At 43.1% G+C, this 72,089-nt stretch overlaps 2 protein-coding genes across 3 annotated transcripts; one reads left to right on the forward strand and one right to left on the reverse strand.

The window, feature by feature from the left end:
- Nucleotides 1-14,357: 14,357 nt before the first annotated feature.
- Nucleotides 14,358-27,304, reverse strand: LOC106578553 (mitogen-activated protein kinase kinase kinase 8). Of its 2 annotated transcripts, none has more exons than XM_045702142.1 (8): nucleotides 26,784-27,304; nucleotides 25,939-26,371; nucleotides 24,328-24,501; nucleotides 23,332-23,593; nucleotides 19,728-19,834; nucleotides 18,214-18,366; nucleotides 16,596-16,839; nucleotides 14,358-16,366 (listed from the first exon to the last, which is right to left on the reverse strand). In XM_045702142.1, the coding sequence occupies exons 2-8, from the start codon at nucleotides 26,293-26,295 to the stop codon at nucleotides 16,236-16,238; spliced, it is 1,428 nt and encodes a 475-aa protein (XP_045558098.1). In that variant the 5' UTR covers nucleotides 26,296-26,371; nucleotides 26,784-27,304; the 3' UTR covers nucleotides 14,358-16,235. The 2 variants fall into 2 exon arrangements, with proteins under 2 accessions (XP_045558098.1, XP_014012984.1); XM_014157509.2 differs by having other exon boundaries at nucleotides 25,939-26,321; nucleotides 26,784-27,295.
- Nucleotides 27,305-27,402: 98 nt separating this feature from the next.
- On the forward strand, nucleotides 27,403-56,903 carry mtpap (mitochondrial poly(A) polymerase). The gene is made up of 9 exons (XM_014157507.2): nucleotides 27,403-27,583; nucleotides 35,233-35,399; nucleotides 35,523-35,756; nucleotides 36,287-36,511; nucleotides 38,894-39,105; nucleotides 41,627-41,853; nucleotides 49,095-49,187; nucleotides 49,301-49,374; nucleotides 55,033-56,903. Exons 1-9 carry the CDS (start codon nucleotides 27,406-27,408, stop codon nucleotides 55,369-55,371), a joined length of 1,749 nt encoding a protein of 582 aa, XP_014012982.1. The 5' UTR covers nucleotides 27,403-27,405; the 3' UTR covers nucleotides 55,372-56,903.
- The last annotated feature ends 15,186 nt before the right edge of the window (nucleotides 56,904-72,089 follow it).

A 72,089-nucleotide genomic window follows, 5' to 3' on the forward strand; every position in this document is an offset into this window, starting at 1 on the left:
AATGCAGAAGACACATTTATGTTAAATGCATTTACAACTGACAAGGTATCCCCTTTCCCCATGATGTATGTACGCAGACCCGCGAGCAACTGCAGCCCTTCATGATGAGTTCAGATACTGTAACGGGGGTCGTACAAAGGGGACCAAGGCTCGGCTTGTAAAGTGATCATATTTTACTTTAATGAAAACACTAAATCAAAACAACAAAAACGACCGTCAACAGTTCCGTCAGGTTACAAGGAACAAAACAGAAAACAACTACCCACAAAACCCAAAGGAAAAACAGGCTGCCTAAGTATGGTTCCTAATCAGAGACAACGATAGACAGCTGCCTCTGGTTAGGAACCATACTTGGCCCAACACAAAGAAATACAACACATAGAATGCCCACCCCACCCCACACCCTGACCTAACCACATAGAGAAACAAACCCTCTCTCTCAGGTCAGGGCGTGGCAGATACAGAGTTTCTAAATCCAGAGGCAGATCGCTAGACTTCCGGGAAAACTTGCGAAGCTGATCAAGCAGACCAGTTAAGTTAGAGAAGTCAATGAGAGAAGTGAAACATTCGTCCTTAGTTACTCATTTTCGCGAAATACATAGGCACAACCTAGATTCAAGCCAATGTCTTAAGTAGTTGAACATGTTATTACTCAAACCCCGTGAAAGTGACCAACTGACACGTTTGAATTTTGGTCAAAAACAACTTTATATCGAAGGAGTGCTTTTGAGTTGACGGCCTCCACATCCGCAGTTTGGCGTAAGACTGTGGTAGACCCGATAGCACGTTTCTGCGCATGAAATCTTTATACACTGTCTGTCTTTAGTTTTTGTGGCTCCCACCCCCATCAAAGTTGCCCATCCCTGGCCTAAATGGAAGACGGACGCCAGAAACATTTTGTCACTGAAAAATACTGTCGGCTGCAAAATCGGTTAAAACATTGTACAGTACGTGTATATTTTGAATTTGTGAAATTCTTTTTGATGTTAGGCTGCCAGGCTGGAGGAGCATGCAGCCTCTCGCTGCACTACAGGTGATATTCTTCCCAAACTCTGTATGCCATATGCTCTCCAACCCTGTTCCTGCAGCTAGCCAGTGCTTCATTTTGGAAACCAAGTGAAATCTGTTCGGGAACATCGATAGTAACATGTTTTCACAAGGAAACATATTTCATTAAACTGTTGACAGCCCCTCTCTGTGTGTGCTTGAGGAAGGAATGAAGGAGAGAGGGGAGGACATGGAAATGCACAGTGGTGAGATCTGAGTCTGTAGTTAAAGGTAATGTGTCAGCCTATTCATTATAAAAAATGCCCTATTACTAGACTATTCAAAATCAAATACAAATTCACTATAATTGAAGGCTAACTCTGTAAGCTGGCCTGCACAATCAATGAACCAACAGCATCGCCTACGCCTATAGTCCCGCACAGTGGACGCATTATAATACCTATAAAACCTAGCGGTCAAACACGGAAACAGTTCCAATTGTCTTTCCACCATTCATTTTTCACGTAGTGAATTTTACAAACACTTCCAATTAAGTATGTGTTTGGTGTAGGCTTACCTTGGTGCTACGTTTTGATAACCGTGTAATTATTTCTCGGACAAGGTGAGTTTTATCAACATACTCGCCGAATTTACTCAAAAAAATTTAACTGCTAATTAGCAACAGAGAAGACCTGAGCAAGACTACAAATTCATGCAGGAAGCTCCTGCACGTCTTCTCTAGCTGCCACTGTCAGCTATCATTCACCAGCAAGATCAGAGACCTGTGCACAATCCATGATAAATCCATGTGCTGTCTCTGTTTTAGCTAGCCACTGACTACACTTTAGCTAGCTAGTTAGCAGAGCAGTAGATCAAAAATAAATGTTTGCCTAGATAATTGTGTGTACAGTATGTCGACTTTGGTGTCTATTTCATACCTTATGGCATTTTTCAAGGATGAGCATAAGAGCATTAAAAGGGGAGAAGACCACTAAGTCTGGCCATGTGGAGAAGTGCAGCAATAGTGAGGGGCAACTTACTGGTTTGGTCAGGGCCAGCATGAGGGATAAAGTTTATCCAGTGTCGGTGAGTGTAGCTATTAAGTTAAGTTTGAGCATCTTAGCAATACAATGCCTTCTATATACACTACCGTTCAAAAGTGGTGAAAAGCTCGCCGCTAATGGACTCTGGAGCAGTGGAAACGCTTGATCTGGTGTGATGAATCATGCTTCCCTATCTGGCAGTCCGACGGACAAATCTGTGTTTGGTGGATGCCAGGAGTCACCTGTCTCAATGCTTAGTGCAAAATGTAAAGTTTGGTGGAGAAGAAATAATGGTCTAGGGCTGTTTAAAAATATTTATATACACTACCGTTCAATAGTTTGGGGTCACTTAGAAATGTCCTTGTTTTTGAAAGAAAAGCAATTTTTTTTGTCCATTAAAATAACAGCAAATTGATCAGAAATACAGTGTAGACATTGTTAATGTTGTAAATGACTATTGTAGCTGGAAACGGCTGAATTCTTTATGTAATATCTACATAGCCGTACAGAGGCCCATTATCAGCAACCATCACTCCTGTGTTCCAATGGCACGTTGTGTTAGCTAATCCAAGTTTATTATTTTAAAAGGATAATTGATCATTAGAAAACCCTTTTGCAATTATGTTAGCACAGCTGAAAAATTTTGTTCTGATTAAAGAAGCAATAAAACTGGTATCTGGAGCATCAGCATTTGTGGGTTCGATTACAGGCTCAAAATGGCAGGAAACAAAGTCCTTTCTTCTGAAACTCGTCAGTCTATTCTTGTTCTGAGAAATGAAGTGTCACGTCCTGACCCTAGTAAGATGTAATTTTCTATAGTAGAGTAGGTCAGGGCGTGACAGGGGGTGTTTTGTGTTTTTCTATGTTTTGTATTTCTATGTTTATGTTCTAGGTTTCTATTTCTATGTTGTTTTTTTGGGTTGATCTCCAATTGGAGGCAGCTGCTCCTCGTTGTCTCTGATTGGAGATCATATTTAAGTAGGAGTTTTTCTTCCTGGGTTTTTGTGGGTTATTATATTTTGGGTAGTGTTTGTTTCTCTCTGCGTCACAGTTTGTTGTTTTTGTCAATTCAGTTATTTATGTTTTGCAAAGTTTCACGGATTTAATAAAATGTGGAACTACAACCACGCTGCACTTTGGTCTGCTCCTTTTGACAGCCGTGACAGAATAACCCACCATAAAAGGACCAAGCAGCGTGGAAAAGAATGGACCTGGGAGGAAGTTCTGGACGGCAAGGGAACCTGGACATGGGAGGAGATCCAGGCTGGATGGGATCGCCTTCTATGGGAACAGGTGGAGGTAGCGAGAGCAGAGCGGCGACGAGAGGAGGCACGACACCAACGGCGAGGCAAGTGCGAGAGGCAGCCCCAAGAAAATCAATTTGGGGGGCACACGGGGAGATTGGCAGAGTCAGGTTGGAGACCTGTGCCAACTCCCTGTGCTTGCTGTGGGGGGCGAGTGACTGGGCAAGCACCATGTTATGCTGAGATACGCACTGTGTCGCCAGTGCGCAGCTACAGCCCGGTGCGCTCGGTGCAAGCTCCTCACAGGTGCCGTGCTAGAGTTGGCATTCAGCCAGGAAGGAGAATGCCTGCTCAGCGTTCCTGGTCTCCGGTGCGTTTTCTCGGCCCAGGTTATCCTGCGCCAGCTCTACGCACGGTAACCCCAGTTCGCCAACACAAACCTGTGCGACCTGTCACAACGCCTCGCGCTTGTCGGGCTACGGAGGTTATCCAGCCAGGACGGGTTGTGCCAGCCATAAGCTCCAGATCTCCAGTGCGACTCCACGACCCAGTATACCCTGTGCCTGCTCTGCGCACCTGGCCTCCGGCGACGCTCTCCAGTCCGGAGCCTCCAGCGACGTTCCCTAGTCCAGAACTCCCAGCGACGTTCCCTAGTCCGGTGAGACCTATTCCAGCTCAACGAATGAAGCCTGCAGTGATGATCTATGGTCCGAAGCCTGTAGAGATGATCCATGGCAAGAAGCCTGTAGGGATGATCCATGGCCCGGAGCCTGTAGGGATAATCCATGGCAAGAAGCCTGTAGGGATGATCCATGGCCCGGCGCCTGTAGAGATGATCCATGGCACGAAGTCTCCAGTGATGATCCATGGCGCGGAACCTGTAGTGACGATCCACGACACGGAGCCTGCAGTGACGGTCCACAGTTCGGAACCTCCTGAGACGTCCAGGAACCTCCTGAGATGTCCGGAACCTCCTGAGACGGCCTACAGTCCGGAACCTCCTGAGACAGCCTACAGTCCGGAACCTCCGGAGACGGCCTACAGTCCGGAACCTCCTGAGACGGCATACAGTCCGGAACCGCCTGAGACGGCATACAGTCCGGAACCTCCTGAGAAGTTCCCCAGTCCGGAGTCTCCAGCGGCGGCCTGCAGCCCAGAGTCTCCGGTGGCGGCCTGCAGCCCAGAGTCTCCGGCGGCGGCCTGCAGCCCAGAGTCTCCGGCGGCGGCCTGCAGCCCAGAGTCTCCGGCGGCGGCATGCAGCCCAGAGTCTCCGGCGGCGGCCTGCTGCCCGGTTCCTCTGACGGCGGCCTGCAGCCCGGTTCCTCTGACGGCGGCCTGCAGCCCGGTTCCTCCGACGCCGATCTACAGCCCGGTTCCTCCGACGGCGATCCACGGTCCGGTGGTACTAAAGCGGAGGGATCAGCGGGTGGAGCGGGGATTACGCCTCCTCTGCTGGAGGTTAAAGTTATGTGGACTGCATTTGAGCCGCCATAGACAATAGTAGAGTAGGTCAGGGCGTGACAGGGGGGGGGGGGGGTGGTTGTGTTTTTCTATGTTTTGTATTTCTATGTTTATATTCTAGGTTTCTATTTCTATGTTGTTGTTTTTGGGTTGATCTCCAATTGGAGGCAGCTGGTCCTCATTGTCTCTGATTGGAGATCATATTTAAGTAGGGGGTTTTCTTCCTGGGTTTTTGTGGGTTATTATATTTTGAGTAGTGTTTGTTTCTCTCTGCGTCACGGTTTGTTGTTTTTGTCAATTCAGTTATTTATGTTTTGCAAAGTTTCACGGATTTAATAAAATGTGGAACTACAACCACGCTGCACTTTGGTCTGCTCCTTTCGACAGCCATGACATGAAGGCTATTCCATGTGAGAAATTGCCAAGAAATTGAAGATCTCGTACAACGCTGTGTACTACTTCCTTCACAGAACAGTGTAAACTGGCTCTAACCAGAATAGAAAGAGGAGTGGGAGGCCCTGGTGCACAACTGAGCAAGAGGACAAGTACATTAGAGTGTCTAGTTTGAGAAATCGACGCCTCACAAGTCCTCATGTTAATTATTCTGTGTTCCCGGTCCAAAATGACCGCCCCATTATAGCTGATTATAAATCCATAATAATACATATATTATCACCTAATATTGTGTTAGATCTTTTTGTCAACTTAAGTTCTTGTGAACTTTACACGTTTTGAACTTCTATTTGCTAGTTATGGCCTGTAGGCATCATTGACCTGAGCTCATACAACTTGTTTTTGAGTAAAAAAAGCATAAGGCTATAACAAATTCTCAGATTAAACATATTGTGCTATTTATCACAGACTACCTTGTGTCAAAGTTTAACAAGGACTACAGTGTCATGATCAAAGATATGATCAAGAGCCTCACATACAGTATATCGTTTGGTCATTGTGCTGCCACATAATGAATTGTGAGCAAGGTCTTTATATACCAGAGCTGCGAGAAAACGTCTATATATTATTGAAACAATGTTGCGATTGTTTGTGAGAATGCCAACAGGTGTGGAAAGATTCTATTGGGGAAAGGTTCCCTTGGGGGTTGCCAAGAAGAGGAGGGAGGTGTGTGTGTGTGTGTGCGTACGTGTGTGTGTGTGTGTGTGTGTGCGTGCGTGCGCATGCACGTGCGCATGTGCTCAAACACACATGCATGTGGGGGTCTGGGAGAGGAAGTGTGTCCATCTGATGAATGGGCATGTGCCTGAACTAAATTTTATACACTAATTGTAGTATCACCCATTGATTTCTAATGACCGGTCATTTTTGACCGGGAACACCACAGGTGTACAAAAGTTAAATAAAACACCCCAAATTTTATGAAAATCATCAAAATGTATTTTGTGTGTTCAGATGCCCTGTGTGGACAAAGTCATGGAACCTTATGACAATCAGATTAAATGAACTAGAAATTGTAAATCGGTCCAATTCGACCGGAACACAGCAGGAGGGTTAAACAAATGCATTTCAAGGTGTTCAAAGTCATGCATTGAAAGGCATGTGGCACTTAACATCCTTCCTCTTGGCAGGTCTCTATAGGTGGAGACAGAACTTTTCTCCTTCCTGAGGGGTATGACGACTGCGTGGTCCCATGGTGTTTATACTTGCGTACTATTGTTTGTACAGATGTCTACTATTTTTTTCTGAGGTCTTGGCTGATTTCTTTTGATTTTCCCATGATGTCAAGCAAAGAGGCACTGAGTTTGAAGGTAGGCCTTGAAGTACATCTGCAGGTACACCCCCAACTGACTCAAATTATGTCAATTAGCTTATCAGAAGCTTCTAAAGCCATGACATAATTTTCTGGAATTTTCCAAGCTGTTTAAATGTACAGTCAACTTAGTGTATGTAAACTTCTGACCCACTGGAATTGTGATACAGTGAATTATGTGTGAAATAATCTGTCTGTATACAATTGTTGGAAATATTACTTGTGTCATGCACAAAGTAGATGTCCTAACCGACTTGCCAAAACTATAGTTTGTTAACAAGAAATTTGTAGATTGGTTGAAAAACGAGTTTTAATGACTCAAACCTAAGTGTATGTAAACTTCCGAATTCAACTGTATTCTATTCTACTGTATTTTAGTCAATGCCACTCCAACATTGCTCGATCTAATATTTATACATTTCTTAATTCCAATCTTTTACTTTTAAATGTGTGTGTATTGTTGTGAATTGTTAGATACTACTTCACTGTTGGAGCTAGGAACACCAGCATTTCGCTACACCTGCAATAACATCTGCTAAATATGTATATGTGACCAAAAAAAATGGATTTGATTTGAAATGTTAGTTAAATAGCCCTGCACTGGTGGGCTAACATTAGGTAGATTGTCACCACGTGGAAAAGTGTGACTACACGAACGGTGAGCTAATATTAACTAGCTGGCTAGCTAGCTCACAAAGGACTTGTGGGCTCACTGTTTTCCTATACAAAACACAAACGGTTTTGTTCCCCAAGTGCATCTTTTGTACATGACTAATCAAATGATCTGTGAAGTCAGTTATAAGTCAGCAGGGATGGAAATTAAGCTAGCCCGAGGCTAGCACTTTTCAGACTGGGCTAGTAAATTATTTTACATTTTTTAAATTTTTTGTCATTTAGCAGACGCTCTTATCCAGAGCGACTTACAGTAGTGAATGCATACATTTCATTTCATGCATTTTTTTTTGTACTGGCCCCCCGTGGGAATCGAACCCACAACCCTGGCATGGCACACACCATGCTGGCGTTACAAACCCCATGATCCTTCTATCCCTGTTGGTACATCTGAGTGACCTCAAGGCTGAGGGTTTTAACTTTCCTTTTGAGAATAAGAATCAGAAGTACAGTCGTATAGCTCATTGCAATACTTCACCTCTTCGGGCAAATTGTACCCTAGACAGTGACGTGTATTCATGGATGCCAAGGGAAGCCAGGCTTCCCCAAAAAAACGTACAAAAAAGTAATAAAATAAAACATCAAATAATGTATATTTAATCTCTGTGTTTCATAACTTTCCTTAAATTCGTAAGAGGCTGAATGTACTGTACCTCACAGGAGAAAGCACCGAGCGAGCGAAACAGCGCCCCACTGATATTGTCTGGTCCAAACGAGTATGACATTTTTGCGCCCGTAGCATTGAATGCAAAGGAAGCCAGCGAGCATTTGGCCTCTCTTGACAAAAAAAGTATGGAAATCAGCATGGAGCTAAACTGAGCATCGAAAGAAAAAAAAAGTGTCAAGGGAAGCCAACTTGAATTTGGAGTCTCTCCTATCAAATCACTTCATTAACAGAAAAAACTTGAATTGTTGCATCTTGTTGTGTTGTTGTCCTCCGGTGGCTAGCTAGCCAGCTAGCTAAAATGGGCCCTTTCCTAAATTAGCCATAGATAGACATAGGGATTTGGACTTGTGGTTTTACTGAATTCTCTGTACTGGCCAATGATTATAACAGCGATTCTGATCCAACCATTAATTTATACATTGTTGTGCCCCTGGCTTGAGAGGATGGAAGTTCAATATGTATAGTAGCTAATGGCTAATGTTAACTAGCTAACGTTGCCCATGAATGGAAGTTAGGCTTGCGAGAAAGCATTTTAGACATGTAGCCTAGGACAACAAATACAAGCGTGTACTGTATGACAGAGTGATAGACCATTTCGTCAACATAAAAGAGAGGATGGCATAGGCGTTTCTCTACAAGTACGGGGAGTCAACTTGTTTTTCTACTTGCAAGAACGCGTTGCATGCACACAAACAGAAATCCGAACCATGGACAGCCATCATATTTAGCTTATGTTGATTGGACAAAACAGTTTTTGGTATCTTTTACTTACTAAATCAATAGTTGTTTAGTGGTCTGACATGCCATTCCACTGAACCTGCTCCGGAGATGGTTCCTTATCCACTAAAGATCCTCCTCTGTGGGCTCTTGGGACAGAGGGTTATAGTCTTTGGCTGGGTACAAGTCCTCCACTGACTGCACCTGGTTGGGCACGGCTATCTTCATCCACTCGCATTCCACATCCATACAGATGATATTGTGAACCATTAAAATAGGCTGCATGGCTACACTGATGAACTCCACGGAGGCATTCCCATGTGGTAGAGAGAATCCCATGGCCACCTTGTCTCCTAGAGATGAACGTACTTTGGTGCAAAAAGTGCAAATCAATCCCAGAACAACAGCAAAGGACCTTGTGAAGATGCTGGAGGAAACAGGAATAAACAGGTACAAAAGTATCTATACCAACAGTAAAACAAGTCCTATATCGACATAACCTGAAAGGCCGCTCAGCAAATGTCCTCTGGTCTGATGAAACAAAAATAGAACTGTTTGGCCATAATGACCATCGCTATGTTCGGAAGGAAAAAAGGGGAGGCTTGCAAGCCGAAGAACACCATCCCAAACGTGAAGCATAGGGGTGGCAGCATCATGTTGTGGGGGTGCTTTGCTGCAGGAGGGACTGGTGCACTTCACAAAATAGATGGCATCATGAGGGAGGAGAATTATGTGGATATATTGAAGCAACATCTCAAGACATCAGTCAGGAAGTTAAAGCTTGGTCGCAAATGGGTCTTCCAAATGGACATTGACCCCAAGCATACTTCCAAAGTTGTGGCAAAATGGCTTAAGGACAACAAAGTCAAGGTATATAAGTGGCCATCACAAAGCCCTGACATCAATCCTATAAAACATTTGTGGGCAGAACTGAAAAAGCATGTGCGAGCAAGGAGGCCTACAAACCTGAGTCAGTTACACCAGCTCTGTCAGGAGAAATGGGCCAAAATTCACCCAACTTATTGTGGGAAGCTTGTGGAAGGCTACCCGAAACGTTTGACCGAAGTTAAACAATTTAAAGGCAACGCTTCCAAATACAAATTGAGTGTATGTAAACTGCTGACCCACTGGGAATGTAATGAAATAAATAAAAGCTGAAATAAATCATTCTCTCTACTATTATTCTGACATTTCACATTCTTAAAATAAAGTGTTGATCCTAACTGACCTAAGACAGGGAATGTTTACTCGGATTAAATGTCAGGAATAGTGAAAAACTGAGTTTAAATGTATTTGGCTAAGGTGTATGTAAACTTCTGACTGCACATATGAGATGAGTAAAGCAGCATGTAAACATTAAAATGACTAGTGTTCCATTAAAGTGGTCACTGATTCCAGCTAGCTATTTACATTTTTCTCATTGTTTGTGTAGTCAAGACTTTTCCCCAGATCCCACAGGTGGTGACATGCTAGTTAGTCCCCCAGGGCATGGCTATTTAACAATCGCTAGTTAGCGCTAATCGCTCAAGTTAAGCACACTCGCTAGCATGTCACTGCCTGTCGGGAAAGTCTGACTACACCACAGTGAGATACGGTGTAACGGTAGCTAGCTAACGTTAGCTAATGTAACCAACTAGCCAACCAATGTACCTAAATAGCTAACCCACCAGGTGATATTTAGCTAGCTATATCTATGCACTGGTGGGCTAACGTTAGCTAGGTAGCATGTCACTACGTGAAAAAGTATTACCACACAAACCGTCAGCTAATGTTAACTAGCTGGCTAGCTCACAAAGGACTTGTCAGTGATAAGGTCACAACAGCCATTATGCTAGCCTATGCTCGTTTTCTGTTTACTTGTAAGGAAGATTATGTGCAACTATAGTCAGTGGTTATCTAGCTAATTTTCAAAAGCATATAGTTAACCACAGATCTTTGACTTAACTAGCTGCTTGTTAGCAGCTAGCAAACATGGTTGGACAACGATAAAATGCATGTGTTCTTATCAGATTAGTGGTTACAATCCGGTACATAACACAGAACCATCCTTGCTTCTGATCGACAGAGAGACCTAAGGTTAGCTACAAAGGCCAGGGTAATTCAAACAATTATAGTAAATTAAAAATGCTAATCCCCTACGGAAAAAATGAATGTTGTAAAAACGTTTGGAACCATTTCCGGGTTTAACAACTACGTTTTATGGGTATTGTGACTCATACTCTGGTACTCAATACGCTCTCTACCAGACGCATGGATAGAATGTTTGGAGGGTAGTATAAGGTAACCAGTACATCCACATAATAATACAGTCCACAGTCAAAGGCGATTACTAGAATTTGTTACATTTTGGAGTATAGGCTAGACCAATTATGTACCAAAGACATCTTAAATCTTTTTTTAATAATTTTGACCCATGCGTAATATGCGGTAGGCTAAGTATTGTAAACTCAGCAAAAAAAGAAACGTCCTCTTACTGTCAACTGCTTTTATTTTCAGCAAACTTAACATGTGTAAATATTTGTATGAACATAACAATATTCAACAACTGAGACATAAACTGAACAAGTTCCACAGAAATTGAATAATGTGTCCCTGAACAAAGGGGGGGGGGGCAAAATCAAAAGTAACAGTCAGTATCTGGTGTGGCCACCAGCTGCATTAAGTACTGGGGGGGGCATGCCAGAACACTGACTTTCCTGTCTTGCAGGAAATCACGTACAGAACGAGCAGTATGGCTTGTGGCATTGTCATGCTGGAGGGTCATGTCAGGATGAGCCTGCAGGAAGGGTACCACATGAGGGAGGAGGATGTCTTCCCTGTAACACACAGCGTTGAGATTGCCTGCAATGACAACAAGCTCAGTCCGATGATGCTGTGACACACCGCCCCAGACCATGACGGACCCTCCACGTCCAAATCGATCCCACTCCAGAGTACAGGCCTCGGTGTAACGCTCATTCCTTCGACGATAAACGCGAATCCGACCATCACCCCTGGTTAGACAAAACCGTGACTCATCAGTGAAGAGCACTTTTTGCCAGTCCTGTCTGGTCCAGCGACGGTGTTGCTGGTGATGTCTGGTGAGGAACTGCCTTACAACAGGCCTACAAGCCCTCAGTCCAGCCTCTCTCAGCCTATTGCGGACAGTCTGAGCACTGATGGAGGGATTGTGTGTTCCTGGTGTAACTCGGGCAGTTGTTGTTGCCATCCTGTACCTGTCCCGCAGGTGTGATGTTCGGATGTACCAATCCTGTGCAGGTGTTGCTACACGTGGTCTGCCACTGCGAGGACGATCAGCTGTCCGTCCTGTCTCCCTGTAGCGCTGTCTTAGGCATCTCACAGTATGGACATTGCAATTTATTGCCCTGGCCACATCTGCAGTCCTCATGCCTCCTTGCAGCATGCCTAAGGCACGTTCGCGCAGATGAGCAGGAACCCTAGGCATCTTTCTTTTGGTGTTTTTCAGAGTCAGTAGAAAGGCCTCTTTAGTATCCTACGTTTTCATAACTGTGACCTTAATTGCCTACCGTCTGTAAGCTGTTAGTGTCTAAACCCTTTACAATGAAGATCTGTGAAGTTATTTGGATTTTTACGAATTATCTTTCAAAGACAGGGTCCTGAAAAAGGGATGTTTCTTTTTTTGCTGAGTTTATAACGGCACAATGATTATTTTAATTCAGTATTTTATAGGCCTATGCATATGGGTGTTTTGAATTAATCATTACCTTAGAAAGCGCTATCCATTTCATTGTGTTAGGTTTTAAAGAACATCCACAAAGACCATGTTTTCCACTTAGTTTCAACCTGTCAAATCGATCAATCACAGTGAGGTGAGTTTTAAAAGCACATACTGTTTTCAGGATAAGTGTTTGATGTGATTTTCAATTGCATTGATGTCAGAGGGGTTAGAGCGACAATAGAGCCCTTAGTACCAGGCCAGTAGCGACCTGATGATATTTTGGAAATTGGGTACTACCAACTCATGTCCAGAGTGCATAAGAGTAGATTACCGTGACTCAATGGTCACTCAGCGGAATTTTACTGCTGTCATGACTCATGACTGTCGGTTTGGCGTTGATATGGTCACCTCAGCAGTCTGTCATGAAGAGGGCAGGTGTCCTTAATGTTTTGTATACTCAGTGTGCATCACCGGATTTACCTCATACTCTCCCTTGGGGGCTCATTGATAAACAGCGACATAAAATAGGTTTCAGTGGATTCCCCTGCTACGTTCATCACTGATAAGATCAAAGACTGACTCAGTGTCAATAATGAGTTGACCATAGCTTCATAATGAGAAACCAGCTATGGTCTCTATCTCTCAATTTCAATTTAAGGGCTTTATTGACATGGGAAACATATTTTAACATTGCCAAAGCAAGTGAACTAGATTATAAACAATAAAAATGAACAGTAAACATTACACTCACAAAAGTTCCAAAAGAATAAAGACATTACAAATGTCATGTTATGTGCAAATAATCAAAGTACAAAAGGTTGCCTTGTTGCCTTGTGGTAACAAGTCACAAATCTTGCTGCTGTGATGGCACAGTGTGGTATTTCACCCAATAGATATGGGAGTTTATCAAAATTGGATTTGTTTTCGAGTTCTTTGTGTATCTGTGTAATCTGAGGGAAATATGTGTCTCTGATATATTTGGCAGGAGGTTAGGAAGTGCAGCTCAGTTTCTACCTCATTTTGTGGGCATTGTGCACATAGCCTGTCTTCTCTTGAAAGCCAGGTCTGCCTATGGTCGGCCTTTCTCAATAGCAAGGCTATGCTCACTGTGTCTGTACATAGTCAAAGCTTTCCTTAAGTTTGGGTCAGTCACTGTGGTCGGATATTCTGCCACTGTGTACTCTCTGTTTAGGGCCAAATAGCATTGTAGTCTACTCTGGTTTTTTGTTAATTCTTTCCAATGTGTCAAGTAATTATCTTTTTGTTTTCTCCTGATTTGGTTGGGTCTAATTGTGTTCTGTACTGGGGCTCTGTGTGGTCTGTTTGTTCTCCCTCTCTCTCTCTCAGAGATTCCACCTCAATGCGAACGTTGGTGTGAGCTATTTATCATATTATCTGGGCGTGCACTTCCCTTTCACACTGGTTACATCCCAAATAGCACCCTATCCCCTATATAGTACACTACTTTTCACCAGAGCCCATTTGGCTCACTATGTAGGGAATATGGTGCCATTTGGGATACTCACTGTGTGGGGGATGGTGATCGTCAGAGGGGTTTGCCTCAGATCTATTAGTAAATAACACAGAATTTACAGTAGCAGGGTTATCTGCATCTCAGCCACTCATACAGCCATATATGGTCATCACAGGTCAGTGTTAGTCATAGTTAGCTGAGGTAAAGGAATACCTAGCTGATTCCCGCCCTCGCCCTGTCACCGGTCCTGCCCACACAGTTACCATGACATCAGAGAGATTGGAGCAACATGCTTCCTGATAATAAGGAAATTGATCTCCGATGCTATCAAGGAACTGTTCTTCATACACAAAGTACCAGAAAACACAGACGGATACTGTAGTTGTGTAACAGAAACATTTGAGCATGTTGGATGGAGCCCACTCACATAGTAGTTGAAGGAAGAATTGTAATGTAAATAGTATGCAAGCTTTATAATAACAATTAGCAATTCTTCAAAAACATTTTAGAGTAGGAACTAGTAACTACAGGTGTGTGTGTATGAGCTGACTGCCTTCACCATAGAAACAGATAGCTATACCTTCAATATGATGTCCCCCTTCCATTTTATCTAGTTATTCAACCATTAACATGACAAAAACACAGGTGTTGACTTTTTCATTTTATTCAGATGAATTATATGACATGTTATTCAGTAATTCAACTTCATATTGAGACAAAATACCGTGTAAGAGACTGAAGTCAATTTACAAAATGCTATAGACATTTCTCATTAGAAAACCACAAACCCAACAGGTAAAATGGATGTAAAAGATCATTGATTACACATGTACTACACGGTGTAACTTGCATAGCAAGTACTCAAAATATAATATTCAGATTCCACAGGAACAAACAAAAAGTTCATTAAGAACTTCAGACAATATGGTTTGTACAAACCGCAAATACATTGTCAGAAATCATATTGACACACAGAATGTCTCAATCATAAGACACATGCAGACATTTCTTTATGCTGAGAAGAAATAAAGGTTTTTAAATGGTTCTTCCTAAACTTTGAAGGTTCCTTGGGGAACTCTTTCTCGATAAAGAACCTTTGAGTTAAATGTGGGGTTCTTAACGTGATGGTTCTTCGGAATTCTAAAAGGTTTTTGAATTGTATTGAAGCCTGCAGATGTGTCCCTTCCATAGCAGACAGTAAATTGGCCAGTGTTGATTTTTCAGTGTAACATTTCTAGTGTTGATTCAAGTTAAATTAACACTGTAGAGGTAAATGAACACTCAGTAGTGTAAAAGAACCCCATTGTTGGTGTTAATAACCAGCGTTGAACCAAAACCACGCCCATCATTATCCTATTTCCCAGCAGGCCCTAGTGCAGGTAGATTTTTTTTTACATTGTTTTTTAAAATGTTTTTGCATGCACATTGATTGATTCATAAATCTTATGCTACGCAAATATAAATAACATACATTTTTGTAAACAAATCCAATCTGTTACTTGGACTTATTGCACACGTTGCTGAAATGGTTGTTCCAGTTTAGATGTTTAAGATATGAGTATCTTAGTCTCCCCAACCCTGGCAGTCATTTTGAAGGCAGGTTGTGGGTGAATAAAAATGTCAAACATTTAATATCCCCAGTCTGGCTGGATTCCAATAGGAATTACACATCACTTATAAAGCCAGCATATTGTGGCCTGTAAACTATGAATTTCAGGCCACAACTAGGCACTCAAAAAAGGCCTTATGAAATATATTTTGTTTTAAATAATTAGATTTTAATGACAACATATTCACTTAGGATTTCTCTTGGTGAAGCCACAGGACTTAAAATGAATGAATGCAACAAGCATGTCTTTATCACTAGCAAACAGTCATGGGTAGTACTTTTAACTCTAATATTCACTCGAAAGGCACCCTGGGAAATATGCAAATAAGTCTTAAAACCCTACACCGGTTTGGTATGGTTGTTCAAAGAACCATCCCATTTATGGTTCTTCAGAGATCCTAACATGGTTCCCCTATGGCATCACTCTCTAGAATCTGATTTGGTTCCAACTTGCACCTTTATTTTTAAGAGAGCAAGAAACAAACTTGTAAAACATGCTAATATATCATGTATCTCCATAGCACATCACAAGATGTTGCTGATTCCACTGTTAACCAATGAAACCCAGAGTTACTGAATAACACATCTCATCTAACCAATGAGGCTCAGCACTGTTGAGAGATGGCAAACTAAGATAGCTACAGCGTCCATTTCACCTGCTCTACCCAACCCTCTGTCCTTCTGGTGACTCTTTCAAAACATATCAGACACACATTCACCATTGAGTCTTCATGAGTTCCAAACTCAACTTCCTGAGAGTCTCTGACCTATCAGTTCACCCGTACCAAAATGTTCCCATGGGGATAATAAAGTCATTATCTTAGCACCAGGCTAAGGTTAAAGGTTACAGTTATAGCTTTACCAGACCAATTTCTGTCAGAGGTCTTACTAAATGTGTCTTTGGGTTACGCTCAGGGTTAGCCATACTCTGTAGCAGGGGGGCCTCTTACTAGATTATAGTACCCAGTCATTGCCCCCAGGTCGATGTACAGTGATCCCTTCCTCCTCAGGTGGGCAGAGTCCTCAGGCTCAGAGTACAGAGACGATTCTGCAAAAAAAGGGAATTGTATGTTATTGGTAAGATACGCTCTCATGAAGTTTCATACAAATGTTAGTGTTATGTGTCGCTTGAGGAAGCGCGTAGGCATTTTACCACAGCACAGTTAACATTTCAAGTCCCTGTCTACCTCTGTAGGGAATATGAGGAACAAAGTATATTTTAGGGAAGTACGATGATAAAGAACAGGAAGATTATATATATATATATAGGTCCCTACCCTGTGTGGTGTCAGGCTGCTGGCTGTGCTGCCTCAGAGGGTGGGAGGCCTCCACCAGGGCTGAGTCCAGGCTCCAGCAGCGTGGCTGCTCCTCCCTGGGAGGGTTGATGGCCTCGTCCCTCAGGAGCTCGGCTGCAGAGCTGCGCTGGGCAGGGTTCCTCTCCAGGGCTCGCTCCAGGAAGGACCTCATGGCACCGCTGCAGTCCTCTGCTATGTCCTCCAGGGGAGGGGCCTGCTTGTGGATCTGAGGGGAGCCATAGAATTAGAATTGTAGTGAAGCCATTCTACTTCTGTGGTAGAACCATATAGATCCTATAATTAGGGTTTCACAGCTATTCTTATAGTTCTACACTCTAAACAAATGCTGGGTTAAAAAGACCTAAACTGCACCTCCAGTCTTGGATCTGACCCGCTGGGTCATTTCTCAATAACCCAGCATTGACAACCCAACACTGCTCTTTTTAAAGAAAACAACCCAACTAGGTCTGATGCAACAGTTTCACATACCAGTCTTCTATGGAATGTGAGAATGCGATGTCAGGTTAGGCGAGACCTAGCCACCATCACTATAAGCATTCCTTGTCTTTTTAGTCATAGTGATGGCTAGGTGAGACTCAAAGCTATCCTGCAACTCATGCTATCTCTGGGCACAACTTCCCGAGTGTAAAACACATTTGATGTACAAGTAGGGTTGCAAAATTCCTTGAAATTTCAATAAATTCCCTGGTCTTCCAGAAATCGTGAATCCTGGAATAAAATCGAATTGCTAAACAACCTGTTTGTGTCGTGCTTATATTTGCAATAGCCTAATATACAAACAGACAAATAACTAAATTTATTCAAACTGTTTTGTGTACAGGCAGCAGCGGAGTCATGGAGTGACTGCACACTGAGCAGCAGCTGAAAGGACATAGGCTATTGGATCACGCATAAGCAGAAATCTCAGTATTTTTAGCAACAGAAAGTCAGGTTCGGGAACTGCAGCCAATCCAAAAAGAGAAACAGGACCTCTTCAAATCAGGAATGTGATAATGAAAAACATTTTTAAAAGCAAAACAGAACTATTGTACTGAGCCTAAAGGAGTATGCTGATAATGTGCCAGAGACAGCATCCCAAATGGCAACTTATTCCCAATATAGTGCACTACTTTTGACCAGGGCCCCTAAGGCTCTGGTCAGAAGTAGTGCTCTATACAGGGAATAGGGTGCCATTTGGGACGCAGACAGTCACGTTAAGGGATCACATGATGTTTGAGAAATGATCTTGCAAGAATCTAGGCCTATGCCGTGGAAATCTAAACCGGGTGATGAAAAAATCTGTCTGTTTCAAAGACTGGCTACAAGTGGGGGTTTCCCCTCCTTTAGCCCTGTCAGTGTAGCAAGACGAAGGCCTGTATGTTCACCATTCACTCATCTATACAGTTCATCCATCCACTTTCCATTGTCCCATTACTTAGTGGAGTGACTATGCAGAAACTTCTGCTACACTACTTTATATATTTGTGCATTTATTGGAAGTGTATAAATCATCTAATAGTTGTTGTTTTTTACTATCAGGAGATGCTTACTATGTAGAGGTAGGATGGGTAGAGAGGGAGATAGGGAGAGTGGCACTTACTATGTAGAGGTAGGATGGGTAGGACCTGCGTGGGTATCTCCTGACCCAGGGCGGGCTGCCAGTTTGCATGTGGATAATGGTGGTGCCCAGACTGTAGATATCCGTCTTGGTGTTGTGTCCTCGACACAGAACCACCTCCGGGCTCATATACATCTGAGGAAGAAAACACAAGACAACAGTTACTCACAGGGTCAATGGTTACTCACAGGGTCAATGGTTACTCACAGGGTCAATGGTTACTCACAGGGTCAATGGCATAATGTCAATTGTAGAAGAAGAAAATAAGTGTTTGGACAGTACCCAATATTTTTCTTCATCAAATGTAATTTTTATGTAGTCATGTTGCCAGTGAGAATCATAACAGTTATAAAATGAATAATACAGTGTCTCTATGACTATGTATTAATACAGGAACCCTAAGAGCAGCTGGGCTGGTGTTAGGCTCTGAACTGCACTGTGTACGGTCTGTGAAATGTGAAACAGTAAACATCAGACCAGAGTCCATCTCTCAACTGGAATTTCCAGCCTGCCCCCATGTTAGCTAATGTCAGCCTAGTCTCAGCACCTCCACTCTGTTGGCTAGCTATCTCCCTCCCTGTTATTAATGCTGGGTGTCTGTCTCTCTGCCCTGGGACTTTCCCACTCAGCCACCAGGGGTATAGGTCACCACAGAGGGGAGGAGAGGGTTGAGGAGAGGATTAGGAAGAGGACGATGAGCAGAGGGAGGGTCGTGAGAAAGAACAGAGTGAATGCCTCCTCCAAGATTTTCCCAACTGTGAATAAGGATGTAAATTGGAATCTGAAAATGCTAGTGTTCAAAGGCTTTCAACCTACTGTATTATTACTGATAAACAATGTCCATTTGAGACAACTCTGAAGCCTGTGCATTGCACACAAAAACTTATAGTCCACCTATAAACCTATACAATATCTCTTCGTGTTTGATGTGGTTCCCCTGCACCTTTTCCATTACTATGGGACACTGTGAGACAAACACTGACACATCTACTAACTAAATCATTTTCAGAGTGCCCTGAGGCATCGCTTGATCTCAATCTTGAACGGAAAACTGCTGCTTTACCTTCCAGTAAACACACTTATTGAACTTCTCACAAAGTAAGAAGTTGCTCTTGTTGTTGTCATGTCATAGGTCACCAGGAAGTAAACTGAAATTCCAAATCCCCCCCCCAAAAAATGTATTGACTGAATTGAAAATTAATTGACCCTAACCCTGTAGGTCATGTCATAGGCCTGATGGTGTCTTTTGTTGTTATGTCATAGGCCTGAGGGTGTCTTTTGTTGTTATGTCATAGGCCTGATGGTGTCTTTTGTTGTTATGTCATAGGCCTGATGGTGTCTTTTGTTGTTATGTCATAGGCCTGATGGTGTCTTTTGTTGTTATGTCATAGGCCTGATGGTGTCTTTTGTTGTTATGTCATAGGCCTGATGGTGTCTTTTGTTGTTATGTCATAGGCCTGAGAGTGTTGAAGAGAGCAGACAGCAGAGTCACTTACCTCTGTGCCGCGCAGGTCCCTAGGGGTGTACAACTCCTCTGTCATCTGTACCGTCAGGCCAAAGTCCACCAGCACCGCTTTGTCTGACATCAGAACGATGTTGCTGGCTGAATAGAGAAAAGGGGGAGGGAGGGTGAGTGAGAATCACCAAAAAAGCTGTGCAGTTCAGCCATGTCAAAACTAAAGAATATGTGCTGCAAGATACAGTATAATCTCAGAGCCTAATACAGTGTGTGCTAACTTGCTACTCTGTTAAATGTTTGTCACAAGGTCAATATTTCTGCTATCATTTGCTACAATTGCTCTTGACATACAGTATATGTGATAGGAACTGTATGTACATTTAAGGAAATGAGAAGTATCAACATTTACACTGATGTAAAATTAAAGTTCACACAGAACATGCTGAGGCATGTTGAGTCTCTGAATGGCTTTTGACTGAGCTTAAAGAAAAAGGGAACTAAAGCATTTAAAAGTCATTACTGAAGTCAAACAAACATCTTTTAGGGTTTTGGCACAGAATTTTACAGTTATAATTAATAAGCAGGCTTTTCCCAAACCTCCTCTCCCTCCTTGCCCCCCTGACCTCACCGAGGTAACATTACATATTTCTGTGTGTCCCAAATAGCACCCTATTCCCGATATAGTGCACTACTTTTGACCAAAGTCCTATGGCACTACATAGGGAATAGGGTACTTCATAGGGAACAGGGTGCCATTTGGGATGTAGCCTTTGACTGGAGGACAGGAAGAGCACAAGACCACAGTGCCACGTCAGAAAGTCATAACTCACTGGTTTCTTCTAAGCAGCCCTACAGTTAACCTTGTTACAGGGAAGGAGGGAGGGTCTGACTGGAATTTCCAGATGCTACATATAGTGCATTTAGTCTTTAGCCAAGCCCTGATTGACTGACTGAATGATAGACTGGCCCACAGGTCTTTGTTTAAAGTTCATTGCAACACATTAACCCCTATAGATAGTATAACTTTTACTAGGGAACACCCCACATTATAAAGTTAACGTTAATACAATACATTTACTGGAGGAGAGGGTATTGCTTGCTGAGTTTAAAACTCTGATAGAGAAATGTTGCTGACCATTGTAATTGTTTTTAATTGACAGTATTGTGCTCGTGTCGTATGTACACGCCGACTACTTCCTGCTAACCTCTTGCCAGGTCCCCCTCGAAAAAGGGGTTTCTAACCTCAAGGGTCTTTTCATGGTTAAATTCATGTTAAATAAAAATGCATTTATCAACAGTTTTGACTGATGTTAGCTGTAGCTACACAGAGCTTTGAATGCTTTGTTGTGATTGACTTTAGCTCACTGCAATCTTGGAAGCAAATCTCACGTGCGATGGACAGCGCTGCGCTACTCCAATTATGGTAGCAGTCTGTCACAAGAGACTGTTAGCTCACTGCCACCTGCCTGCAGCCCTAGCCTTGCTATCTAATCTATCTCACTCTAAAATCCTGTGTTTCAGCAACTTCAGTAGCTAGCTAAGCAGATACTGGGGTTTGTCCCAAATGGCTCCCTATATACTTTTGACCAGGTTAAAGGTAGTGCACTAAATAGGGGCTAGGGTGCCATTTGGGACAGCACCTATAAACCCGTTAGCTACCTGTGTGACCTGAACACCGTCAGCAACACCACAGCTTCATCCTGCCTTCTTACAAGGTTCACGTGGTTTCTTTAGTTGTCTGTGGTTAAGTTTCCTATGAAGCCGTTGGTTCAAGGTACAGTTCACTCTAAAGTCCTTTCCCATCTTGGTTACATTTCACATAAAGTGGATAATAACAGTCACAGCCCACTGGGCACACCATGTCATTTCAATGTGGAGCATTGGGCAATATTGGTTACATACGTTGATCAGTGAAATTTCAACCTATTTTCCCAATATGTTATCATTATGCTTTCAACCATGTAAAAGCACAACCAAATTCCAATAGGAAATCAATGTCTGGTTTTTGGTTTAGTTGTCACCTAAACTGCACTTTCAACCATTTAAAAGCACACCAAAGTTCAAATGGGACTACAATGTCAGATATTTTGTTTATACAACAAGGTAATGTGTCATCACTGCTTCATCTAATAGCACAACCAAATGAACTGGATTGCAGTTAGTTGAAATTACATTACATCAAGTGAACAATGCCATTTGAGAATCTGTGCAGATTATTAAAGCAATTGTTTAGATTTCCAAAGACCTTCAACCCTGAACATGCACGCTTTCCACGATTATATAAAAATACATTTGTTACAGTAACTTCAAAATGTGGCCATGGATGTGTTACTCATTTTAAAGTTGAATGTTACATTAGTTTGTAAGATAGCCTTAACTTTAGGCTATTTACTATCTTACAAAAGTAATATTGAATTGTGTTTGGTTGACAAAGCAATCAAACACCATTCTACTGCTTGGATAGTTCCCTCTGATCCACTGGCTTAATCCTATTCTTTAACTTTTAGTTGAGCTGGAGACGTGAATCCAACATTTCATTTGTTAACTTGTCGACAGTTAATAGGCCATTTAATGTATTGGAAAAGTGATATTGAATAGTGTTTGGTTGTCAACGCAACCAAATATAAACCTTTGAAGGAGATAGCTCCATCTTTGCCAATGAGTCTTGCTTTAATTCCAGTTCGTCTACAAATTAATAATTGACGTCGGATTTACGTGACCAAAAATCTAGGTAAAAGAATAGGACTAAATAAAATCAAACTTTAAATTCTTTAACTTCTATTTTTGGTTGAGATGGAGACGTGAATCCAACATATATTATTACCTTGTATATTCCATTTGAAATCCTAGGCCTACAAGGGCTGAATTTACAATAGCTGTTGATGACTGCTCAAATGCTATATAGGCCTAAATAGCATAATTGAGGATATCTGATTCATAAAGTATGGTTACATTTCATTTGCTCTGTTGAACCTAATGTTTGGAATTAATTTGATAGCGCCAGTGAATCTATTAAGTGTAGATTTCTCCACAATAATTCTCACGGTAGCACATTGGTAATAGTCAGTGACAAATATCAAAGCTAAGCTGGGCTTGGTTAAAACCCTGGATGGGAGACAGAAGAAAAATAGCTGTAGATAGATTGACTCCCCAGTAGGAGGTGCAGCCCAGCCTACAGTTTTTTCTTATAGTGGATATTACATTGAAGATCTGACGTTGTTTCAAAGGTACAAATTCAACATATTTTATACAAGGTTTGTCTCTGTTGAAAATTGGTTACCGTGATGGCATAATCCTGTGGATGAAATGTTACCCACAAAACAACTTTTTTGAAATCCAATGTATTTTCTACGTAGATTCCATGTCATAATATACTGACAAATTATGTTGAAACAACATTGATTTAACCAGCTTGGGCCCAGTGGAGGCCACACATATACTACTAGTGTGCATGTGTTTTGGACACATACCTGGGTTCCATTTTTGATGTATTTGGGGCTAGAATTTGAGAAAAACTGAGTTTCTAAACTGTGGTAAAAGCAGAGGCTATAGGCCTATAACTTGCTCTAACTCTAATGCTTACTAATTGAGTGTACTAATGTGCATTTTTTTAACGTTTGTTTTGGGCACTTTCCACTCACGTTTGATGTCGTGGTGGATGACATTGTGAGAGTGCAGATATTCCAGGCCCCTGAGGACCTGCTGGGTGACCCAGATGATCTCAAACTCCCTCATGGGTCCACAGCTGTCCAGTTTCTCCAGAACCGAGCCTCCCTCGCCGGCCTCCATGAACAGATGGATGTTCTGGTCCCAGAGGAGAGCACCGTAGAGCTCTGCAATGTTCTCGTGACGGAACCGGGCCTGGATCTCCACATCAGCTGGTTTGAAATGCTCCATGGGGATCTAGTAGCATGAATAGAACCATTAAGGCATAAAGAACATTCTATAGACATTATATTTAAAAAGAGATTTAGACATGTACAGTAAAGTATGTCTATTATGCAAAGTATCTACAAAGTCTTTAGTATGTAAACATTCCACTGACTATGGAATAGCCAGACCAGGAAGCCACTCCCATCGTGTGTAACTATTTGTGGGCAGAAATAATATAAATGCCATATCCTGTTCTACCCCAGGTGAAGTGCCATTGTGATTAGAGTGCCTGCCTCATATTGGAAGTTGAAACCTTGGCCAGGTCATACCAAAGACTGTAAAAATGGGACCTGATGCGTCTCTGCTTGACACTCATAGATAGATTGGGGGTTGGTCCTGCGATAGACTAGCATGGGGGGTTTCCTGTGGGGTAACCAGACAAATACTTTCAGTTTCTATCTATCTATCTGCAATACTGGCTTTTGCGATGTCGCAGATAAATATTTTTCTCTTTCTACAGTATATAGTGTTCCTCTTTCTAGATGTTCTGTTGCAGGTTTCAAAGTTTTTGGGTGCAAAGACCTGACTGACTTCACATGTGACATTCTGCTTTTATATTGGCCTAACTAATTAGTTTCTATTGCTTTGAAAACAAAACTTCCTGCCAGAAATCAATCTTGGCACATAGACTGGCCAGCTGCAGTTTCGAGAAATCCACTCTGCAAACATGCCAGACATTCCTGCACACGGACTCATTGACTCACCAGTTTGCATGCCATTCGCTTCCTGGTAACGGTATCCTGGGCCAAGTGGACTTTCCCAAATGAGCCCTTTGGAACATGGCCGCCGGAGCCTGGAGTCTTGTAGGTCCACATCCATGGAAACAGAAGTACATCCAAATCGATGCGATAGCGTCCCTTCTTCAGCACCATGTGTTTCTGCACAGAAGTAGTGAAAAACGGTGTGAAAGGTGCTGCTGAACCAGTAAAGGCTTTAAATAACACTACAGACAGATTGTCTATACTTGACCACATACATACACGCAGACAAACAGACAGACTGATTGACTAACAGACGAAGGGACAGACCGTTTCAATCACACTTATACACACACACACACACACACACACACACACAATGCCACTTCTAAGATGTCATTGTCCTTTGCATATGACAAATAAACTTTGATACACTATATATACAAAAGTATGTGGACATCACATTAGTGGATTCGGCTATTTCAGCTACACCCATTGCTGACAGGTGTATAAAATCGGGCACACAGCCACACAATCTCAATAGACAAACATTGGCAGTAGAATGGCCCTACTGAAGAGCTCAGAGACTTTCAACGTTGCACCATCATAGGATGCCACCTTTCCAATAAGTCAGTTCATCAGATTTCTCCCCTGCTAGAGCTTCCCCGGTCAACTGTGAGTGCTGTTATTGTGATGTGGAAACGTCTAGGAGCAACAACTGCTCAGCCACACAAGCTCACAGAACAGGACTGCCGAGTGCTGAAGCACAGGGCGCAAAAATAGTATGTCCTTGGTTGCGACACTCACTACCGAGTTCCAAACTGCCTCTGGAAGCAACGTCAGCACAAGAACTGCTCGTTGGGAGCTTCATGAAATGGGCTTCCATGGTCGAGACACCACACACAAGAATAAGATTACCATGCGCAATGCCAAGCGTCGGCTGAAGTGGTGTAAAGCTCGCAGCCATTGGACTCTGGAGCAGTGGAAATGCGTTCTCTGGAGTGATGAATCACGCTTCACCAGCTGGCAGTCCGATGGATTAATCTGGGTTTGGCGGATGCCAGGAGAACGATATCTGCCCGAATGTATAGTTCCAACTGTAAAGTTTGGTGGAGGAGGAATAATGGTCTGGGGTTGTTTTTCATTGTTCGGGCTAGGCCCCTTAGTTCCAGTGAAGGGCAATCTTAATGCTACAGAATACAATGACATTCTCTAGACAATTCTGTGCTTCCAACTTTGTGGCAACAGTTTGAGGAAGGCCTTTTCCTGTTTCAACATGACAATGCCCCCGTGCACAAAGCGGATGTCAATACAGAAATGGTTTGTCGAGATCGGTGTGGAAGAACTTGACTGGCCTGCACATAGCCCTGACCTCAACCCCATTGAACACCTTTGGGATGAATTGGAACGCCAACTGCGAGCCAGACCTAATCGCCAAACACCAGTGCCCAACCTCATTAATGCTCTTGTGGCTGAAAGGAAGCAAGTCCCTGCAGCAATGTTCCAACATTTTGGATTGAGATGTCAACACACTGTACACTACATGACCAAAAGTATCTAATGAGACCTTTGTGGGGACAGATACAAAAAAAAAACACTAATGTCCTGAAGTCTCACCTTGTTCAGTAACACACCCATCTCCTCAGGCTGGTGCTGCAGTGCCTCTGGTTGCATGTTAGAGATCAGGTTGACGAAGGAGAGCAAGTCCGACGCCGTCCCGTACCTGACCATACCACCACCGTTCCCCTGCTGTGTGCCCTGGGTCCCTCCTGTCACCCCTGTCACTTCGTCCCCCGAATCATCCACAGTCTCCTCGTTCTCATCCATCTCCTCCTGAGAGAGACCTTCTTCACACAATGCCCCAGCCTCTTCCTCCTTGGTGTGATAGAGATTCTCAACAGCGCCAATGATATCCTCTATGTTCATGTGAGCCAGCAGGAGTTCTATTCCAGCATTGGCATATTTGTAATCCATTTTAATATTCTAGCTTCTGCTGGGTTCTGAAATGGAACGGTGATGATTCATTAGGCAACTGAAATTCCAATATGAGCTGGAAAATAATGACATAATTTATAGATTGCAAATTGACCGCAAGAAGCACAAACAGATATAATATCTGACTAAAACATTTCAAACCTTGTATACAATCACATACCGCTCTATTATGCGTGGGAATACTTTGAACAGATTTCTTAAATTAAAATCACTTGTAGATTATTTGCTCGTGTTTTTACAGTCTTATGTTTTTAGAAAACTTGGGTGGCCAATAAAATCACCCGCGGACCAGTTGGGGAACCCTGCTGTAGGTTATAGCTAAGTGAAGAAGAATGTACTCGAGTGTAGACTACATCAACCAATTTCCCTCCCAACACTGAACACTCAACATAACTAAAGTCACTAACAAATAGCAAATATAAACTGGTCATTATTTGTTTGAAATAGCGTAATAACGATGTGCTTACCTGATTCTTTGTAATAAATAACGCAGGGTAGGATCCCCTCCGAATGCGCTACTCCATTCTTGCGTCCGACTGCTGTCAACTCTAACGCGCACTGAAGAGCCTACCGACTGTAGTTCCCACTCACGAGCTAGGAAGTAGAAGAGGAAGTCCTTATCAGTCTCTGTGTTTAGGTGGTATTGTGTAAATAAAAACATAAGCCGAAAGTGGTGTCTTGTAACTTTAGTGTATTCCTCTGTAGTTTCGTTTTCCTTTTCATATTATTGGATTTCCCCGTAATATTTGATTTCCGTAGGCAAACGGATTCATCAGATTCCATGGAATAGTTCGGTATTTTCACTACTCCCACAATTCTGCCTGTGCTTGCTTCGATACAAATATTTCGCAATGTCCCCTGTTGTTTAAGTTCAAGAAAAACAGTATATGAGAGAACTGACTATATAGTGACAGCATGATAAAAAAGTGTCATCATGAGACTATTTGCAGTGCCCATACCATACACTCGTTTCAATCAATGGATCACTTTGGTCTTGCAAATATAGGAAAAACGCAAAACTCATGTCTGACGCTGATTGAGCTTTGATTTTTGGCAGGTTTCGGATGCCATAGAACATACAGCACACGCATGCGCTTTCACGGCAGTCTCAGTGCAGCGATGGCGTCTTCCATTGCTGTGTGCAGGTTGCCTATGAGGGGCAGCCTCTCTAAATGCTTTAAAAAAGTAGATTCATGTTTTCAAAGAAAGTTCGGAACTAGTACTGCTGCTACGAAGACCGATGCACCCAATAAGAAATATACAATTGGTAGGTTTCTCATCCACCGACCATACACACACAACATGGCTGTAACCACATGACTTGTAACGTTAGATTGCTAACGTTGCTACCTAGCTAAATGTGACCGACCGGCTCAAATAGGTCTTATGTAGCAACATTTGCATTTTATTTATTTGTTTACATTGGATAGAGTAGACTCAGGGCTACAAAATGGTATATCATCATTTTTGAAGAGCAATGGTTAAGTAATTCTGCTTTGAAAGTTGATTAACTTGTTATCTCACTTTTGAGAAAATGGCCTTTTGAATGTTTTGGTATCTAGTGAAGAGCTCTTCTTCGTCTACAGACATTCAGCATCGTTCTTAAGCTTTAGCCCCACCCATCTTGTTTTGATCTCGGGTCGTTCAGAGCGCCCACTTGACGCTCTGGCCGATGATTTGTTTACCTATGGTAGACTGGACAATATTACACGTCAAAGTTCACCCAAGGCTGAAAAATGGCAAAATAACGTTGGTTAAGCTGGAACACGAGCATGAGGAGCTCAGCGTTCCAAGGGCAAAATGTATTTCGTGGCTAGCTTTTGATGACAAGGGAATACTGCCCACCCTTACATAATTAGAAAGAGGAGATTATCATGATTAAGATGCTGTCCAATAAAATACAAAATATACAAATCTAAATATACACACTGCGAGATATTTCCTAAATAGATAGACGTACCTATATTTCCCTACAGGAAACAATGGGACGACCTCAGAGTTCCATGATTAATTTGTTGTTTACATTTGAACTACAAACAATGTGGGCAGGTCTCATTGCCAACAATAGCAAAGCAGGCTTTGTGACGTAGAACAATACGCTGGGAATAGAACATTCGGAAGGCGAGTTGGTGCCACCGTATTCAATAGAACTATTAGGAACTGGCAGGGTGAAAAATGCCCTAAAATAAGGCCTGTTTTTTTGCGATTACTTCAAAACCATGGCAAGCAGCTGTGAAATATGGTAATATTATGAAACTGGGCTCCACGGCGGATGCAGTGAACTAGTTTTTATCAGAAAAAAGCATTGTTAAAAATGTCATGTGTCCAGCCTACATCTGGATAACATGAAAACAGCCTATTTCATTAAGCTTTTTTGCCGACTTTTACTGACACTGGCCGTATTCAACGGGTGTTGTGCGTTTGTAAATTCAGCAGTTATTCTGCACTCTGGCATACTCAGACTGAATTTACGAATGCACCCAAAATGTTTACTTGCATAGTGGAGTCTTTTGTTAAGAGTTGTTGCTAGCTAGGTAAACAATGAACCTAGCTAGGTAAACAATGTGTAAGATCATACACGTAACGTTAGCTAGTGAAACAACAACCATGAACAGTGCCAAATCATGTCGTTACTACCCTGCACGAATCTGATGGGAACTAACCAACCAGGTTCAATGTTAGCTAGCTAACATTAGGCTCCAACTAGCCAAGCAAACAGCTCTGGGATACGAATAATAACATCATACACATACCGTTAGCTAGGGAGCCAGCCAGCTAACGTTAGCTAGCTAACAGTACACTTTGGCTTGAAATGAAATCACTTTCTTGCAAAATAGAAACGTGTAATATCTGAAAATGTGGCAAGCTCGACTATCTTACATACATACATCATTTTGCATGATGGACGCGTCTCCTTGTCATGGATGCCATTGCATGGTTTCCCTTAGTTTGAAGATGCAATCCGGATGACGGGTGTTCTCTCTCTTTAGCTATCCTACTCTAATTCCACTGATTTCAAAACTCGATCCTCCAGAAAGTGGAGATCAACACTTATGCAGCTCCATTACACAATACATAAAAAAAGCCGCGTTCGCCAGGATTACCAACACAGACAGGCCAGCTCAATTAGACAGAAGCATTTTTTATGGCAGACCAATCTGAACTCCTCTCTTGACATGTCCAGCCCACTCATTATCTCAGCTAATCATGGCTACTGGGATGGTTGCTTACTTTTTCTCTGGCTTAACCAACTAGGCTTGTAATTTAACAATTGTATTCGTATTTAGAGATGGCATACAAGTTTGTTATTAAGGCACATGAAAGTTCACATTTTCCCAGAAGGCATTTCTGCCAAAAAATGTATTTTGGTAATAAAAAATAAGTTTACATTCAAATGGCTTTCCTGTGAAGTAGTGACCCGCGACATATGCCTGGTTTCCCTGAAACGAGTCACAAATGTCCATTAATTATAGTGAGCTGCCAGTTCTCCAAAGAGTGTCAATGGATAACTGCTTATCTCCAGCACAAGCTCCCTTCCACTTATCAGGTCATGTAGCTAGAGCCATTGTCTCTAGCCCAATAAGCCTAACGTTAAACCAAGGACCTAAGCTACATGTTCTGTTTCGAGGCGTATTGGTTCTGGCAGCCAAATAATCTATCTGAACGTGAATAGATTCTCAATTGCGGTACAGTTCTTGAAAAATAAAGCCCTCTACTTTCATATCACAATTTCACAATATACACTTACTGTACAACACAGAAGGTTGGTGGCACCTTAATTGGGGAGAACGGGCTCCTGGTAATGGCTGGAGTGGAATGGCATCAAATATAGTGTATTCAGACCCCTTGACTTATTACATTTTGTTACGTTACAGCCTTATTATAAAATTGATTAAATAGTGTTTTTCATCAATCTACACACAATACCCCATAATGATGAAGCAAAAACAGTTTTTGGGGGTGCAAATGTATAAAAATTAAACATCACATTTACATAATTATTCAGACCCTTTACTCAGTACTTTGTTGAAGCACCTTTGGCAGCGATTACAGCCTCATCTTCTTGGGTATGATGCTACAAGCTTGGCACACCTGTATTTGGGGAGTTTCTACCATTCTTCTCTGCGTTACTGCACAGCTATTTTCAGGTCTCCAGATATGTTCCATCGGGTTCAAGTCTGGGCTCTGGCTGGGACATTGAGAGACTTGTCCGAAGCCACTCCTGCATTGTCTTGGCTGTGTGCTTAGGGTCGTTGTCCTGTTGGAAGGTGAACCTTGCCCCAGTCTGAGGTCCTGAGCAGATTTTCATCAATGATCTCTGTACTTTGCTCCTTTCATCTTTCCCTCAATGCTGACTAGTTTCCCTGCCGCTGAAAAATATCCCCACAGCATGATGCTGCCACCACCATGCTTCACCTTAGGAATGGTGCCAGGTTTCCTCCAGACATGATGCTTGGCATTCAGGCCAAAGAGTTGAATCCTGGTTTCATCGAACCAAAGAATCTTCTTTCTCATTGTCTGAGAGTCCTTTAGGTGGCTTTTTGGCAAACTCCAAGTGGGCTGTCATGTGCCTTTTCCTGAGGAGTGGCTTCCGTCTGGCCACTACCATAAAGGCCTGATTGGTGGAGTGCTGCAGAGATGGTTGTCCTTCTGGAAGGTGCTCCCATCTCCACATAGGAACTCTGGAGCTCTGTCAGAGTGACCATCAGGTTCTTGGCCACCTCCCTGACCAAGGTCATTCCCCGCCGGGGGGCCAGCTCTAGGAAGAGATTTGGTGGTTCCAAAGTTCTTCCATTTAAGAATGATGGAGGCCACTGGGTTCTTGGGGACCTTCAATGCTGCAGAAATGTTTTGGTACCCTTCCTCAGATCTGTGCCTCGACACAATCCTGTCTCGGAACTCTACGGACAATTCCTTCCACCTCATGGCTTGGTTTTTGCTCTGACATGCACTGTCAACTGTGGGACCTTATATAGACAGGTGTGTGCCTTTCCAAGTCATGTCCAATCAATTGAACTTACCACAGGTGGACTCCAATCAAGTTGTAGAAACATCTCAAGGATGATCATTGGAAACAGGATGCACCTGAGCTCAATTTTGAGGATCTGAATACTGATGGTACCAGTCAAAAAATGTGGACACACCTACTCATTCAAGTGTTTTTGTTTATTGTTACTATTTTCTACTTTGTAGAATAATAGTGAAGACATCAAAACAATGAAATAACACATATGGAATCATGTAGTAACCAAAATAGTGTTAAACAAATCAAAATATTTTTTTTATATTTAAGATTCTTCAAAGTAGCCACCCTTTACCTTGACAGCTTTGCACACTGTTGGCATTCTCTCAACCAGCTTCACCTGGAATGCTTTTCCAACAGTCTTGAAGGAGTTCACACACATGCTGAGCACTTGTTGGCTGCTTTTCCTTCACTCTGCGGACCAACTCATCCCAAACTATCTCAATTGGTTTGAGGTTGGTAATTGTGGAGGCCAGGTCATCTGATGCAACATTCATCACTCTCCTTGGTTATATAGCCCTTACACAGGCTGGAGGTGTGTTTGGTCATTTTCCTGTTGAAAAACAAATAATCGTCCCACAAACCAGATGGGATGGCATATCGCTGCAGAATGCTGTGGTAACCATGGTGGTTAAGTGTGCCTTGAATTCTAAATAAATTACAGACAGTGTCATCAGTAAAGCACCCCCACACCATCAAACCTCCTCCTCCATACTTCACGGTGGGAACCACACATGCAGCATGCAGAGATCATCCTTTCACCTACTCTGCATCTCACAAAGACATGGTTTTCAGAACCAATAATCTAAAATATTGCTTGTGTTTCTTGGCCCAAGCAAGTCTCTTCTTATTATTGGTGTCCTTTATTAGTGGTTTCTTTGCAGCAATTGGACCATGAAGGCCTGATTCACGCAGTCTCCTATGAACAGTTTATGTTGATGTGTCTGTTTAGCATTTATTTGAGCAGCAGAGGTAACTCTGGGTCTTCCTTTCCTGTGGCTGTCCTCATGAAAACCAGATCCATCATAGCGCTTCATGGATTTTGCAACTGCACTTTCAAAGTTATTTTTTTTTCCGGACTTACTGACCTTCATGTCTTAAAGTAATGATTGACAGTCATTTCTCTTTGCTTATTTGAGCTGTTTTTGCCATAATATGGACTTGGTCTTTTACCAAATAGCCCTATCTTCTTTATACCACCCCTACCTTGTCACAACACAACTGATTGACTCAAACTTATTAAGAAGGAAATAAATTCAACAAATGAACTTTTAGTAAGGCACACCTGTTAATTGAAATGCATTCCAGGTGACTACCTCATGAAGCTGGTTAAGAGAATGCCAACAGTGCGCAAAGCTGTCATCAAGACAAAGGGTGGCTACTGTGAAGAATATCCAATATAAAATATATTTTGATTTAAGACTTTTTTGATTGCTACATGATTCCATATGTCTTATTTCATAGTTGATGTCTTCACTATTATTCTACAATGTAGAAAATAGTAAAAATAAAGAAAAATCCTTGAATGAGTAGGTGTGTCAACTTTTGACTGGTACTGTATGTAAATATGGTATTTCAGTTTTTTTAATACGTTTGCAAAAATGTCTAAAAGCCTATTTTGCTTTGTCATTATGGGGTATTGTTTGTAGATTGATGAGGAACAAAATTAATGTAGTCCATTTCAGATTAAGGCTGTAACGTAACAAAATATGAAAAAATGGAAGTGGTCTGAATATGGTTTCCAGGTGTTTGATGCAATTCCATTTACTCCGTTCCAGCTGCTATTATGAGCTGTCCTCCCCTCCGCAGCCTCCGCATGTTTTAACCTATTTTTAACAGTTGCAGCCGACCGTATTTTTTTAGTGACAAATTGTTTGTGCCGCCTGTCTTCCGTTTAGGTCAGGGATGGGTAACTTTGATGAGGTAGGGGCCACAAAAACATCTCCACCCAGTAAACCTGCCCTGAACTTAGTCACTGTTACTCAACCTTGCACCTTAGAGGCTGCTGCCCTATGTAAATAGACATGGAACACTGGTCACTTTAATAATGTTTACGTATTGTTTTACTAATTTCATATGCCTCATACTGCATTCTAGTCATGGCCATCCTATTCAACTATTGCTATACATATACTATTCTATCCTACAGATATACTACGTATTCTATCTACTTACTGTCCACAAGGTCTATACATCCCATATCATATATATTTATAATTCGGACTCCAACATTGCTCGTCCTAATTTTTTCTATATTTCTTAATTCTATTATTTTACTTTTAGATTTGTGTGTATTGTTGTGAAATGTTAGATATAACTGCACTGTTGGAGCTAGGAACACAAGCATTTTGCTACACCTGCAATAATGTGCTAAATATGTGTGTGCAACCAATAACATTTGACTTGATAAGGAAATCAGTCAATTGAAATAAATTCATTAGGCCCTAATCTATGGATTGATTTTACATGACTGGGAATACAGATAGCTTTTTAACTTTTTTTTGTTTTTAGAGGTAGGGGCGTGGATCAGAGAACCTTTCAGTATCTGGTGTGACCAACATCTGCTTTATGCATCGCGACATATCTCCTTCGCATAGAGTTGATCAGGATGTTGATTGTGGCCTATGGAATGTTGTCCCCCTCTTCAATGTCTGTGCGACGTTGCTGGATAATGGCGGGAACTGAAACATGCTGTTGTACACGCTGATCCAGAGCATCCCAAACATGCTAAATGAGTGACATGTCTGGTGAGTATGCAGGCCGTGGAAGAACTGGGACATTTTCAGCTTCCAGGAATTGTGTACAGGTCCTTGTGACATGGGCCATGCATTATCATGCTGAAACATGAGGTGATGGCGGCGGATGAATGGCACGACAATGGGCCTCAGGATCTCCTCACAGTATTTCTGTGCATTCAAATTACCACCGATAAAATATAATTGTGTTCGTTGTCCGTAGCTTATAATGCCTGCCCATATCAATACACCGCCACCACCATGGGGCACTCTGTTCACAACGTTACATCAGCAAACCGCTCGCCAACATGTTGTCATACACGCTGTCTGCCATCTGCCTGGTACAGTTGAAATTGGGATTCATGTTGGACGTACTGCCAAATTCTCTAAAACGACATTGGAGAGGCGGCTTATGGTAGAGAAATTAATATTCAATTCTCTGGCAACAGCTCTGGTGGACCTCCCTGCAGTCAGCATGCCAATTGCACGCTCCCTCAACTTGAGACATCTGTGTCATTGTGTTGTGTGAGTGGCCTTTTATTGTCCCCAGCACAAGGAGCACCTGTGTAATGATGCTGTTTAATCAGCTTCTTGATATGCCACACCTGTCAGGTGGATGGATTATCTTGGCAAAGCAGAAATGCTCACTAACAGGGATGTAAACAAATTTGTGCACAAAATTTGAGCGAAATACAATTTTTGTGCAACATTTCTGGGATCTTTTATTTCGCCTCAAGAAATATGAGGGCCGACAATTTACATGTTGCGTTTTATATACAAGCGCTGTAACATGGACATATGGCTGTGTGGGAACCTTAACCCTATAAATGTAGTGTAGTAATCTAACCTTTTTTAGTTTTTTGAAAATTATTTATTGCTGATATGAAAGATGCATTCCTTATGTTTCCAAAACCGTTCGTTTTAACATTCAGAGCGTCAGGGTTCTTTAATAAAACTCCCCCGGCCAGAACATCCTGAAGGTAGTTGGCGTCTATGAATGTTAGAAATTAACTTGCCATGATGTGACTCTTTTTTTTTGTTTTTGCCGTGTCTTTAGAATCATATGATGGCTAGATTTTCACATGGGTTGCAATTTTCAGACCAAAGACAATGATATCGTCTTGCTAAAGTATGTCTGTCTGTTTTCTTGCTTTTTAGACTCAAAGGATGGAAACAAATCTTTTTACACTGTCCAAGAGGAGAAGATAGAGCAGGCAGAGAGATCTGTCCTTATCAGCTGCCCGGCCAAAACCAACGAGAAAAAGTTCCTCAACTATTTATCCAGACATGGAGATATCAACAAATGTTTCTTTTATGAAAGCTATGTAAGTATTTCAGTTGTGCTAAGATATGAGTCTACAAATAAACACTCGTAAATAAAAAAACATGCTGAAAAGGTTGTCAAAGATAACTGACTGTGCTGTCACTGCTCATGTTTGGCCTTCCAGGGTACATATGCTGTGGTGGAGTTTTCCAACAAGGAGAGCCTCGTATCACTCCACGAAGGGACGGCCATCCCCAGTATCAACCATGAAGCTACAGTGCCTTTCAAGTCCAGACTGCTTTCGCTCAGAAACACTGGTCCTGTAGACATGTCCAATGGCCAGTCAGCCCCTCAGTGCCAACCACAGACCACCATACACATTAACGACCTCATACAGAGACTGTCCAAAGAAAACAGTGTAGGTCTACATGGCCTGGTTTCAAATACTAGCTAAACGACTGAAGTTGTCTGTCTGAGTAAAGATTAGCATAGAAACATACAGTACCAGTCAAAAGTTTGGACACACCTACTCATTCAATGGTTTTTCTTTATTTTTACTATTTTCTACATTGTAGAATAATAGTGAAGACATCAAAACTATGAAGTAACACATATGGAATCATTTAGTAACCAAAAAAGTGTTAAACAAATCAACATGTATTTTAGGTACTTCAAAGTAGCCACTCTGCCTTGATGACAATGTAGAAAATAGTGAAAAAAAAGTGTTTTGAAAAACCCCAGAATGAGTAGGTGTCCACATTTTTGACTGGTACTGTATGTCTCAGGGACAACATATAGGTATTGTTAGCTTTTGTGCTAATTGATTCCGAGATATTCAACTATATTATTTTTGATTAACAAGGATCTCCAGATAACCCTTGCTTTAGGCTTAATATTGAACACACAAATAATCACACTGTTTTGGTGTTCTCTCTTTCTTTATCTCAGATAGACCAACAAATCTCCTCCCTTACAGAGACGTACCAGCTGACGGAAGAGAACGTCTGCCTGCGCTTCCTGGTCTGCTCCCTTCTAAAGGACATAGCTGCTGCATATTTCCCAGAATGCACCATTCGACCCTTTGGCTCCTCTGTGAACGGCTTCGGGAAGCTGGGCTGTGACCTAGACATGTTTCTGGACCTGGACGGCATCAGTGGAAGGAATCTGAAAAGGGTGAGGATGAGGACTATGTAGAAACCACATCAGTCACGTTCAGTAGGGCACACCGTAGCAAAACGTTTGTCAACGCGGGAAAAAATATATATGTTTTGTTATTGGATAAGTTTAGGTAGGAATCTACGAGAAAAACACATCAGGGCTGTTTCCCAAAAGCTTCGTAGCACTGAAATTAGATCATATAAGCAATGGAGGAAAGATTATGTTAGTGCTACAAAGCTTCCGGGAATCTCTCCAAGTGATTATCCCTTACCTTTTTGTCATGGTTCTTAGATGCCAATTTTGGCCTAGGGTTGTTTTCATATCATAAAACAGCTGTAGAGAGATTTGTCTCATGTTTTCTGCCTCATACCTTCTCCTTTTAATTAGATTGTCTTTGTTTACATCTATCTTTACAATAACTCATGTAAGATAGGACGTCAAGAACCTTGTTAACCAGACCCTTACTGTTGTTGAGCTGTAGAACATTTGTTCAAAGAGACAGGGGGAACTTCCTGTAGCTATTTTCTTTTACATTGACAGTATAGTGTGGGAAAAGCCCCACAAGAGGCCCACTAAGGCCTTTATCAGTGCTTCTCTCTCGTGCGCTCCCTCACACACACACACACACACACACACACACACACTGGTTAAACATTCTGCTAAGAAGGATCTTAGGGAAGTGAGAGATGTGCACAATGCTACAAATCACCATTTCCTCACCTGTAGTCAAGGCTGTTCAGTAGAAACAGAAGACCCTTGTGCGTATAGAGAGTTTGCGGAGCTTGTCAAAGCTCTGTCTTCTATGTGAATGTTGAGTGTCAATCTGACTTGCAAAGATTGACTTGGTTTTATAAGATTGAAATGATGCACTTTTCTTTATGTATGGTAGGGTTTAATAGTGGGAACCGGGTTACCGGCATTTTCCGCCCAAACCCATTCTCATTTCCCGAGATGATAAATAATGTTGAGAAACCGGTTTCTTTGCAAACATCAAAGCAGTTTGACCCGCTCCTGCAGGTTCATGCTCTACAACATCCATAGAGTACGATCCTACCTCACAGGAAGTAACCTAATTCAGGCACTTGTCCTCTCCCGTCTGGACTACTGCAACTCGCTGTTGACTGGGCTCCCTGCTTTTGCCATCCAACCCCTACAACTTGTCCAGAATGCAGCAGCCAGCCTGGTTTTCAACCTTCCCAAGTTCTCTCATGTCACTCTGCTTCTCAGCACACTCCACTGGCTTCTAGTTGAAGCTCGCATCCACTACAAGACCATGGTGCTTACTTACAGAACCCTATCTTCAGGCTCAGCTCAGTTCATGCTGTTCTTTGTCCTGGCACCCCAATGGTGGAACCAGCTTCCTCCTGAAGCTAGGACAGCAGATCCCCTGCCCATCTATCGAAAACGTCTGAAACCCTACTTCAAACAGTATCTTAAATAATCCTCCTCCTCACCTCGACCACCCCCCCCTCCAAAAATAAATAAAAATACACTTAACCAGCACTTGCACTTGACCCCCCCCCCCCCCTCCCAGCTCTGACTACTGACAGCTACGTTATCAAGGGAAAAATGTGCTTTCTGTGGTTGTCCCACCTAGCTATCTTAAGATGAATGCACTAACTGTAAGATGCTCTGGATAAGAGTGTCTGCTGAATGACTAAATTGTAAAACGTCCCTTAGGCTACTTGCATGGCTTCTATAAATGTAATTGCTTACTATATGTGCAGGCTACACATGACCTCTGGACGCAGTTAAGGTAGACAATTCCCTGTGACAGTCACCACAACAAGCGGGATATCATGAAGTCAAAACAGCCATCACCTTCCCAAATTCCCCCAATAGCCAGGTGCAAGGGGAGAGAGAAGGGTCAACAAGCTGTCTGACGTTTTTCAGTCGAAGGTAGGCTAAAGCGAATGTAATGTTTACTAGACCTATAGTAATATTTTACCGGTCGGCCAACAGTTCTTTATAGGCTACATCAACGAAATAGTGTGGTGACTTTGAGAGAACTTTGATTAAATTGCAACAAATACAACAAGAAAATGTTAGATTAATGTATATATTTCTCCATTAACAGTGGTATAATCCTGTCCAATTTTTATTTTATTTTTATTTATTTTTTTCTTTTCTGCTGGCATTATATGCTTTTAAATAGAACGGGAATACCGGAATGCCTTGTAAATTCTTGCAATTTTCTCAGGAAGGAAAATTGATAGATTCTCTGGGAAAATATGAAACCCTTATGTGTGGGCAGGCACATGCAATTGTTAGTGTCTACGTCGTCCATACATTCTTTTTCAGCCTTGGCCTGCCATCTTCACTCACGATACTCACTGTAACCCTATGCATTTTAACCCTATGTTTCAGTAATGAGAATGTTATGTCCCATCTGCCCAGCCAAAAGCAGGGCTCTCCTTGGAGTACCAGACAAAGAGGTCTGCGTCTGAGCGGGCGTGTACCCAGAGTATCCTGTCTGTGATCGGGGAGTGTGTAGACCAGTTTGGGCCTGGCTGTGTCGGGGTGCAGAAGATCCTCCAGGCTCGCTGTCCCCTAGTCCGATTCGCCCACCAACCGTCAGGTTTCCAGTGTGACCTCACGGCTAACAATAGGTAACACACACGGTCACAGATCAAACATTTTTTTTGGTTTATTCAGTCTAAAACAGAAGTTGGTTTACATCCATCATGGTTAATCATCAGTGTGATTAAATTAGAACAGATTTTATGATGCTTAACCAGTGCCTTTTAAACAATTGCGACTCATGAAAGCTTACCTAGATGTGATTTTGAATTGTTAATCTTTAAAGTTCACTTTTTCACAGAACTATTAGTCACCTTTTTAAATGGCATTTAGCTCTCATGCTTCATCGAAACTCTCTAACGTGTTAGTTCCTCGTTGCCCTTAACCTACTGGTGTTGCACAAACCAGACAGAAACTTAAGTTATGTAGAAACTGCTCTGTATGCTGGTTCCAAGCTGGCTAGCCCAAAACTGGTCGGAAACCAGAGAGGAGAGCGGGGGGAGAAAAAGAGGGAACATAAAAAAGAGGTGGCTTGTGTTTGTGCCCTGAAACTAGTCAGGCACCGATGAGGGAGGGAGAGAGAGAGGGCACCAATGAGGGAGGGAGAGGACACCAATGATGGAGGGAGAGAGAGAGAGGTCACCAATGAGGGAGAGAGAGAGAGGGCACCAATGAGGGAGGGAGGGAGAGAGAGAGAGGGCACCAATGAGGGAGGGAGAGGACACCAATGATGGAGGGAGAGAGAGAGGTCACCAATGAGGGAGAGAGAGAGGTCACCAATGAGGGAGAGAGAGAGAGGGCACCAATGATGGAGGGAGAGAGAGAGAGAGGGCACAAATGAGGGAGGGAGGGAGAGAGAGAGAGGGCACCAATGAGGGAGGGAGAGAGAGAGAGAGAGAAAGGTCACCAATGAGGGAGGGAGAGAGAGAGAGGTCACCAGGGAGAGAGGGGGCACCAATGAGGGGGGAGAGAGGGGGCACCAATGAGGGGGAGAGAGGGGGCACACCAATGAGGGAGGGAGAGGTCACCAATGAGGGAGGGAGAGGTCACCAATGAGGGGAGGGAGAGGTCACCAATGAGGGAGGGAGAGGTCACCAATGAGGGAGGGAGGGAGAGAGAGAGGGCACCAATGAGGGAGGGAGGGAGAGAGAGAGGGCACCAATGAGGGAGGGAGGGAGAGAGAGAGGGCACCAATGAGGGAGGGAGAGAGAGGGCACCAATGAGGGAGGGAGAGTGAGGGCACCAATGAGAGAGAGAGAGAGAGAGAGAGAGAGAGAGAGAGAGAGAGAGAGAGAGAGAGAGAGAGAGAGAGAGAGAGAGAGAGAGAGAGAGAGAGAGAGAGAGAGAGAGAGAGAGAGAGAGAGAGAGAGAGAGAGAGAGAGAGAGAGAGAGAGAGAGAGAGAGAGAGAGAGAGAGAGAGAGAGAGAGAGAGAGAGAGAGAGAGAGAGAGAGAGAGAGAGAGCACCAATGAGGGAGGGAGGAAGAGAGAGAGAGAGAGAGGGCACCAATGAGGGAGGGAGAGTGAGGGCACCAATGAGGGAGGGAGAGAGAGGGCACCAATGAGGGAGGGAGAGAGAGAGGGCACCAATGAGGGAGGGAGAGAGAGGGCACCAATGAGGGAGGGAGGAAGAGAGAGAGAGAGAGGGCACCAATGAGGGAGGGAGAGTGAGGGCACCAATGAGGGAGGGAGGGAGGGAGAGAGAGAGAGAGAGGGCACCAATGAGGGAGGGAGAGAGAGGGCACCAATGAGGGAGGGAGGGAGGGAGGGAGAGGAGGCACCAATGAGGGAGGGAGGGAGAGAGAGAGGACACCAGGGAGGCAGGGAGGGAGAGAGAGAGAGAGAGAGAGAGCACCAATGAGGGAGGGAGGGAGGGGGGGAAGAGAGGGGCACCAATGAGGGGGGGAGAGACACGGCACCAGGGAGAGAGGGGAACTAATGAGGGAGGGAGGGAGAGGGAAGAGAGAGAGAAAACACCAATGAGGGGGGGAGAGAACCAATGAGGGAGGGAGGGAGGGAGAGAGAGAGCATCAATGAGAGAGAGTGCAACAGGGAGAGGTGAGACGGCTTGTTGTTTCACTTCTTCTCTTGGTCCGACGGATACTGTGGTTAGCCTGAGAGTGAAGCAAGCACATACACACCTGCTAATGTTCAGAAACAAACCCACCCACGCCTCAGTTTATTAGGAAATAGAGTAGAGTAGAGCGGGTTTCTCAATGCTTATGTTAAATCATTGAAGGGTATGGTTATGCACGGTTTGTAATACGGAACCTTTCAAAATAGAGGGATGTTTTGGTACTAAGTGAGAATTGTAAAGTTCAGCTAAATGCTGCCCTCTGGAGGATATTGTGTGCCACTGTCTTTCATATTCTCTTCTCACAAACTTCTGTAACCTTCATGGTTTCTAACATCAGATTGAGATGTTTTGTACAGAGAATATATCAAACAAATATATCAGATCGAAAATAGCATGTTATACATGTTATAAATTAAAATATTAGGAATGGTGATTGAAAGTAATGTAAGAAAGATCAATTAAAAGGCGCAGACAGGGTCAAGTGTGTCATTTTAATGACTACTGTAGTCTTAACTGTCATTCTGTGTGTCCACAGGGTGGCGATGAAGAGCTCGGAGCTTCTGTACCTGTATGGAGGGCTGGACCGGCGGGTGCGTTGCCTGGTGTTCAGTGTCCGGTGCTGGGCTCGGGCCCACAGCATCACCAGCAGCATACCTGGAGCCTGGATCTCAAACTTCTCTCTCACTGTCATGGTCCTATTCTTCCTCCAGAGGAGGACTATTCCTATACTACCCACCCTGGACCACCTCAAGGAACTAGCAGGTATATTACAATGGAGCACTATGACAATTTACTTTCACAATCAATACTATCGATATCTCACCTCCAAAGAGCTAGCAAATAGTAGTCTGTACTTTTGCATTGTTGCACTTCCTAGTTGTATTCAGAAAGGTGGAAATTGACATTCAGCAGGTAGCAATGGACCACTGAGTGAGTGGCAATTGGGTTATTTATTTAATTTCAAGCAATTGATCGTTGAGCCTCATTGTCAACAAATATCTGTGTTGGTGTGGTGCAGTGATGCTCCACCCACCGCTCATACTCCTGTTTCCCTTGTCACCTTGGCTCTCAGATAATTGCATTCTTCCCTCCCTCCATCCACCTTAGACTAGACAGAGACACTATCCCAGGCAGTATCACATAGTGCTTACAGCACTATAAAGGCCCCATCACTCTGGCAGGGGCCAAGACGCACGCGCGCATAGCAAATTCATACACACCACCGGCCTCTCCTCTGACCCTTGGCTGACACGGTCAAGAAGATTGGTACCAAGGCTCTGATGGACAGCCACGCTTGATCAGAAATCTCTATTTTCCTCTTCTTTTTTTTCTCTGTTTTCCCTTTCTCTCTCTACCGCTCACTCTCTTTCTCTCGTTTGTAATTGCTCTCTTCTTTGACCTGTCTTCCTCTTTTTTTGCTCTCTATCCATCCCACTCTCTCTCTCTCTCTCTCTCTCTCTCTCTCTCTCTCTCTCTCTCTCTCTCTCTTTGCCTGTCAGTTTTCTGAGTGACAACATCTTTTAAGGCCCTATAAAATCTGTGTTGTGGAGGGAATAACTTAATCCAAGATGGCATAGCCCATATAAAGAGGCGGTTTTGTGTTTTTTATCCTTATATATTTTTAATCTCACTTTCCACCTACGTTCTAAATATACTTTCCTGCAACCCGTCTCACCCAATGTGGTACGTATCTGCTATTTTTATACCTTATAACTGGAACCTCCATCAGAAGCTAGCCAGCAAACTAGCTAGTAGTCACTGTTAGTCGGGGCTAGCGGTCTTCACCTTTTAGCTCGGACACCAGCCAGCTTTAGCTCGGTCAATACCTGCCAATCTGCACAGCGCGATATCAACCCAGAGCATATCGGACTGCTTTTCTCCACCACATCATCGGATTTCTGCCACAAGCTCTGGGCCATTACACCGGATCATCGCAGCTAGCTAGCTGCAACTGACTAGCTACTGCTGGCTAACACCTCTGTCCTGAAGCAAGCACCAGTTAGCCTTGAGCTAGGCCCATCTCCCGGCTAGCCGAAGAGGTATACCCGCTAATTAGTGGGCTACAATACTTTTGCCAATTGGCCTTGACCCTTTATTGCCAATACGGAGTCCCGCCGGTCCATCCCCAGCTACAACATTTTCCATCAAGCTAGAACTGCCAAAGGGGGCGGAGTTGCAATCTACTGCACAGATAGTCTGCAGAGTTCTGTCATACTATCCAGGTTTGTGCCAAACAGTTCGAGCTTCTACTTTTTAAAAATCCACCTTTCCAGAAATAAGTCTGTCACTGTTGCCGCTTGTTATAGACCCCCCTCAGCCCCCAGCTGTGCCCTGGACACCATATGTGAATTGATTGCCCCCCATCCATCTTCAGAGTTCGTACTGTTAGGTGACCTAAACTGAGATATGCTAAGCACCCCGGCCGTCCTACAATCTAAGCTAGATGCCATAATCTCACACAAATGATCAAGGAACCTACCAGGTACAACCCCAAATCTGTAAACATGAGCACCCTCATAGATATCATCCTGACCAACTTGCCCTCTAAATACACCTCTGCTGTCTTCAACCAGGATCTCAGCGATCACTGCTCATTGCCTGCGTCTGTAATGGGCCTGCGGTCAAACAACCACCCCTCATCAGTGTCAAACGCTCCCTAAAGTACTTCAGCGAGCAGGCCTTTCTAATCAACCTGGCCCGGGTATCCTGCAAGGATATTGACCTCATCCCGTCAGTAGGGGATGCCTGGTTGTTCTTTAAAAGTGCTTTCCTCACCATCTTAAATAAGAATGCCCCATTCAAAAAAATGTAGAACTAAGAACAGATATAGCTGTTGGTTCACTTCAGACTTGACTGCCCTTGACCAGCACAAAAACATCCTGTGGTGTACTGCATTGGCATCGAATAGCCCCCGCGATATGCAACTTTTCAAGTCAGGAACCAATATACACAGTCAGTTAGGAAATCTAAGGCTAGCTTTTTCAAACAGAAAATTACATCCTGTAGCAAAAACTCCAAAAAGTTTTGGGACACTGAAGTCCATGGAGAATAAGAGCACCTTCTCCCAGCTGCCCACTGCACTGAGGCTAGGAAACACTGTCACCACCGATAAATCCACAATAATCAAGAATTTCATTAGGCATTTTTCTACTGCTGGCCATGCTTTCCACCTGGTTACCCCTACTCCGGCCAACAGCTCTGCACCCCCCGCAGCAACATCAAACAACATCCGGTGAAATTGCAGAGCGTGAAACTAAACAAAACAGAAATTCTCATAATAAACATACATAAAAGATACAAACGTTATACACCAGCTTAAAGATACATTTCTTGTTAATCCAACCGCTGTATCAGATTTCAAAAAGGCTTTACGGCGAAAACAGACCATGCGATTATCTGAGAACAGCGCCCAGCAGACAAATCATTACTAACAGTTAGCAGCCAAGAAGAGGAGTAACAAAAGTCAGAAATAGTGCTAAAATGTATCACTTACCTTTTGATGATCTTCATATGGTAGCACTCCCAAGACTCCATGTTACACAATAAGTGTTTGTTTTGTTCGATAATGTCCCTCTTTTATATCCAAAAACCTCTGTTTTGTTTGTGCGTTTTGTTCAGTAATCCATTGGAACAAAGCGCAGTCACAGCATGCAGACAAAAAAATCTAAAAAGTAGCATAAAAGTTCGTAGAAACATGTCAAACGATGTTTATAATCAATCCTTAGGTTGTTTTTGTCATAAATAATCGATCATATTTCAACCGAACAATATCTTCGTCAATAGAAAAGGAGAAACAAGAAAGGTGTGCTCCCAGTCACGCGCTGGACTCATGTCTGGAAATTTCCACTGTCCTCTCATTGAAAGTGGTGTTCCTCCCTCATTTTTCAGAGTAAAAGCCTGAAACAATGCCTAAAGACTGGCCACATGTAGTGGAAGCCTTAGGGATCGTGAACGGCATCATAAGTCTTTGTATGGTGGATAGGCTTTCAATGGAAAAACAGGAATTTCAAAATAAAGGCACTTCTTGGATGGATTTTCCTCAGGTTTTCGCCTGCCATATCAGTTCTGTTATACTTACAGACATTATTTTAACAGTTGTGGAAACTTTACAGTGTTTTCTATCCAAACCTACCAATTATATGCATATCCTAGCTTCTGGACCTGAGTAGCAGGCAGTTTACTTTGGGCACACTTTTCATCCAAAATTCCGAATGCTGCCCCCTACCCTAGTGAGGTTAACAAACAGATTACTGACCATTTCGAATCCCACTGTACCTTCTCCACTATGCAATCTGGTTTCCGAGCTGGTCATGGGTGCACCTCAGTCACGGTCGTGGTCCAAAACAATATCATAGCCGCCACAGATAAAAGACCATACTGTGCAGCCGTTTTCATCGTCCTGGCCAAGGCTTTCGACTGTGTCAATCACCGCATTCTTATCGGCAGACTCAATAGCCTTGGTTTCTCAAATGACTGCCTCGCCTGGTTCACCAACTACTTCTCAGAGTTAAGTGTGTCAAATCAGATGACCTGTTGTCCGACCTCTGGCAATCTCTATGGGGGTGCCACAGGGTTCAATTCTCGGGCCGACTATTTTCTCTGTGTCTAAATCAATGATGTCTCTCTTGCTGCTGGTGTTTCTCTGATCCACCTCTACGCAGACAACACCATTCGGTATACATCGGGCCCTTCCTTGGACACTGTGTTAACTAACTTCCAGACGAGCTTCAATGCTATACAACACTCATTCCGTGGCCTCCAACTGCTCTTAATTTCTAGTAAAACTAAATGCATGCTCTTCAACCGATTGCTGCCTGCACCCACCCGCCCGCCTAGCATCACTACTCTGGACGGTTCTGAATATGTGGACAACTACAAATACCTAGGTGTCTGGTTAGACTGTAAACTCTCCTTCCAGACTCACATTAAGCATCTCCAATCCAAAATTAAATCTAGACTCGGGTTCCTATTTCGCAACAAAGCCTCCTTCACTCATGCTGCCAAACATACCCTGTTAAAACTGACTATCCTACCAATCCTTGACTTCGGCGATGTCACTTACAAAATAGCCTCTAACACTCTACTCAGCATATTGGATGTAGTCTATCACAGTGCCATCCGTTTTGTCACCAAAGCCCCATATACTACCCACCACCGTGACCTGTATGCTCTCGTTGGCTGGCCCTCGCTACATATTCGTCACCAAACCCACTGGCTCCAGGTCATCTATAAGTCTTTGCTAGGTAAAGCCCCGCCTTATCTCAGCTCACTGGTCACCATAGCAACACCCACCTGTAGAACTTGCTCCAGCAGGTATATTTCACTGGTCGTCCCCAAAGCCAACACCTCCTTTGGCTGCCTTTCCTTCCAGTTCTCTGCTGCCAATGACTGGAACGAATTGCAAAAATCACCAAAGCTGGAGACTTATATGTCCCTCTCTAACTTTAAGCATCAGCTGTCAGAGCAGCTTACCGATCACTGTACCTGTATACAGCCCATGTAAATAACACACCCAACTACCTCATCCCCATATTGTTACTTATCCTCTTGCTCTTTTGCACCCTAGTATTTCTACTTGCACATCATCATCTGCACATCTATCACTCCAGTGTTAATGCTAAATTGTAATTATTTCGTCATGGCCTATTTATTTCCTAATCTTCTACAATTGCACACACTGTACATAGATTTTTCTATTGTGTTATTGACTACATTTGCTTATCCCATGTGTAACTCTGTGTTGTTTTTGTCGCACTGCTTTGCTTTATCTTGGCCTGGTCGCAGTTGTAAATGAGAACTTGTTCTCAACTAGCCTACCTAGTTAAATAAAGGTGAAATAATAAAAATAAAGTTTTTTTTTTAAACAGAATTCAATAATATTGGAAAATGTATTGAACTTAGTAGGAAATCAACTGTCTCTTGAACTTATTAGAAAATGCATTAATTTCCCCTAGTTAATCATAAAACATGAACAAAATGCATCAGTGATTCGTGTTTTGTTGCAACTTTCTGAAACGGTACAGGAATTCCCGTGTGTGTGTATGCCGTTAGCGATGATGCTAATGATAACCGTCTTCTGGTAGAGATGGCAACACTTTCTCAAAAACCTTCTCAATTAAATGTTAACTACAAGTAGCCTATCTGGCAGAATGATATCATGATTATTTCCATCAATCCAGTGGCCATTTGTTTCGCAAACTCTGCAATCACATGAGCGCTACAGAAACATTGCTTACCAAATGTTCTCTTGCTGGTGTGCACTTGCATTAATGGGGAACTTCACCCAAAATCAAAATTTCTTAGATTTTCCCCAGAACTCAGTGGTCTCCTTTACACTCATGAGAATTGGCTTATATCGATAGAGCTTAATTGAAATGTTTCTTTCAGAATAAATATAGAAAGCATATGCATAACCATGGTAGCAATTGAAAGCGAACAGTTTGGAGATAATGGGAAAATGTATTAGACAAAAGGTGAGTGCGCGACAGTTGAAGACTGAATACAAACATTACACTGTTGATTTTAAATGTGTATTTTACATTTACTGTTCTTTTCACCGCATTTGTTGACGACAAAATCCGTAAATACTCTGGATATATTCAGTAACATGATAAGAATATTCCTGGAAAATGGGGTGCAGGTGCAAAGAGTGTGGAAAGCTGTCATCAAGGCAAAGGGTGGCTACTTTTGAAGAATCTCTCAAATTTAAAATATATTTTGATTTAACACTTTTTTGGGTTACTACATGATTCCATATGTGTTATTTCATAGTTCTGATCTATTATTCTACAATGTAAAAAATAAAGAGAAATCCTAGAATGAGTAGGTGTCCAAACTTTTGACTGGTACTGTATATATGTACTACAAAATGTAGCCAGCTCTCTGGCTTAATTTTGGAAGAAATTAATTTGTTGAAAACCTTTCCAACTTTTGTCTTTCTCTCTTTTGAGTCAACTACTCACCACATTTTATGCACTGCAGTGCTAGCTAGCTGTAGTTTATGCTTTCAGTACTAGATTAATTCTCTGATCCTTTGATTTGGTGGACAACATGCCAGTTCATACTGCAATAGCTCTATTAGGTCGGAGGACATCCTCCGGAAGTTGTCATAATTACAGTGCAAGTCTATGGAAGAGGGTGAGAACCAGGAGCCTTCTAGGCTTTGTATTGAAGTCAATGTACTCAGAGGGGCTCAGAAGCTAGCTGTCCTCTGGCTACGCTGTGTTGCTACCGTACAGAGTGCTGCTGAGGCTACTGTAGACCTTCATCGCAAAACAGTGTGTTTTAGTATAGTTTTATCTAAAAATTATAACTTTTTTTAATGTTTCATTATTTTTATGAAATTCATTGAGGATGGTCCTCCCCTTCCTCCTCTGAGGAGCCTCCACTGATAGCATGTTACTTTACAGCCTCTTCGTTCCAATTTAGGCGCTTATTGGTGCCCAAATCAGGCATTTTCAACCTGTATACAGGTATGAGTGTATAGGGTTAAGCATTGTTCTGGTCTTAGAACATCCACTCTTGTTGTTTTTCTATTAAAGTTTGATTTTAAGACCTAAAACCTGGAAAAACAAAATGGAGAGAACTGAATTTGGGGGGAAAAACAGAATCAGGCAAAAAATAAAACAGATTTTATGGGGCCCTAATCTTTGTCTTGTTCAGGCTGCCCAATTCCGGTCCTGAAGGGCCGTGACACTTCTGGTTTTCATCCAGGGACTAATTCAGACCTGGGACACCAGGTGAGTGTAATTAACTACCAAGTAGAAACAAAACCAGAAGTGTTTTGGCCCTCCAGGACCGGAATTAGGCATCCCTGGTATTGTTTATGGACCTCATAGGTGTGTACATAGACATCTAATATATTGTATGTAATTTACGCTTTCCCCTTTCTCTTATACAAGGCCCTCCATGTGTAAAGTGTCATTTACCTTGTGTGTAGTGTGTCTTACCTTGTGGTAAATACCTTATCATTTACCTTATGTTCCCCCACCCTTTTCTACAAGGCCCTCTAGATAAGAGTGTCATCGAGGGAAACGACTGCACGTTTGTCAGCGACGTCACAAAAATACAACTGCAAGACAACACAGAGACATTAGGTGGGCCCATAGCATGAATGTGATTATTTAGTATTTTATTTCCACATGGAAACAGGTTTCTTCATCAGTATGAATGTGGTATTTCTTATCATACTCTTTGTATTTCCTTTCAGAGCAACTGCTGCAGGAGTTCTTTGAGTTCTACAGCACCTTCGCATTCAACCGCATGTCGATCAATATCAGAAAGGTAACACACAGACAAACGATGAATGTGCGCAAATTGGCGGGAGAGAAACATGCCTAGCGCGTCTTCGCCATATAGTCTTTTTTAAATGTTCAAATCTCTGGTTAAAAATTGAGTTCTGACGGCTACTCAAAACATTTACCAGCGCACAGGTTTAAACTTGATATGGCCTGCGTATGGTCTAAATCAGGTATTCCCAAACCCCAGGGTACACGCAATGCCGTCGGGGGTACGCCAAATAAAAATGTGATTCACATTTTAAAACGAAAAATTATAGATTTTTTTACATTTTCTAACAGTACATTTATATTGTCCAATGGGGCTATACCATCTAGTGTTCAGTGAAATAACAACACAATGTCAAATACAGGTAGCCTAGTCAAATAAATATCATCCAATCACATTAACCGTTACTCTCTCGCGGGAAACCTTCACTCTTGCGCAGACATTTTAGAAACGAAACATGACCATTTGAAAAAATAAGCCCCGGGGGTTTTGAGGATGAATAAAGACGACTTTTGAGTAGAAGAAATGTATAAAAGCAACCGATACCATTAATAAGAAGGGGCTAGAAGCGTCTTATATGGTGAGTTACCGAGTGGCTAGGACAGGCAAGCCCCTTACTATTGTGGAGGACTTCCTGCTGCCACGGTTATGGCTGGGACAATGCTGGAGGAAAAGGCCAAAAAAACTATACAGACAATGCCTTCATCAAACAACACTGTTTCGCGACGCATCAGTGACATGGCATGAGATGTTTTGAAACAATTACTGCTTCGCATACAGGCCAGTGAATTCTATGCGTTACAGCTGGATGAGTCAACAGACGTGGCGGGCCTGGCACATCTCCTGGTATGTCCGTTACGATTATGGGGGGTCAATAAAGGAAGATATCCTCTTCTGGAAACCAGGACAACATGAGAGGATATTTTTAAAGTACTGGACAGCTTTGTGAAATGAAATGGACTTTGATGGCCAAGATGTGTTGGTACAAAGCCATGACAGGGAGACATAGTGGAGTGGTAACGCGCGTGCAAGCAGTTGCTCCCGACTCCACTTCGGTACACTGCAGCATCCACCGAGAGGCTCTTGCTGCCAACAGCTTGAAAGACATTTTGGACACTACAGTGAAAATGGTTAACTTTGTTAAAGCAAATCCCCTGAACTCTCATGTATTTTCTACATTATGCTATGATTTGGGCAGCGACCATGTAACGCTTTTACAACATACAGAAAGAAGTGCGCTGGTTATCAAGGGGCAAAGTATTGACACGTTTCTTTTTTTTAATTGAGAGACGAGCTTAATGTTTTCTTTACTGACCGTAATTTTCACTTGTCTGACTGCTTGCATGATGAGTTTCTCACACGACTGGCCTATCTGGGTGATTCTTTTTTTTTTTTTATATATATATATATATTTTTTCTTGCCTGATTGACTCTGGAACTACACTACCGGTCAAAAGTTTTAGAACACCTACTCATTCAAGGTTTTTTAAATTTATTTTGTAACTATTTTCTACATTGTAGAATGATAGTGAAGACATCAAAACTATGAAATAACACATGGGATCATGTAGTAACCATAAGTGTTAAACAAATCAAAATATATATTATATTTGAGTCTTCAAATAGCCACGCTTTGCGTACTCTTGGCATTCTCTCAACCAGCTTCATGAGGTAGTCACCTGGAATTCATTTAAATTACCAGGCGTGCCTTGTTAGAAGTTAATTTGTGGAATATATTTCCTTCTTATTGCGTTTGAGCCAATCAGTTGTGTTGTGACAAGGTGGGGTGTTATACAGAAGACAGCCCTATTTGGTAAAAGACCAACTCCATATTATGGCAAGAACAGCTCAAATAAGCAAAGAGAAATGACCGTCCATTACTTTAAGACATGAAGGTCAGTCAGTACGGAAAATGTCAAGAACTTTGAAAGTTTCTTCAAGTGCAGTCGCAAAAGCCATCAAGCGCTATGATGAAACTGGCTCTAATGAGGACCGCCACAGGAATGGAAGACCCAGAGTTACCTCTGCTCTAGAGGAGAAGTTCATTAGAGTTACCAGCCTCAGAAATTGCAGCCCAAATAAATGCTTCACAGAGTTCAAATAACGGACACATTTCAACATCAACTGTTCAGAAGAGACTGAGTGAATCAGGCCTTCATGGTCAAATTGCTGCAAAGAAACCACTGCTACAGGACACCAATAAGAAGAAGAGACACGAACATTGAACATTAAACCAGTGGATATTTTTCCTTTTGGTCTGGAGTAAAACATTTGAAATTTTAAGTTCCAACCGCCATGTCTTTGTGAGAGGCGGTGTGGGTGAACGGATGATCTCCGCATGTGTATTTCCCACCTTAAAGCATGGAGAAGGTGGTGTTGTGGTGTGGGGGTGCTTTGCTGGTGACACTCTGTGATTTATTTAGAATTCAAGTCACACTTAACCAGCATGCCAACACAGCATTCTGCAGCGATACGCCATCCCATCTGGTTTGCGCATAGTCCCACTATCATTTGTTTTTCAACAGGACAATGACCCAACACACCTTCAGGCTGTTTAAGGGCTTTTTTTTTTTACCAAGGAGAGTGATGGAGTGCTGCATCAGATGGCCTGGCCTCCACAATCGCCCGACCTCAACCAAATTGAGAGTTTGGGATGAGTCGGGCTGCAGAGTGAAGGACAAGCGGCCAACAAGTGCTCAGCATATATGGGAACTCCTTCAAGACTGTTGGAAAAACATTCCAGGTGAAGCTGGTTGAGAGAATGCCAAGAGTGTGCAAAGCTGTCAAGGCAAAGGGTGGCTATTTGAAGAATCTCAAATATAAAATATATTTTAATATGTTTAACACTTTTTTTTTGGTTACTACATGATTCCATATGTGTTATTTCATAGTTTTAATGTCTTCACTATTATTCTACAATGTTGAAAATAGTAAAAAATAAAGAAAAATCCTTGAATGGGTAGGTGTTCAAAAACCTTTGACTGGTAGTGTATATTCAATGTGCGAGACAAAATTGAGGCTTTGATTAAGAAGTTGGAGCTGCTCTCTGTCTGCATTAACAAGGACAACACACAGGTCTATCCATCATTGTATGATTTTTTTTGTGTGGAAATGAACTCAAGCTTACGGACATTGTAAAATATGATATAGCGAAGCACCTGAGTGAGTTGGGTGCCCAATTACGCAGGTACCTTCCCAAAACGGATGACACAAACTGGATTCGTTATCCCTTTCGTGCCCTGCCTCCAGTCCACTTACCGATATCTGAACAAGAGAGCCTCATCGAAGTTGCAACAAGCGGTTCTGTGAAAATGTAATTTAATCAGAAGCCACTGCCAGATTTCTGGATTGGGCTGCGCTCAGAGTTTCCTGCCTTGTCAAATCGCGCTGTTAAGACACTGATGCCCTTGGCAACCACGTACCTATGTGAAAGTGGATTCTCGGCCCTCACTAGCATGAAAACTAAATACAGGCACAGAGTGTGTGGGAAATGATTTAAGACTGAGACTCTCTCCAATACAACCCAACATTGCAGAGTTATAACCTGTGGTTATTCACAATTTTCAATGAACAAATAGTTTTATATGTAAGATGGCTAAATAAAGAGCAAAATTATTGATCATTATTATTTGTGCCCTGGTCCTAGAAGAGCTCTTTGTCACTTTCCACGAGCCGGGTTGTGACAACTCGCACTCATTCTTATGTTTAGTAAATGTATCATGTAGTGTGTGTGTGTGTGGCAGGTTTACAATGATCCCTGGTTCGAATCCAGACCGCATCACATCCGGCCGTGATTGGGAGTCCCATAGGGCGGCGCACAATTGGCCCAGTGTCGTCCGGGGTAGGCCGTCATTGTAAATAAGAATTTGTTCCTAACTGACTTGCCTAGTTAAATAAATAAAGGTTACATTTAAAAAAAAGTATAAAGCATGTGCTTGCATGCACACGGCATTCTGTTTTAATCGGCGTCAACTAGCAAGTCATTCTGTTTCTCCATTCATCCTTAGACATAAGGTGACAGTGCTTCACTGAAAGCTTTAAACAGAAATAACCTATTTCTTTTAGCTATAAACAGACTCTTTCACCCCTGTGCCTAATTGCCATAGTTTATAATTGGCCAGCTCTGAGGGGAGCTAGTCGTCGTAAAGTGTTGTTTGTCGATCACACACCAACATCACACTGACGTCCCTCGGTGCCTGCTAAGACTACAGCCGTCCGAGGACTGTGTGATTGATGGCTGCTCCTCCTCCACCCATCTCTCTATGAACCCAATCTCTAGTTCTTCACGCTCAGTAAAGCAAAAACAAACAACGCGTTTATTCAGTCTTAGACGCGTGTTCATTTGGACACCATTTACCCAGTTAGTTTTTTGCTTGGTTGCTCATTTTCATTGTTGCTCCTCCTTAGTCTAGAGATATAGTGTATTAAAGACGTTAACCTGGGGTCAGCCGTGTGTGCATGTCCCAGGGTCAGGATTGATGTATTGAAGGAAGGCCTGTAGGAAGCGTGGTGGTCATGGCCTTTCAATAGTAGAGAAACCACCATCAATCAACGTTACTGTGTGCTGTCTCTCCTGTCTCCCTCTACCGACCATCTCTCCCCCCTCTTCTCTACCTGCTCCTCTTCTCTCTCTGACTGATGGCTTTATGCTCCATGGTCATCCATCCCTCCATCCAATGGAGCTGGAGGCTCCATCTCTCGCCATCTATCCAGTCAGCCTTTTTTATTTATTTGTTACAACCCCAGGCTTTAGATGTTTTGCAGGCCATGCTTGACCTGAATTCAAATAGTATTTGTTTAGTGTCGAATACCTTGTGTGGTTCGATTGAGCCAGACTGGAGTGTTGCACCATTGGGACAATTCCATTGGTTCCATTTCGTCAGGCAAGCTCGATCGGGCAGCAGCTAAAGCATTCGAAAGAAAACAAACGCTATTTGAACCCAAGTGGGTCTGTTGCGTGCATAGAACCTTGGAGGGCTCTGCTTACGTCCAGAATGGCACCCTATCCCCGTGTCACACAGACACATTTTCCAAAGCAGCAATGGTGTAGCCTTGCTGTCATGCGTGACAAGGAGTTAGCAAGATGGCAGAAACAGATCTTGGACCAGCCTAGTGATGGTGTCAGAGAGGGTCAGTGGTATGATAGATGAGGCGTGGTAAATCTGTGTCTACCCTGCTGGTGCTGCCCCCAGGCTCGTTCCTCATAGCTAAGCTGACACTGGCTGTGTCCCAGATGGCATCGTATTCCCTACATAGTGCACCACTTTTGACCAGAGCGCTATGGGCCCTGGTCAAAAGTAGGGCACTATATAGGGAGCCATTTAGAACACAGACATATCCCCGTGTTAGCCTGGCCTGGGAAGAGGAGAGGTGTGCCAGACTCAGACTAGCCCGATCCATTCTATCTGGGTCCATGTGGCATAGATAACAACAGCCACAAAACACCTGACCTCACCAGCGTGACCAATAAGATAGATGGACCATGTATAAAGACCAGTTGGTGTTTTGACAGCTCTTTCTCACTTTCACGATCTCATTCCCTCTTACTTTTTCTCTCTTTCTCAATCCTTCTTTCTCTCTCTCCATCTCACGTTTTCTCCTTCTCTCGCTTGCTCTCTTTCAATCTCTTACTTTCTCTTTCTTTCTGTCTCACAGGGCAGGGAGCAAAACAAACCCGAGGTCTCTCCATTGCACATCCAGAACCCCTTTGAGCCTGCGCTGAACGTCAGTAAGAATGTTAACGGAACGCAGCTGGAGCGCTTCGTGGCGCTGTGTCGGGAGAGCGCCTGGATGCTGCAGCAGCGGGAGTTCAACGTACCGCACAGCGGCAGCGGTACCGGAAACAACGCCCCCTGGGGCCTGGCAGCGCTCCTCATGCCCTCGGTCTCCCAGGTGGCCGGAGTTAAAGGTCGTAAGAAGAGGAAGAGGGAGCCGGCCAGCGAGAGGATAAAGGGCCTGCTGGAGTCTCTAAAGAACAGGGAGGTGAAGAGCTAGAGAGCGGCCATGCAGTACAGCCCCACTAGAGGTCACTGGTGAGTTCTGGGTCTATGGGTAACAGTGGCTATGTACCCTATCATGGCCGTAAAGAATGGACATGTCAGGACTTGTCCAATTGCTTTTCACACAACTGCAAATAACCAATCCGAGCCAAACCAAGCTGATATGGCTTGCGCCATGGTTGCTGCAACCTACCTGAAAAGGACAATGTGACAACAGTTTGGTTTCGTTCAGCACGGTAGTGTGAAAAGGGTACCTGTGACCAGATGCTCGTTTATAAGAAAGCCCGACTACTCTACATGGCGACGTTTGCACATCGATGTACATAAAGATATGAAGTTATAGGGTCCGCTGACATCGTTTTGTTTGTATACATTTAGATCAGATGTATTCAGATGTTGTTTTTTATTAAAGATCCTGAACAGTAATTCTGAAAAGTCATTATCTCATGGCTAACTACCAGGAAGTTTGAAAAGGCAGGCTGAGTGGGCGGGGAGATTATATGCATGAGCTCACCTTGACTGACAGCTCTTTGAAACGCCTATGTCAAGCAACTTGGATGCAGTTAGCAGTGTTGCAGTGAAATCATCTCAAGCAAATTTGGTGAGACACAAAGCAACTCAAACAACATTGAAATTGCATCAATTAGGCCTCCCGAGTGGCGCAGTGGTCTAAGGTACTGCATCGCAGGTCTAGCTGTGCCACTAGAGATTCTGGGTTCGAGTCCAGGCTCTGTCGCAGCCGGCCGCGACCGGGAGACCCATGGAGCGGCGCACAATTGGCCCCGCGTCGTCCGGGTTAGGGGAGGGTTTGGCCGGCAGGGATGTCCTTGTCCCATTGCGCTCTAGCGACTCCTGTGGCAGACTGGGCGCATTGCAGGCTGACACGGTTGCCAGGTGTACGGTGTTTCCTCTGACACATTGGTGCGGCTGGCTTTTTTTTTTAATTGCATCATTTACATAATAAAAAATACATATCTCCCATTTTGGCATGTCTCTTGTGATGTGGTTCACAGCAGCACTGATGGCTGTGTTCACTTGACAAGCCCTAGCTAGCCAGTAACTAGCTAACACCAGACACAGATGAAAGGAGAAACGTGTAAGTATCTTTGCCATAGATGAATAAGGTAAACTTTTAATAACATTTTCTGACACCCTACAGTCAAATTTTAGCACCAGTAGAGTAGCTATCTAGCCCCTCTGCAAACACGCCTTCTCTGTTGTTGGTGGTATTTATTTAAATGAGATAAGAGAATATCATGTTACCATTGTTGTATTAAAATTTGTTAAATTGATGTCCCCTTAATAATGTATCCAAGTGTTTGACATGGGGGAGGGGACCAGTAACTTTATGATCAAACTTTATCAGTGTAGAAGCAACCATCATTTTTCATACTTTGATCTGGTTTCCTTCAAATACCATCACATTTCATGAAAAACATAATTTTGACTGTTCATGACCTTTAAATCAGTGTCACAAAATGGACTAAGACTTTTTAATGACAAAATAAAAACAGTTGTGGTCAAGTTTATTGAAATATGTGTGGCGGATGATGAAGAGTACGACAGTCACTCATTCAATGTGCTAAAGGGATCTGTTATTTCTGGATTCAACTTTTACCATCAGCCGTCAAAAAGCAATATCTTCGCCCCAAATGGTACTCTATTCGCTATATAGTGCACTACTTTTGACCAGAGCCCTATGAAAAGTAGGGCACTACATAGGGCATAGGATGCCGTTTGGGACACCTCCAATGATGCACTCATGCTTGCTTGTTAGTCAAGGCCATATTTAAACACTTAGTCCATACCGTTGGTTATCCAGTCAGTCTGGAGCAGAGGGGAACCAGCGGTGTGGTTATTTTGTCAAATGGATTGACCTCTTCCTGGCTACTGGTTAAGCTAACATGTCAAATATGTAGCTAGAGAGTAGGCACATTCCATTTTAAACACAGGTCCTTCGTTTTCTCAGTGGAGACCGAGAGAGACAGGGCCTTAATGTTGTTTTTACAGAATCTGCTCACAATGCCTGATTGCCAGTCATGTTAATTAGAAATGTGGCATTTCCAAGCCAAGCCCTGATAAGCTTGGTGAACTGTGTACACAAGATCAGGCCATTTAGACTGTTATTTAATCAAAACTTCTTGCAACCTAAGCACTCTCTGTGAATGACCCCTACTCACTGAATAATTTGCCGTTAGGGAAAGGGAATGTGTGTTTTTTTCCAGCTACTGTAAGTTTCTGCCTCATTTGCGGTTCTTCAAACCATAGAGGTACTACTGTAGGACTCGTGCTAAAAAGTGGGTGTGTTTTGAGTGAGTGAGAGTGTGGGTGTGTTTGAGAGAGTGTGCGTGTGTTTTGAGACAGTGAGAGTGGGTGTGCGCATGAGGGTCCCAGGAGATTGGTGCAGGAGTGTGTGGTGGCCCCACAGCTGTTTTTCCGCTCTGTGCAACGGGAGGTTAGGGGGTGAAAAGGGATCCAGTTTTAACAGTTCGTCCTCTGAGACGGGAAGGAGAGGAGCACCAACTGCCTACTCACACACACACACACACTTTACACTGATTGACTACATACAAAAATACATTTTATACACTCACGCCAGGATAGCTTTGAGCTTCTCTCCTCACTGATTCTCCCCCCTCTGAGTAGCTGTAGGTTTAGAGAGCTTGTGTTTGAGGTTTGTTCAGGAGGGTGCAGGTTAACAATGTTGAGAGAGAAATACATTTTGCAGAACATACTATAGTCAGATTTTCTGTCCAGTACTTAATTATGACTGGCGTACTATTAGGAATGTATTCTTACACAAGAACAATGATTTAACATGACTAACTCTTCTCTTGGATTTATCGCTATGTAGGTACCATAGGTACTCATGTGTAATACAATCGTAGTTTCTGACCATTTGCGGACATGAGCCAATACTTCCTCAACAGAAGTTTCCGGGTCACAATAACACTGTGTTATACCTTCTCTTAATGTGTACCTATGGTATGTAACTGACTGGTTCTTCCAGTATGTAGCCCACCCGCATGTCTGTCCTCTGCAGAAGTAGTACCACTCCACAGAGAAAGAGGGGGTGTTTCCTAAATGATAGCCTATTCCCTACATAGCGCAGTACTTTCCCATATGGGCCCGGTCAAAAGTAGTGCACTAAATAGGGTGCCATTTGAGAGACACCCCTCACTCTCTGTGTAGGGGTACTCCTTCTGAAGAGGGTGCAGTGTGTCTAGCTGCTCTTGGGATTCTCAAGGGGTGTGTTTGGCTAACCTACTAGCGCTGACCCCCATCATCAGTGTCTCCGGGCAGCCCACCGTGGGCTCTGATTTATGAGCCAACATGGTGGTAGGGCCGCGCTGGATTGGAACACTCAGAGCAACTCGGGAGGTTCTAGCGGCGAACACACTGTGGACGTGGTCAGTCAGGCCTGGGTTCAAATAGTATTTGAAATCTTTGAAATATTATTAGTGCTTGTTTTAGCCTGCCTACAGTGATAGCTGGAAGGGGGTTTCTGTTGTACAACTTTTTTATTGCTACAGTACAGGCAAGCTCAATCAAGCCCAGCTAGAATAGTTGAAATGATTTAATATAGCTGAAGCCAGGTCTGGTCAGTTTGTTACTGGGGGATTTTCTTGGCTCCAAGTTGCTCGCCCTTCAGAGCCTTAAAGGAATTTAAAAGGGTGGATTGAGGGTTTGAAAAATGGAGGGATTGGAGCAAAAATCAGATGGAAAACAGGATTAAAAAATGGTCTTGGCTTGCAGTTGGATTTGGAATTCCACTTTTAAAAGCTTTTATTTTGCAAGCTTTTAACAATTTCTTAGGTGTTTTATTTATTTATTTATTTTTTTTAGACCAAGATTAAATGTTTCCTTATAAAAACCTGGTATGAAATAGTGGACCTGGAGAGCGCAGTTTTTATTGTAATTTATGAAATGACCTCTTTGTAATTTATTTGAATACACATTCCAGTGCTATAGTGTGTCTCTCAAATGCACCCTATGTCTCAAATAGTGCACCGGCACTACGTTTGACCAGGGGCTCATGGGGGCCCATAGGGCTCTGGTCAGACACAGTGCATCATATAGGGAATAGGCTGCCATTTAGTCCTTATTTGGCCTTATCTTTCGAACCACTTTGATCAAACCATCTGATCCATGCTAATAGCACTCCCCAGGCTCCACACACATAGTGCGTCCCAAAATGGCACCCTATTCCCTATATAGTGTTCTACTTTTGACCGGCTCTGGTCAGAAGTAGTGCACTCTACAGAATAGGACTATGCCAATATCACTTATTTTCCACTCCAAAACTGAAAACACGAAGCAGACCAAACTATTTGGTCCTTTAAAACCTGCTTTATGTAGAATAGTGTGCTATATCTTGGAAAATAAATACATGCGACTCTGGTTGACAAAAATGGTTGTTTCCAATATTAGGACTGCTTTCTTAAAGAAGTTAAATCAGGTTCATGTTTTCTTTCCTTGCCACGATACTAATGAGTATCATGATACTGGTGTCGTCAGAACCCTAATATAGAGAATACGGTGCCATTTGGGTCGTACTCACAGTTTACAAAGACCTGTGCGTAGTGGAGAAAGTTTATCTCCAATCACTTCCCCTCCCAGTTCCATGAATTGTTCTGACAGCGTTGTCCGGGGCTATTACATGGGTTCCGTGGGTTGAGGGACAAACAGGACAACCGTCCAAGTATCCCAGGCAGTGTATCAGTGTATAGCTCCACCAATCCTCTTTTTAATCCACACCACCCGCTCCCCCGTCATCCAACCAAGCAGAATTGGCCCTCTCCCAACTCCTCTCTCACTCTTCCTCTACCCTCCTGTCTGTCTCGCGCTCTCTTTCATATATATTGTATATGCCATTTAGCCTGTCTCTCTCTCTCTCTCTCTCTCTCTCTCTCTCTCTCTCTCTCTCTCTCTCTCTCTCTCTCTCTCTCTCTCTCTCTCTCTCTCTCTCTCTCTCTCTCATGGGAGGGGTGTAGGTAGAGCAGACTCGGGTCCCATGAGGTTATCAGTGTGTATCTCCTCTCAAGTTCTCCTACTTAGTTGCGGTGGACCGTCAGTCTAGCTTCCATTTTCAGTCACTGAAAGCTCCCATGTCTGGGAAAAAACTAGCTGTCGCAGTTAAACTGGGAAACCGTTTTCACCTCTAAGAAAGCAGAGTAAAGGTAGCCATTGGCGACTCTGCCAACAATGTAAGCAATGTGTACAGTGGAAGGGAATGCCTCTGTCTCACTGTACTAAAAGGGAAATTGCTTCAGGTCAGGATTCAGGGTGCTCTGCTGCCTAGCCCTAGTTGGTGCCTGGCACAGGGTTGGTAATTGAATTGAATGGTGGCACCATAGTTGTTTGCATCTTTTATATCCGTCATAGCAGACCTAGGGTGGATGACCGAGAATGCCACCCATTCAGTAGCCTTCTATTGATTCAATATCTGTATGGCTTTAATTAATAAAATGAACTGGAGTATGGGCCCACGCCATATACAGACACCGTTGTACCAGATACCCACCCCTACCGGAATGAAGGACAAGGGGTGAGTCTGTCGCCATGGTAACACCCTCTCCGGAACACTTTCATAGCCTCCCAAATGGCACCCTATTCACTATATATTGCACTTCTTTTGACCAGGGCCCCGGATCCTGATCAAAAGAAGTGCACTATATAGGGGATAGAGTGCCATTTGGGACAAATCCTGGAGGCTGGCCGAGGATGGCTTCTCATAGGGGTCAGCTGCTCATTGGAAAAAGATGCGATGGCAAAATGTTTACAACATTGTTACTGTACATCCTGGCTGTGGTTAAATCCAGCATTGTTTGGGATGAAGATTGGGACTGGTAGGCTACTGTACAGCCTCTTTGAATGCCCTGTTAAGGGCAGCTGTTTGGTCCCCCCTGGTTGGTCTCAATGCAAAGCTCTGTGTGCCCAGTGTGGGCCTTTCTGTGGTTGCCCTGGACACTGTTAGGATCCAGGATCCATCCAGGTGGGTGGAACAGTCTGTCCATGGGCTGAGGGAGGGTAGCTGGAGAAGATCAGAACCCGCCATGGCCAGATCTCCTCCCTCTCTTCTCATAATCAGCCAGAACTGAGAGAGAGCCTAACTCCTGGCTCCCCTACACACACACACCTCATCTCCACCTCCCATTGCCCTAATAAACCACCATACTTTAAGACTGTCTGACCGCCACTATCAGGGGACACAATTACCACCACACCAAATATAGCCTTCTTGGGATCCATTCATCCTTTTAATCTGACTTCTGTTGTACCGTATCACTTCAATTAGCCAAACACAACCTTTTCCCTCTCCTGTTTGGACCAGCAGAATGAGGGCAGTGAGTAAGTTTGAATAACAAGGGGCTGTTAGCTAGCGAAATACCATATGGTAGTCTGATTTGTTTAGTTCACTTTCCTATGACCGCTGATTCTGATCAGGATTCATTGTTACTGGAAGACTGACTGACTAGACTAAAAAGAGAAACTATTTAAGGAATTCAGCGACCACATACATCTGAAATTAATCGTCCGAGGAGGAGGGGGTCTAATGTATTTTGTGGAATTGGACTGGTGGGGGAAGGGAGGTGGCCTTTACTCCGTCTAGAGCATGAACAATACCATTGAAGGGAAACATTTAGCAGGGAGGGAATAGGAATGAAATGTGGTGTGAAGAAATAGAGTAAAAGGAGGGACTACTAGTCTGATTGTAGTGACAGAGCCTCAGAATATGTGGGTTTATGATTTCCCAGAATGAATTCCATTACACACTGTACTGCATGAACACACCACAGCCAATGTAACCTAAGACGGCACATAGGAAGGGTTTCTGCTGCTGGGGTCTGTCTGTTGGTGTTCAGAGACGACGACGAATGTCACCCGCCGTGTGTGTGTGTGTGTGTGTGTGTGTGTGTGGACAAACACCTTTTTATCTGGTCAGCTTAGCTGGGACAGAACAGGGCAGGAAGGGTGTGAGAGGTACAAAAGAGGCCCTGTCTGAAGCTATTTTTCACACCCACCGTCAGAAGGAGGGTAGCTTTGCTGGCTGGGAGACATTACTCTCTATTGTCAGCTGTCTATTGTCTCAGTGGACAATCAGCGGCGTAGATACATCAATCTTTCACTGGTCATTGGTCACACCCCCGCAGTGTGGTGAGTTCCGTGTCCACTCTGCAAGATCTGATTGGCTGATGGACTTGAGAGTACGGTGGAGGAGAAATGGCATACAGATGAGATACAGAATGCAAGTTGAGTTTTCTCCTTATTCCCCGGATATGTCCTCCCTCTTTTCCTCAACCTCCTTTTTTCCCCCCAGCAGATCAGGGAAAATATGGAAAATGCTGATATGAAATAATACGCTGCCCCCCCTTTACTCCCTCTGTCTACATGCCCCCCCACTCCCACATTCCTGATTGGCTCCAATTAAATCCGTCCTAGTTTAGCTTGTGTAATTAAAGTTCTATCGGCTTCCTGGTGCAGGTTCAGTCTGGTTAACGAAGGCTCCATCAACTCATTACACAAATACTCACTCACAGAGCGGTGACTACTTCTTGTTAAAGCCTCTGGGATGTGAGGACTTTACAGGTTCATTACTGTCTGATCTAGGATCAGGTCCCCCCTGTCCTTTATGATCTTATTATCTGAAAGGTGAAACTGATCCGAGATCAGCACTTTTTTAAATAATTTTTTTTATTTGCGCATCCCCTATTCTGAAGACAAAAGTTGTTTTGGCTCTACTCCAGCACTTTGGTTTTGAAATGAGGGTATTTTCATCCATATTGGGTGAACCGTTTAGTCATTTTTGTACATAGTCCCCCATTTTTAGAGGACCAAAAGTAATGGGACAAATTTGACTTGTGTATTAAAGTAGTCAAGTTTAGTATTTTGTCCCATATTCCTTGTACGCAATAACTACTTCAAGCTTGTGACTTTACAAACTTGTTGGATGCATTTGCTGTTTACTTTGGCTGTGTTTCAGATTATTTTGTGCCCAATAGATATGAATGGTAAATGATGTGTTGTTATTTTGGAGTCACTTTTATTGTAAATAAGAATATAATATGTTTCTAAACAGTTCAACATTAATGTGGATGCTACCGTGATTACGGAAAGTCCTGAATTAATTCTGAATAATGATGAGTGAGAAAGTTATACGCGCAAATATGATACCCCAAGACATGCTAACCTCTCACCATTACAATAACAGAGGTTAGCATTTCTGAAGGTTTAGGATAATTCACATGGATGCTGGCCCATGTTTACGCCAATGCTTCCCACAGTTGTGTCAAGTTGGCTAGATGTCCTTTGGGTGGTGGACCATTCCCGTTCAAAGACTCTTTTGTCCTGCCCATTCACCCTCTGCATGGCACACACGCACAATCCACGTCTCAATTGTCTCAAGGTCTTCTTTAACCTGTCTCCTCCCTTTCGGCTACACTGATTTGAAGTGGATTTAACAAGTGACATCAATAAGGGATCATAGCTTCCACCTGGTCAATATATGTCATGGAAAGAGCAGGTGTTCTTAGTGTTTTATTCACTCAGTGTGTATTTTCTTTTACAATATTTATCATCAGCATTTCATGAATTTTAACCAAATTCAAATGGACTTAACTCCATCATTTCAAAACGTGCATGTTATCATACATCATTTAAAAGCCCTTTTCATAGAGCGTGTTACAAACTAGACTGTAGGTAGTAACTTTTAAGAGATCGTGACTGGGTATAAATAGGCGTTTTGGGGATTGGTAGGCTAAATTCATTGTACTTCACCTTCATTTCCATTTCCTGAAAGTCAGACTCTTCCCACATGCCACCTCATTTCGCTCAGCTTCAGAAGACTGCATTCACCAAGTTTAAGATGCATTCTTCAGACTTTTTTTTTATTTTATACAATTGTGATATGATTAAGTGTAAAAAATGCCCTTATTAAGGTGTGACACCTCGTCTTAAATGCATGAGGGTGATGGTTTGTAGTGTGATTTCCTGTAGATCAGTACACCTGCTTAAAGACGTTAGTGCCTCATTAGAAGGACATCTGTGGCAGCAACCCAGTCCCAGTGACAAGGAAGACTGATTGGGCTTCAAGGATGACAGGCTGTAATGCAGAAACAGGTCTGTGATCCTGTGACGTCCCAGGTGGAGCTAGCTACTGTGGTCACCCACGGCTACTGCCTTAACATTCCCGTTTAATACCTACCTGCCTTGTTCATTGGAGGACACCATCAGTAGGCCTAAGCTAGATGATGGCATTGTACAACAACCCAGACCCATACAAACAGTCCATCCCGTCCTATCCCAACCATCAGCTGTACTGTTGGGCTTCAGCTGCCCACAACGCATCTCTTGTTACCAAATATTTGGATTCTGGAATATGCAAAGTAAGCCAGGAAAACAACATCAACATCATGCTGGTTCTTTGCATGGCCTCTTCTCTTCCTCAACTGTTATACCCAGACAGAGCTATCGTGTTACTTTAATGAACCCCATTAGGAAGAGTAGTCTCTGTTGGGCCTCCAGTGGGTCTGCTCTGTGCTCTCCATCCCTCCCTCATCCCCTCCCTCCCTCCACTTGCTGGTTGGGTTGCTGGGCCACATTACTGTCTGTCTGACAGCTTAACGACCCCCCCCCGAGAAGTGGAAACACAGAAGCTCCACCGTCCTCCTCCAGAACTCCAGACAATGATAGCCTGTTAAGGGACCCTCTAGAAGTCCAGGGACGTGGGATGGTATGCATCGGGCTGGGGGGGGCAGTAGACAGGCTAACTCATATTGCATTAGTGATTGGCTCCATAATGAACAACAGCCTGTGTGTGTAACCGGAGGTTCCTGCGTGCCACACGACCTTCAGGATGCTAACCCCATGACCTGGCTGACCTTGTGGCTCCGCCCAGGGGAAGATTGGCCATTACCCATGCTAACTCATTTAACCTCATCAGGAGACATCCTTATTCAAAAATCTAATTACATTTTATTTGTCACATGCTTCGTAGACAACAGGTGTAAACTATGACAGTGAAATGCTTACTTACGGGTCCCTTTCCAACAACGTAGAGTTAAAGATAAGATTTTTTTTAAATGTAGTAAAAAAAATAAAGTAGTGACCCGAGGAATAAATACACAGTAAATAACGAATAGAAATAACAAGTAAAAATAACATAGCTATATAGAAGTAGTAGAAAATAACATGGCTATATAGAAGTAGTAGAAAATAACATGGCTATATATAGGCAGGAGAAAATAACATGGATATATAGACGCAGTAGAAAATAACATGGATATATAGACGCAGTAGAAACGAACATGGCTTTATACAGGCAGTATAAAAGAACATGGCTATGTACAGGGAGTACCAGTACTGACTTGATGTGCAGGGGTACGAGGTAATTGAGGAAGCTATGTACTGTTCATATAGGTAGGGGTTCCTATACCTAACAACACAACATGTTCTAGAAGTTTTTACTCTGTTGACTTCTGCTGCAACTTATCATTATCGGTCGTTGCCAACATGTAACTGAATAAAACAGTAGAACCTTTTTTTCCTATGTATTTCCTTCCAGGTGATATGTGTGGTATGGTATGGCCTAGGCATGCATCCTGAGTGCTGTCTGGGTGTGTCTCTTCCTTCCTCAGTGTGTTTAGGTAGTAGGCGTGGGGGCCTGAAGACACAGGCCAGGCCAGATGCCTGATTCTATAATTGTGTCCCAAATAGCACCCTATTCCGTATGTAGTGCACTACTTTTGACCAGGACCTGCATAAAAGTAGTGCAGTGTATAGTGAATAGGGTGCCATTTCAAACTTTGAGTCTCCATGCCTAAACCTCAGACAGAAGGTTCCAATTCTGGGGCTCGGCCAATAGGGACAGGTTGACCTACTCAGACGGACAATATTTGAATGTGGCCAGGTTTATTTTCTTTTGATTAAATAGGCATTTGGGGCATTTGGTGCAGTTAGAAAAGACTCTGTAACTCTATACTGCTTTTATTCTGCTCCTGGCCCTCACAAGGGAGCAGAGGAGGAGGAGGTGGAGGTGGTGGTGGTTGTTCAGCATAGCTTTTGGTCTAAGTTTTAAGGTTAGTGATAAGGTTTTCTGTGTGGTTAAGGTTAGGGTTGGGTTTAGGTTTAAAATAACATTTTAAGAAGATAAATTGTAGAAATAGGTGGGTTTTAGACATTGTGACGTAGTAGCTGTGTTATCTAGTGACAACTGAGCAGGTGGGGTGAGGAGGAGGAAAGGTTGGGAGGAGGTGGGGCAGGGGTGATGAGGAGGAGTAGCCCAAAGGCCAGCAGATGGCAAAATTGTCATTTCATCTTACCGTCCAAATGCATTTTATGCAGCCGGCAATACATTCATATCCCTCGTGGACTGGTTTGTACTTAATGACAAGGCAGAATAAAGGGGGAAAATAAACGTACATTCTTTATAGAACACCATTTTCCACCACCATGCTAGAGTGGCTAAATGCTAATCCCGGATGTTGTGTATCATGTTCAGCCAATCAGGTTGCAGCAGTCATTTTATTTTATATTTACCCCTAACATAACACAGCAGGAATGAAATAAACAGAACCCCTGCTCTGATAGTTTCAACCTGACTGAACCAGAGATATTTTTGAGGAATCGTATTAACACCCATTGTGTATGTTGCCAATGGGCCAGGAGCTGCATTCTGGGCAATTCTGGGACAAGGAGACCATTCCTTCAAGTAGTGAATGGGAGTCAACATTAGCATGAATTACGTGAACAAGAAGTACAACATTACAAATATTTTTCGAGATAATTAACTCACATCTTGCGTGGCGATTATTAGCATGACAACGTGATTGGTCGACAGTCTACCAGGCGGAGCATTATACGTTTTCTCCATTAATTTCCCGCTGGGATTCTTATCTACTACTTTTTTATTGTCTCTGGCTGAACATGATACAGAACATCCAGAATTAGCATTAGGCAACTAGCATTGTGATGGAAAATGGTGTTTCATAAAGAAATTATGCATATTTTCCCCAATACGTTGTTTTCCGCCTTCTCGCCATTAAATAAAGTTGAGGAAATCAAAGCCTATGCAGCCTGAATGGAGAATTATTTTAGGTACGAACCGGTCCACGAGGGATGGGAATTTATTGCCGGCTGCATGCAATGCGTTTGGCCGGTAAGAAGAAATGACTCAATATCACCATCCGCCTCTTTTGGGCTAACTACCTGTTCTGCAGTGCTCTGAGTTGTATACCGTTTATCTACCGAGGGGGAGGATCTGGAATTCTGGATACAGTAACAAGCTGTACATTTTATCCAGTCATCACCGCTCCGCCCCAATGCTACCCCCCCATCCTCTCACTCTCATTTACACCCTTACATTTAGACAGCCTTAAACAAGTAGACGGAGTGACAGCCAAACGAATGGGACATATTGAGACAGACTCCATTTATTTTGCACACATTCGTTAGTTAGGCACCCCTCTTCCAATAACCCCACCCTGTCTACCCCCCTTCGCTCTAATTGCATCTGGGTTAACCGTTGAGGAAGGTGAGGGGTGGAAAATTCCAGAGCGGTAAGATAGCTTCACTCTTGGGCTCCCTTCTTTCCAAATTAAAGGCATGTGTGGAATTTCGTGCCAGAGCTCTGACAGGGAAGGAGCGAGTGGAGGAAAAAGAGGGGAGAGACGGAAAGGGGAGAGAAGTGGGGTTCTGCTGCGATTACGGGACGGAGCACATGTGCTTCTCTACCTTCTCAATCCACCTCACCCCATCTTCTCAAAAGCCCATCTTAGCATGGGCAGTACCAGTGAGGACTTTCACCATTTTGAAGTACCCTAAAACTTCAATTAAATGTCAAGTCTCATATAGCTGCCTGTCCCTTTTTTAATAGCAAATAAACACCTGTAAATGTTGGGTCTAAATTAATTGTTTACACAGCTCATTAATAAAATCTTTACAATTCTGTCATCGTTGCTCGCCATGGCACCACCAACAAGAAAACACATCATTTTCAAGCTAGCATTGATCAAATTCGCAGAGCAAGATTTGGGCGAGGAAACAGCCAGGTATTTTGGAATTGATCCAAAATGAGTTAGAGAATGGCTAAATCAAAAAGTTGAAATTCAACATTTGAGGTGGATCAGAAGAGGGTGAGACTGAGAGGTGGGTGGAAGCTGTGTGCATTAATGAAATAGGCACCTGGCTCAAATAGAAGCCTGTATCTAATAAGCGCTGGTTGTGTTCAGTGATTGAAGCCAAAAAATTCCCAGGCTATTAATTTAAGTTGAATGGTATTTAACTGGGTGGGACTTCACCCAGTTAAATACTTGGGTGAAGGAAAGATCACATAATTCCATCCAGGTCTTAGGGAGGGTTCAGCCAATGAATTATACTTGTGAGCAAACATTCCATAACTGCAGGTGGCAGTAAATTGCTAACCTTGGCTTTATATCTGTTCAAACAACACACTCCAGGTGGCAGTATGCACCCTTTCAGTTTGTTTACCAACTCATAGAGAAGAAGAAAATTGACTACTTCAAAATGGAGATGGCCTCATCGGCGCTGCCCGTGCACTCAGATGCCAAAATGGGACAGATACAAAGAAGAGTCCTCTATCATTCTCTATGGTCTGACATTTCATCCTATTCTATTCAATCCCACAATGCCATTCTTCTACCCATCAGTGATCTTTCTCTTCTTCTGTCTGTGAACTTGCTTACTGTATTATATATCACAGGATCATATTGGATGAGTCCTAAATGACACCCTATTCCCTACATAATGCACTACTATTGACCAGAACCCTATGCGGGCCCTGGTCAAAAGTAGTGCACTGTATAATGAAAAGGATGCCATTCAGATGCAGCCCTTGTGATGCTTCTGCCAGATACAGTATGTTAGACCAGTTAGCTCAGTGTTCCACCACATGGCCTGCTGCTCTTGTACTCTGGCTTCGTTAATGGCACCCTATTCACTCTATAGCGCACTACTTTTGACCAGCGCCCAGTAGTACATTATACAGGGAATAGGGTGCCATTTCAGATGCATACTCTGTCTTCTTGTCCATGGTTTGATTTCTTTCTGCTCTCCTTTTGTTTAAGAGAGAAGAAAGACAGGGTTAAAAAAAGAATACTGCTGCCTTTGAAGTTGTAGAGGAGAACTTGTGTGGAGGAGAGGGGTGGGGAAACGGCTGAGTCCCTGCAACTTGAAATAGTAACTACAAAAAACCGCTTTGATATTTTGGATACTGGAGGAACACGGCCGGTACGGTAAACCCTACTATTTACACTGGGGTAATAGAGGCTTTCGTCCCAAATGGCACCCTATTTCCAATAGGTGCACTACTTTTGACCAGGGCCCATGGGTCGAAGAAAGTGCACTATATAGGGTAAAGGGTGCCATTTGGGACGCAAACGAAGAATTTCCATTTTCTCTCAGATAAATAACCACACGGATCTTTGAGACAGATTTCCATCTTTCCATTTTAAATGAGTTCAGAGACAGACAGTAGATTGAACAGAGGCTTTTCTCTCTTCGTTTTCTCTGTGTTCAGAACCTAAACCCTTTGGGATGAGATTTGAAAGCACAAATTAATATTTTTAATGGCAGACTTTTTTTTCCTTTGTTAATGACATCATTCTTAATGAATGTAAAAGTCAAGTAAGTAGTGAGATGTGTAAGCTATATTAACCTACGTATGACACATATTGGATGCGATAGATGGGAAGCAATGGCCAGTACATTTCATCTACTTTTCAAATAGTTTTGATTGAACTGCAAATACACTAGCTATTTGGCAACCAGTCATCCATTATAACATTACTGTATTGGTGGCTGTCTGAATGTCAATGTATGATTTAGACTATGTAGCAGGCAGCAGAATGGGAATACACACCTGTTTTGATTACATGAAAATCACCTCTCTCCAACGTCTGGCCCATTCACACACTCTCTCCATTCCACTGGCCAGCAAATCAAAACATGGGTGTGTGCTGAAGAAGAAAGAGAGAGACCTGAAGCGAAAAAGTCTCTAGCTCTTCAGAGACACCTACACCTCTAAAAGTAAGATTCAAAAAAATAAAATAAAAACTAGACAGAAGATTCGAGAAGTGAGTGAGAACTATAATACAGTGGATTGGAGGAGTAAGCAGCTGGTTTTCAAATGAGTTTGTTAAATCTTTTGTAATTCATTATTTACAGTCATGGTGTAACTATGTGGGTCATGACAGTGTTATGACCATATTATGACAGGTTATTAGAAGTTATGTCAGCTGTTATGACATGGCTGTGACCGTGTCATAAAATGTTATGACAATGGGTGTCAAGTAAAGTGTTCCCTGACTATCACTTCTCCATACTACAATTAATGAATCATCAGGTATTACTGGAGGTACAGAAGAGAGAAAACATTTATATGTGGGATGCTATGGGCCCTGGTCAACAGTAGTACATTATAAAGGAAACCGCTTTGGTTATCTGGTTCTCTTGTCTCGTCTCCAACCCGCCCTGCCCTTTGCCTGCCTGCTGAGTTTCCTGTGCTGGGGAGAGAGACGGGTGGCAGAGGGCCAGGACTGGAAGCATGTGTGAGCAATCTGTAGAGTCAGAGTAGGAGAGTGTGTGTGTGTGTGTGTGTGTGTGTGTGTGTGTGTGTGTGTGTGTGTGTGTGTGTGCGTGGCTATGTGCACACGTATGCATATCTGTTCACATACCTACGTAATCAGATTTTAATGGTACACTTTAATGTCGGGTACTCTGCATATAGCAGCATACATATAATCACGTGCGTATAATCATGGTATTTTCAATCTATGATGAGTGGTTTGGGTTTGAGGTCCGGTCTGCTGCCAATGAGCTTGATTTGAGATCTGAGCTGCAGCGCTCCGTTTATTTTCCTAATCGTCTGCAGACTAAATAAGACCTAAAATCTCTTTTCATTTCCATTTCAAACTCGTCTTATGCAAAGACACCCACCACGTTTTCTCATTTAAAAAATGACCTGTTCTTTATTTTGTTGGTTCGTAAAGCTCAGATTAGTGTAATGTGTGTCATTGCTCAAGCACACAAACGAGTGACCATGTTCGACCCAGAGTTAGGAGTTATTCCCATGAGGTCTGGAGAGTCTCCGAGCGATAAGAGTGACCGCCCCGTGAGAGAGAGAGAGAGAGAGAGAACTATGTTTTATTGTCATACCTGATAGGTGCAGTGAAATGTGTTGTTTCACAGGGTCAGCTATAGTAGTACTGCACCCCTGGAGAAAATTAGGATTAAGTGCCTTACTCAAGGGCACATGGACAGATTTTTCACCTTGCCGGCTCGGGTATACGAACCAGGGACCTTTCGGTTACTGGCCTTAACCGCCAGAGAGAGAGAGATGGAAAGATAAAGAGTGAGTGTGGTGTGTGTGTGACACTACAGACCCTTTCAGACTATTTTAGGCACACAGGCAGTGTGATAAACCACTTTCTTACTTTAGCTGCATGCTGGCCCTGAAATGCTGCTGAAATAGTTTGCAGACTAACAGTGTATACATCCCAAATGGCACCCTTTCCCCTATACAGTGCACTCTGGTCAAAAGTAGTGCATCATAGGGAATATGGTGCCATGTGGGACACACAAACTGTTAGTCTGCAAACTATTTCAGCAGTGAGTGAACACATGAGCTGAAGTGTGTCAGACATCAGGGCTGTTTGTCCCTCCCAGAAATTCATTATTGTAATTCCTGCAGTACAA

This window comes from Salmo salar, chromosome ssa19 (assembly GCF_905237065.1).
Source record: "Salmo salar chromosome ssa19, Ssal_v3.1, whole genome shotgun sequence".
In the NCBI taxonomy this organism is placed as follows: domain Eukaryota; kingdom Metazoa; phylum Chordata; class Actinopteri; order Salmoniformes; family Salmonidae; genus Salmo; species Salmo salar.

What these genes read in the sequence shown, in the direction of transcription:
- LOC106578553 (XM_045702142.1), bottom strand. Translation starts at nt 26,295, where the DNA reads ATGGATTACAAATATGCCAATGCTGGAATAGAACTCCTGCTGGCTCAC. An exon ending in TGGGTGTGTTACTGAACAAG is followed by an intron (nt 24,502 to 25,938) that starts GTGAGACTTCAG and finishes ACTTCTGTGCAG; the next exon opens with AAACACATGGTGCTGAAGAA. An exon ending in AGCGAATGGCATGCAAACTG is followed by an intron (nt 23,594 to 24,327) that starts GTGAGTCAATGA and finishes TCATGCTACTAG; the next exon opens with ATCCCCATGGAGCATTTCAA.
- mtpap (XM_014157507.2), top strand. Translation starts at nt 27,406, where the DNA reads ATGCGCTTTCACGGCAGTCTCAGTGCAGCGATGGCGTCTTCCATTGCT. An exon ending in GACCTCACGGCTAACAATAG is followed by an intron (nt 39,106 to 41,626) that starts GTAACACACACG and finishes GTGTGTCCACAG; the next exon opens with GGTGGCGATGAAGAGCTCGG. An exon ending in TGTCGATCAATATCAGAAAG is followed by an intron (nt 49,375 to 55,032) that starts GTAACACACAGA and finishes TCTGTCTCACAG; the next exon opens with GGCAGGGAGCAAAACAAACC.